The sequence below is a fragment of the Akebia trifoliata genome, chromosome 3 (assembly GCF_017979445.1).
Source record: "Akebia trifoliata isolate Shusen 1 chromosome 3, ASM1797944v1, whole genome shotgun sequence".
Lineage (NCBI taxonomy): Eukaryota > Viridiplantae > Streptophyta > Magnoliopsida > Ranunculales > Lardizabalaceae > Akebia > Akebia trifoliata.
The window spans coordinates 5,951,527-6,023,615 of record NC_141377.1 but is presented as its reverse complement, the minus strand read 5'-3'; the positions used below and the strand labels follow the sequence as shown (position 1 = coordinate 6,023,615).

The 72,089-nt window shown below is 33.7% G+C and overlaps 4 protein-coding genes across 6 annotated transcripts in view; 2 read left to right on the top strand and 2 right to left on the bottom strand.

The window, feature by feature from the left end:
- Positions 1-1,077, top strand: part of LOC147405751 (serine/threonine-protein kinase ZRK1-like) — a 3,150-nt gene extending 2,073 nt beyond the window's left edge. The window contains exon 2 of the mRNA XM_086433587.1: positions 550-1,077. The gene's annotated coding sequence lies outside the window, so the exon portion shown is untranslated. The remainder of the gene's footprint in view (positions 1-549) is intronic.
- Positions 1,078-15,246: 14,169 nt separating this feature from the next.
- On the bottom strand, positions 15,247-28,355 carry LOC147405750 (ABC transporter A family member 7-like). Of its 2 annotated transcripts, XM_086433586.1 has the most exons (18): positions 28,126-28,355; positions 23,852-24,233; positions 23,658-23,737; positions 23,323-23,467; positions 22,052-22,171; positions 21,833-21,957; positions 20,735-20,893; positions 20,466-20,628; positions 20,262-20,387; positions 20,092-20,175; positions 19,118-19,485; positions 18,799-18,999; positions 18,045-18,154; positions 17,826-17,910; positions 16,581-16,709; positions 16,382-16,487; positions 16,074-16,162; positions 15,247-15,700 (listed from the first exon to the last, which is right to left on the bottom strand). In XM_086433586.1, the coding sequence occupies exons 1-18, from the start codon at positions 28,201-28,203 to the stop codon at positions 15,401-15,403; spliced, it is 2,850 nt and encodes a 949-aa protein (XP_086289712.1). In that variant the 5' UTR covers positions 28,204-28,355; the 3' UTR covers positions 15,247-15,400. The 2 variants fall into 2 exon arrangements, with proteins under 2 accessions (XP_086289712.1, XP_086289711.1); XM_086433585.1 differs by having other exon boundaries at positions 20,262-20,628.
- A 13,665-nt stretch (positions 28,356-42,020) lies between these two features.
- On the top strand, positions 42,021-50,794 carry LOC147405749 (ABC transporter A family member 2-like). Its single transcript, XM_086433582.1, has 16 exons — positions 42,021-42,474; positions 43,849-44,080; positions 44,208-44,377; positions 44,796-44,981; positions 45,118-45,213; positions 45,411-45,611; positions 46,074-46,233; positions 46,330-46,559; positions 47,475-47,592; positions 47,691-47,767; positions 47,886-47,975; positions 48,565-48,708; positions 48,807-49,118; positions 49,209-49,289; positions 49,907-50,083; positions 50,318-50,794. Exons 1-16 carry the CDS (start codon positions 42,103-42,105, stop codon positions 50,579-50,581), a joined length of 2,910 nt encoding a protein of 969 aa, XP_086289708.1. The 5' UTR covers positions 42,021-42,102; the 3' UTR covers positions 50,582-50,794.
- Positions 50,795-52,685: 1,891 nt separating this feature from the next.
- On the bottom strand, positions 52,686-61,454 carry LOC147405748 (protein IQ-DOMAIN 29-like). Of its 2 annotated transcripts, none has more exons than XM_086433583.1 (8): positions 61,341-61,454; positions 61,119-61,160; positions 60,192-60,327; positions 59,204-59,500; positions 56,737-56,940; positions 56,272-56,352; positions 53,726-54,710; positions 52,686-52,924 (listed from the first exon to the last, which is right to left on the bottom strand). In XM_086433583.1, exons 3-8 carry the CDS (start codon positions 60,279-60,281, stop codon positions 52,893-52,895), a joined length of 1,689 nt encoding a protein of 562 aa, XP_086289709.1. In that variant the 5' UTR covers positions 60,282-60,327; positions 61,119-61,160; positions 61,341-61,454; the 3' UTR covers positions 52,686-52,892. The 2 variants fall into 2 exon arrangements, with proteins under 2 accessions (XP_086289709.1, XP_086289710.1); XM_086433584.1 differs by having other exon boundaries at positions 61,337-61,407.
- Between the last annotated feature and the right edge of the window lie 10,635 nt (positions 61,455-72,089).

Genomic DNA, 72,089 nt, shown 5'->3' with positions numbered 1-72,089 from the left:
TGGACTTTTTGAATGGGGTGGAAAATGAATTTCCATTTCCATGTGCAATCAACACTTGAAAAATGTCATTTTCCATGGAAATTGATTTTCCACCCTATTTTCCATGTGCAATCAAACATACCCTAAGAGGTTTTTAGTTAGAAGTTGAAGAAAATGATACTTAGGTCATTTCCAATTAATATTTGAGAAGTCTCGATTAAGAGGTAATGTCATCAACAAAAAATTGAAGAGGTGAGGGAGTGGGGACAAATGGGGTATGTAATTAATTGAAAATATAGGGGTGTCTCAAAGTTCTGTGGGGCAAAACTTGGAGGGAGGTGAGGGTGTGAGGGCAAATGGGGAGAGAGACGAGGGCGTGGGGACAAATGGGACATGTAATTAGTTGAAAATATAGGAGTGTCTTAAAAGTTCTGTGGGGCAATTGCCCCCACCAGTTCCTTACTAGCTCCGCCCCTGGACTCGAAAGAGTTGTTTGAATTCTATTTATATTTTATTGTATTTATTTATTTTTTCATCCCACTTCAAACTTTTTCCTTTTTCCAATTCCAGGTTAGAAACATCGTGAAACCAGGATGCCTGCAGGATGTACTGAAGGCAACTTTGAGTTCCAAGGCATCTGTGACGGATGTTCTCTCTGTAATGTCAGCACCATCATTCAATGGTCAGACACCATTTTAATGGTATCTATGGCTCACCCATCTTCTCAATTTGGAGTTGCCACTTCATGGTCCCCAAAGTCAAATACTAGTTGGGTACTCAATTTATGATTTATAACACGATTAGTTGACACAAAATTCTAGTAGATAGACTTGGATTGAATTTGGAATTAATACACATTTGAACCAACTGGTTGAGTTGAGTTGAGTTGGCTATGATGAAAATTCTTTTGTGTTTCGCCACCATACAATGAGTTGTTTATAAATAAAAAAAATGTTGGTGTGGTAATATAAGTCTTACTGATTGCAGTTCCCACATATACCTATTCATAGTATGTGTCATCTATCAAGTAGGAAAAAGAGATTCATGTATTATCTTGTCAATAAATTCTTGAAGACTAATGATATTAACTCCGCCTTACCCCCCCCCCCCTACTCCCCTATATTCTCTTGATGAGGCAAGTGCTAGAACCATAGATTTTTTCCCCGGGACACACTACTGCACATATGTTCTAGCACATGCCACGTCAGGAGAGTATGTCAGAGGCAGAGGGGGAGGGGAAGGGGGGCTGGGGGATAGAAAATCACGACTCATTCTTAAATGAAATATGAAAATCCAAAGAAAATTATTTCAATGCTTCTAATTTTCATTTTTTATACTTCATTATAAGAAATTTAGTATTACATTGATTAAAGAAAGAATAGTAAATTAAGTTATAAGTATTTTTTGACTAGTTTATGATAAGAGCTAAGCCAAATAACGACTATGTAGACCATGAATTCTTGCACCCATTTCTCGTTCCGCCTTGTCATTGAGAATTTTTTCTCAATTTAGAATAATCCACTTTTGCTAGTTTTAAATAAAAACTCCATTTTAGTTTCTTCGCAAAAACTCTAAAGGAGGGAAAGTTACTTTGATCAAAAGCACCTTGACGAGTATTCTAGTGTACTTTCTCTCCCTTTTCACACTTCCTAGGTCCATTGAAAATAGGTTGGAAAGGCTCATGAGAAATTTTTTGTAGAATGATATGAATGGTAAGAAGAAGTACCATTTAATTAGATGAAAGGTCACTTGCACCCCCAAGAAGAACGGAGGTCTGGGGATTAAGGGACTTAGACTAGCCAATAGAGGGCTTCTACGAAAATGGCTTTGGAGGTTCGGTGAGGAAAGGGATAGTCTGTGGAAGAGGGTCATAATGGCTAAGTACGGGGAGAAGATGCTAGGTTGGTATAGTGGTGAGGTGAAAGGTACGTATGGGTGTAGCGTGTGGAAAGGGATTCTTAAAGTGAGTGAGGATTTCGAGAAAGAGATTAGATTTAAAGTGGGAATGGGAGATACAATCAGATTCTAGGAGGATAGTTGGTGCTGTACATCGCCTCTGGCAGCTCAATTTCCTTCCTTATACGCCTGTTCTTTAAAAAATAACCGCTCGATCCAGCAGTATATGATTAAAAACAAGTCCAGCTCTACCTGGGACCTGGGATTTATGAGAAATTTTAATGATTGGGAGCTAACTGAGGTGACATCTTTCCTTGATATCTTGCATTCGTTTCATCTCAACGAGAGCGAACAGGACAGGTGGGAATAGATGAGGGCTAAGGATTTGAGATTCTCTGTTAGATCCTTTCATGGGTCACTAATTCATTCAGATGAGCGATCATCCTCGAGGTCTCTCATTTGGTCTAAATTAGTTCCCTCGAAAATCTGCTTCTTTGTTTGGTTGGTATCCCTTGGGAGGATTCTTACGATAGACAACTTGATTGCTCGAGGTTGGATCACTCCAAATTATTGCCCACTTTGTCTTAAAGATGGGGAATCTATTGATCATATTTTAATTCATTGTTCATATTCTTATAATATTTGGTCGTTGTTCCTTGATCTTTTTCGAATTAATTGGGTCTTTCCTTGTAAGTGCTCCTCGTTGTTAGCAGAATGGGACAGTAAAGTCTTCTCCTCCAGAAAAATATTCCTTTGGGTGATGCTTCCATCAGCTATTGCTTGGGGGGTTTGGATGGAGAGAAATAACATGGTCTTCAATAGTAAGAGCAGAAGTTCTCACGAAGGTTTCTTAGAGATATTGGGCTTGTTGTACTTTTGGTCTAAACAAAATTTAGACTTTGCAGGGTTCACTTTTGAAGATTTCGTTTTTAGATGGAATTCTTTTTGTGATCATTGACTTGTTCCTTTCCTTGTTTTGTTCTTTTTTAGAGGCCATCTCGGCCTCCTTGTATTTCGTCTTCCTTTTATTAATATATTACACTTATCAAAAAAAAAAAAAAAAAACTCCAAACCCTAGAACGGTGAAAAAATCTCATCCTCTTGAGGGCATACATAGAGAAACCCTAATTTAGATAATTTATTATAATCATATGCATATGGTTATTCAAGGGATCCTGACCCTATATAAAATTCTATGTTCATTATTTATTTATTTATTTATTAAATAAAATATGTTGCTTCGAAGCAGGTTTGTAGATTATTGGTAATACATAGAACCGAATTTAACCAAACCGGACCGATCTTAATTCGGTTTGATTTTGTTGGTGACATTTGTCCCCACTCCCTCACCTCTTCAATTTTTTGTTGATGACATTGCCTCTTGATCGGGACTTTTCAAATATTAATTGGAAAGGATCTAAATATCATTTTCTTCAACTTCTAACCAAAAACCTCTTAATTTCTCCTTAAAACCATTCAGCTTCACTATACAATTAACCATAGTTTGCCCTCACTACAGGAAAATCCTGGCTCGGCCCTTGGTTGGCAATGCCTAACAACCGCTCCCAATTGGATAACATTACATATGACAAATAGCACTCTTTGGGATGGTCAATATGTCCTAACGTAATCATCAGTCCAAAACAGTTCCATCTGCTAGATGGATAGGATATGGCTGATCCAAAGTTGGGCCACGAAATGGAAAGTTTGGATTAATGAACCCACACAGCAATGAGAGTTTCTAATAACATCCCATTTGATGAAACACTGCATCTTGTTTAAAATTGAACAGATCTAAAGCAGAGAAGGTTGAGCAAATTCATGGCCAATAGCATTTATAAACTAACCAAAAAATAAAAATAAAAATCAAGAGGTAGTGCAAGGACGTAGTCTGAAAGGTTGTCTATGGAAAAAAAAAATGAGTAGTTTTACGTCGACATGATTACATAAGATCTAGAAAATAAAATAAACTAGAAGGCAACTAAGGTGGAAACCAGAACCTTGTCGAGAAATTCCTACAGCTTCTTAATCCGGCCCATGTAGTCTTGGTCTTCGACACAGAGAGTGATGGCCTTGGCATCCGCACCAGGACCATCAAATTGAAGAGGCCCAGGGTTTCGGTAGATATCATCCATCAAAAATTTTGTCACATTTGTCTCAGCAACCTGTAATCACAAGGTCCCAATCATTTCAAAAGAACTAAAACAATCGAGAAACTAAGATTATAATCTGCTTTCCTACAATATATATGAGCCTCCTTTGTTGAACCCAAGTTTATGGATCACAAAAAGCCTCTAACAATTAATTCAGCCTCCATGTTCCCCAAGCCTTGTCTCTCATTTCTTGCTCCTCTTAGAGGCATGCGATCCATCACTTTGTTGCCCAAATGTATCTGTATCAGTATGGTCATTACTGGCAGGGTTGAATATAGACAGAAGCTATCAATGTGTTTCTTCATGCTCAGAAAAATAAAATACCGCTTCATGCATATTGTCTCCTCGTGTATTGAAATTTGCATCCCCATGATCGTTAAAGGTTCGGAATGTCCAATTCCTGACTTTCATGTTGTCAATGATTTGGTTTAGATGATTTGAGCAGTGCATTCTAGCCCAGCTCAAGGTCTTACCCCAAAAATCCTATACTTCAATGCTGTCAAGATCCATGTCTTGTGTGATTGCAAGTGCCATCTACTTTCACTATTTCAATCCACTTTCTTTTGGGACTTGAAACTATTTAATGGGTGAGGGGTGGTGACTTCTGCATGAACTTGCATCGAACTTCTTCAACATTTACTTTGAGCATCGGCGACTTCAGTCATGGTCGGGCAGAATTTGGGGTTCGTGTTAAGGCATTTTTGAATGATATTGGTGAACTTGTAAGCTTCTTCTATGCATATATTCTTTCGAAGTTTCTTATCAATTACATGATACAATTTCGCCTTGTTAGTAAGATATTGTTTTGCCCGTAAAGCAAGTTCCTAATGAGAATTTAACCACATTCGAGCGAGTGAGTCTTAGAGTGGAGGGGGAAGGAAAGAAAGGCCGATTTAGGGAAGGTACACTAAGTAAGGTGACTCGTTTTATCCTACTGGGTATGGGCCCAGCTAGCGACCGTGAAGCAGTTCTCCTTTTTTGATAGGGCTTTCAAGGTACAGGCTCTGAGCCTGGTAGAACAAGAATAGAACCAGAGTATTTCTCTGGCTTGCTCTTTAAAAATACGACTCCACTTCTTAAGGGTATGATTCCCTTGTTCACTCCTAACTATAAAAATTAAATTTAAACCCAAATAAGTTAAAACCTAAATAATTACAAAAATTTCATTGGAACTTGTGATGGCTGATTTGATTTGCATCCCGCATTACACAGGCACAATTGAGGATTTATTGTGATGCGGCAAAATGAAAAGAGTCCAAAATAAAGTTGCTAGCATGCAAAGTTGGTTAAAGTTTGTGAGTGTTATGTCATGATTTGGGATCAAAATCCATCTTCATCTACTAATTACTAACTAGTGGCAAGCGAGAAAGAAAAAAAACTGAAGAAGAACGGAATCCAAGCTCACCAAGTCGAGGAGAATGTTGGAAGCTTTAAGATCTCGATGAATGACTGGCTTTCTGGCTGTGTGTAGGTAAGCTAAACCCTTTGCCACTGCAATAACAACTTTAATTCTCCTACTCCAACTTAGGCCAGACCCACTCTCTATCTTGCAAAAAACATTTCCCAAAGTATGACCGCATTAATGCAGGATATTATGTGCAACCTTAGTTAGGACACTTTAAGAATGAATAACTTGTTAAATTGTATGTAAAGATCAAGAAATCGGTGAGGATGGAACACCATAGAATTAATTGTTGGGTGGGGAATGAACAATTTTAGAACTATGTGATCAATTTTGGGTTCGGTTATCTATATATGAATGTTCGTTGACACTGACCTCACACAAGATAAGCTTCCTCTCGCCATGTACTCGTACACAAGAAGGCGGTTTCTGCCTTCTAAACAGTATCCTTAAAGCTTCGCCACGTTGGGATGGTTGAATTGGCTCAAAAATGTCAATTCAGTCTGTAACATTAAACACAACATCAGCTGATATGTAAATGTATATATGTATATGGGAAGCGTTCGGGGTCTTAAAGAGAGCCAAATATTTTTCAAAATAGGGGTTACAAGTTTCAGAACGGGCTGATTTTTTGTGAGGATGATCTCTATGGTGAAGAGATCATCCTCACCAAAAATCAGTTCATTCCAAAACTTCTAACCCTAATTTACAAGTTAAAGAACAGTGGACCGTCCGTTTCTTGTAAACCACTTTTGATGGGTTAGAAGTTTTGGAATTGGTTGATTTTTGGTGAGGATGATCTCATCCATCCGTTTTTTGTAAACCACCTTTGATGGGGTTAGAAATTTCAGAATAAGCTGATTTTTGGTGATGATGGTCTCATCGTTACAAAGATTATCCTCACAAAAAATCAGTTTGTTCCAAAATTTCAACCCATATATTGCAAAAATGTTTGGCTGTCTTTAGGGGCTCCAAACGCCACCCTATATATATGTAGAGAGAGAGGTGACCTGCCACTCCATGTGTCCTTGTACTCCTTCCATTCTGAGTTTCTTTACGGCAATTGCAAGTCCCATCCCTGGTTTAGCTGCGGTCATTGTGTTACAATCAATCCAACCTCTATAAATGTCTCCTAAACCACCTTGGCCGATAAAGTTCTTATTGTTAAATCTCTAGGTTGCCGCCTTCAAGGACTATAAGAAAAGATATTGATCTTAATGGTATACAACTCTGTTTCTTTCTTGTTCACAATTGGAAGTAGTTGATCCTCAGGGGCAGGTGAGATGATATATCCTATAAAAATGTATTTGGATTATAACGAATTTACCTTCAAGTTACAATTAAGTACCATTTATTTGAATCTGCATACTCTTAAAAGTTTGCACTAACAATAAAGAGAACATCTCGATTCCCAAATTCTGTAGGATGGTATAGTTAAAATAATAATAAAAAAGTAGTTTTAGTTTTAATTCTCTTTGAATCAAGATTCGATTCCCTCTAAGAGGACAAATTTCTCAAACCCTTACAACAAAATTTTGTGTTGTCAATGGATTGGTACCAAATTGGTCCCAATACGATAAGAAATTTATTAGAATCATAACTGATCGGATCTATTATTTTAAGTTCAGATTCCATACAATATGGTATGTACTGATCTAGAAAAATCAATATTTTTGAAACAATCCAATTCAACCTCACTCGATTTAATAAAGATAATATAAATATAATATATATTATTTGGCTAGGCAAACGAGGTTAGTGGTCACTTGATCATTATTGGATTTCGTATATGATGGTTGTAGACGCTGTAAAATGAGTTGGTCCATGTGTATGCTAGATAGATACATCATGTGTGAGGTGGCAAATCATGGTCAATGGATAAGTCAACCCATACAATCGCTTATTCAACACATTTTATCAAAACCATAAGGTAAATTACGGGTCATTGAATGATACGGGCATTTTAGTCATTTTATACCCTTTTTGCCTATAAATATATTATATTAGACTAATGATTTTTTGACACCTCCCTCTAACATACGCCCCCCATCACAGAACTGTAGATCATTTGCCTCAAGATACGTAGAAACATAAATCTTTTCTTGTGTATCCCGAGACAAATGATCTATGGTTCTGTGTGGGGCATATGACAGAGGGGGCGCCAAATTATCACGACCCATTCTATTATTAGAGCAATCCTAACACACATTCTACATGAAGAAAATCCTCTCTCATATTTATCTCTCTTCGAATCCTCCTCATTGGTATTCTTTTTCACGTCAGATCCACCTAATCTCGACTCTTTTTATTTATTGATTTATTCTTTGCATCATGTAAAGCCTTATCTTCATTCACAATGCCATCCATTGACACACAATTATTACAATTCAAGTTAATTGAATCATTCATTTCTATGCTTCTAATAGAAACATAACTTTATATAGTTAACAAAAGAAAGATCATTATGAGATAGGATTACCTTTCCCTCTTTTGGAAGGAACAGATAATTATTCTTGATAACAGCTTTAGAATTTTCCTCAAGAGGACAAATTTGGATCCCATTAACTGCTTATATGAAATCAAACATATAAACAAATTTCAATAACTTCAAATACAAATTTAAAATCCAATTCAACAATTCAAATTTCCAACAAAAAAAAAAAAAAAGAGGTGGTAGCGAACCAATAAGCGGTCCAACAATTCCAACTGGTTGGTTGGCCATAGTAACTTCCTTCCCCATACAATTTCCCATAACCCCAATTGATTAAACCCAAGTGAAAGAAAGCCCAAAAAATATGTTCTATAAAGAGACTGATAAAGATCAAGAATAAACTAAGGAGAAGAAACATAGATTTTTGTATTATAGACTTTTGATTAAGGCCTTTTTAAGGATGCAAATGCTTTGTATAGAGTATGAGTGACATATATAGTGTGTGAGTTTTAAATTGAATGGGCAAGCTACATTGGCGATAGGAGTTACAACTGAGGTATGCTTAGTTTATGAACTTGTATGTCCAACAATCAAATAAATAAATCCAATAAGTCGCAATCATCCGATGGATCACATATTTTATTTATTTATTTATTTATATAAAGAGAATGTGGGGACAATTGAATTTGTAGAATTGGCATAAATTTTACGTTGTGGACAAGTTAGGGGGATCACAATGCTTCAACAATCTAAATCTATGTTAAACAAACCTAATTAATCGATACTTGATTGAAATTGAAACTCGTTATCTTGATTTCTATTGACTACTTGTTTTAATACAAAAATTTTTAAAAAAATGAAGTACATTGTCGGTTTTGGTTCTAAGCATACTAGTCCTCAAATTGGTAAAATATACCTATTTAACTCATCAGCTCGTTGCCATGACAACGGGTTGTTCTCAGTGATGAGCAATGTACCTTAATGTCACGGACCTAATCCCTTGTTACCTAGCACCCGTGTGACACTCAAGCTAATTCCCATGATCTAACTCGACTAGTTTGTCAAAAATATTTAAAAATGAGAAGAAAAAAAAATTTTGATTGCACGTTAAACCCGACATTAAGCCCTTACAACTACTTCATGGGCTATTCCCAAGTCAACCGCAATTTAGAACCAACCCATGTTTTTTTTTTCTCCTGAAGATGATCAAAATACCCTTGTGACAACATTTGATAGTGTAGAAATCCCAATTTGCCTGAACAGTGCCCAAGAGCTCACAAGAATCAAGTGAAGAAGGGTAAAACCCTAAAGATTTCCAATTTACTAGGGGTGCAACTCTGTTTGGTTCAATTCGGTTTGTGGCTAAATTGAAACTAGGCCGACATAGGTCGGTTCCACAAAATAAGAATCAGAACTGAACCGAAATGCCAATAAAACCAAACCCAACCAACCCAAATCAAACTAAGGTCGGTTTGGTTTGATTTGGTTCCATGGATTGCCAATATTCTATAAACTTAGTTAGAAACAGCATATTTTTAATAAATAAATAATAAACAAAAAATTTATATTATAAATCACTAATCTATTCATAAAAACAAAAAAATCATTAATTTATCCCTTACTCAAGGCTTGAACTGAATAAATTTAATCTACGTCCTAACTCCTAAAATAATCCATAAGAAGTGAATAAATTTATTTATTTAGTTATTATATAACGTTTGTTTCTATGCAAGACTTGAATTGGAAACAAACGAAATTGATCGATTCTCCATTTTCTAAACCTAGAACTAAACCGCAACTTGTTCCAAATCAATCCAAAACTATCGGTTTGGTTCGATTCTAAGTTTGAACCGGACCAACTTGCACCCCTAGAATTTATCGAGTGGAAGCCATCCTAAAGAAAAGAAAAAAAAAACAATTAATAAGTTGGACCTTCAAAGTAATCTCAAACTCAACTCTGTAGCTTAAAAAGTTCTTGTTAACGACGTTACATTTCAATCGTACTTAATTGTGAAGCTATTCAGCATAAAATGCTGGTAAGTCTCCCCTGGATTCACAACCTATGAAAGAAAGTTACGATGATTTACTGAATCAGGGAATCTCCAAACATAGTCCAGCATGGGGCCCATAAATAATCCCACGCTTCTCAAGCACATTCTTCAACTTGTTACCTGATTGATATCAGATTCCTCTGCTACCTTTAAAAAAGATAATTTACCAATTTCAGCAATGTGTAACAAACATGATTCTACATCTAAACAAACAACTTTTTTAGCACTTAAATTCAACGCTTATGCTATTCAGCACTTATTTTTTTCAGTTTAACAAACAGCACCTAAGTCAGACTCAAACTATCATCTGCAATTATAATTTTAAAACTCGTAAAGCTGACTCAAAACTTAGTCAAGTCGTCTTGAGCATATTGGATTTTGAGGTAACTCATTGGAACCACCATACCAAGTTGACTTGGAAAAATATTTCTCAATGCATCAACTCAGCTTGACCCATCTAGAAAATGCACCTGAGTCGGGAAAGAAATTTAACAGGGGACCAATATAAATAAAAATATTTATAAAAGTAATGTATTTTTAATGTGATCATCCAAGTTGACTCAATGAACAGATGAGTTGAGTTTTCAAATTTTAGAACTATCTTTACAACTCCAATGAGCAACCAGTTGTGTCAAGTTAACAACTCGTGAGTCGACTCAGAGTAGTTAAATAAAAAACATTAAATTTATAAATATTTAAAAAAATAAAAATTAATATTTTTAAATAAATAGAAATATTTAGCATATTTTGAGTTGAGTGACTCCATCAAGTTTGGGGGCTTAGGCACCTCAAAATCCAATTGAATCAACTCGGCCAAATTTCTAATCAACTTGACGAGATTTATGTAGAAGCCCGTGGGCCTAATTCATCCGCCTAAAATTGGCTTGTACGATGAGGATTGCCCCAGATTTATATATAGCACAAGGTCATGATATCCAGACAATGTGGGACTATCGCTCATAATTTAAAATTGAGATTAAGACACCAAAATGCAAAATCTATTGAGTCTAATAGGTTTGTAGAAGAAACAAATCAACCCAAGATTCAACCAATCTAAACTAGTGAGGTAGTGAGAAGGGATAGAAGGCATGGTTTTAAATCTCGTCTGAGATCAAGACGACTCGTCTTATACATGTCGGTATCATCCACAAACGAGACAAATAGACTAGTCAAGTGTATCAGACGAGATTTAAAAACACAGTTCATTTTTCTCATTGTTGAACGAGATGAGACGCCAAAACAAATTTTAAAACCATGATATAATTAACAGAAGACATGACTTTAGATAAAATTAAATAGAGTAAGATTTGTTTAATCGATCCGAATTTTTTAGATAAGATTTTGATTTTAATAATATGTACTAATCTATCTAACATTTGAAAGAAATTATTATTAAAAGATTACCTTCTTCACCATCAAAGCTATGATAGGTGAATTGGATGCTAGGGAGATGATCACCTTTTTTATACTCACTCACAGTCCAAATCACATCACTAAACCCTTTGTGCCCACCTAAAATTTTGAAAAAAAAAAAAAAAGATCTAATTAAATATTAAATTATGAAATTGGAAAGAAATTAAGAATTGTCTACAAGTATTTTCGAAAATTATCATGAAGTGTATTTCTACCTTCATTAGTGACTAATTGATAAATGTCTCCATTCAATTTAAATAGACTTTTTTTTATTCTATTTGCAACTCATCAGATGATTCCATCGAAGTACTTTGTATCATTTTTATAGACACTCCATATTTGCCTAGGTCAAGTCCGAGAGCATCAAGAACCTCTCGAAAATGAGCTTGACCTAAGGTATTTTTTAAAAGACTTTAAATCCCATCAGTCAAATAACAACATAGCTCAAAGGCCACTTTCAAAGGGAATTTTAAATCAGGTTGAATCTTACCTTTGGCCAGGTCATATTTAATCTTGGAATAACCTCAACCATGCCAAAAGCAATTTTTGGTATGGCCAAATATTAGTTTTCGACTAAATTTTGCTTGGCAGAACCTAAAGTTCGTCTTTGATAAAACATTTTGAAATGATACAAATCACATTAAAGAAGAATGAAAAACAAAGACAATCTCTCACCACATAATCTCCAATGGAATCATACCCAAGATCAACATTAGCTAAATTTCCTGAAAAATAAAATTAAAAAACAAATAAAAATCAACATTTTACACCAAAACCAATTTTCACCACTAAAAACATTTTTAAAAAATTATTTTAAAAATAAAATAAAATAAGACCTTGCTTATCAATAAGAGACATGATAGTTGCACCCCAGTTGGTGAATTTGACAGAAAAATTTCCCTTTTTAAGCTCATAGATCCCAACTTCTTTTCTTGCTAGAGAAACATTAACAAGAGCAAAAAAAGAATGAAAATAGAACAAAAGGCCAAAGAGATTTTAACCATTTTTAACTGAAAGATCAAAATGAAAATACACTTAAAATAAGCTCTATGAGGAGAATATAAAAAACAAGAAAGAGAGGCTGTTGGGTGGTTTTCATAGATAGATTGATTCCACGAAGGTGTCATCAAATTATAGATAAAGATAGTGAGTAGATCTTCTAAATATAGAAAACCAAATCTATAAAGAAAGAATTGAAAAGAAACCTAATTAGTTGTTTCTAGCTATCGAATTTGGGCATTTTTATAATGGACCATAAGTGGAAAATTGGTTTCCAAGCCCAAGAACAAATGGGTGATTTTAAAAATCACCAATCTTTTCCATTTCAAGACAAGATTACATATTTAGAAAAAAAAAATTAATTGAATTACATCCAAATATTATAATGCCACGTGGAGAAATAGTGAGTAAAAGTAAGGGTGTATATTGGGTCAAATTTGACCCAAACCTAACCAGATCCGAACTCATTTCTAGTGGGTATGGATCTGTTAAAATCAGCCCAATATGATTAATAAGTAATCAAAGAACTCGTGAAAAATGACTCATCGAAAAACACATTATCCCGACTGTCAAAACATGAAATCCAACAATCGGGTTTGTTCATAGCATAGTCACCAAGTCAGAATACAGGTTTAAAACAGCATAATAAGCTATTATAGAAAAAATTAAAAAGAAAAGCCTAACATCAAGACATTATCATCAAATCTCATATTAAAGAACATTTACGATTAAATCACAAACAACCATGAGACTATAGAAATAAATCATAGGCGTCGCCGACATACAAAATATGGGATTTCATTATTTTTATTATTTAAAAAAAAGTGTTTAAAACGTAAAAAACGAGTTTAAATCGTAAGAATGTGTTTTATTATTATTTGAAAGACAAGTTTTTTTTTTATTGTTTTAATCCTTGAAGTTTCAAACTCATTTTAAACGGGACTTTATAAATAATAAAAAACAGAGCTTTTTATTACTATTGATCGTGGGGATATATATTATTGGAATCACGATTGGGTGACTCATGATTTTGATCATACCTTTTTTATCAATAATATTCTCATAAACTTGTATACATTTTTAAGTTTTAACCATGGTTTAAAATCTAGTCCTAGACTCAGATAGCATGTGCTAGGCATCCCCGTCGTGGAGGTTACCATGGGAGATGATGTCATTAGTCCATCACATTGATTCATTTGGAATCCAAGATGAATCATCCAATATTTTGAAACTATGGACTTGGGTCAATTGGATTTTTTTAGTTTTAAATATTTTCAATAGAAATAAGATTTTATAGTTGTTTAAATATAAATAATATACGAAGATTATATCGGCACACACCAACTTTTACTTACAACATACTAATCCTTAAAAACTTAAATGAATGATGTCATATATATTGTTGTGCTACAAGGAAAAGTTGGTTTGTTAATAAAAGCTCTCATAATATATTAATAAACTAGAGTTTGCCTCAATTTAGGGGTTAAAGAGAAAAAAAAGTAAATTTAGAAGGGTATAAAGTTAGAAGGAGTATTATTATAAAACTGGGGGAAGAGAGAAAAGACAATAAAGTGGGATTGTATGAACTCCTTCTTTTATCTCAAATTTTAAATCATCTTTGGGGTTAAGGGGGTAAAAAAGAAAAGATAGTAAAGTTAAAAGGATATTATTGAAGGAGGGTGGGTGACAAGGAAAGACAATTCTAACTAAGTAGGACATTTATCCCCAATAAATGTAATTAGAGTAGGACCTATCGTTGTGTTTTATTATATAGATATACTAAAATTTGTCTGTACCTACGACATAAACATCCTCTTTAAGGTTAAAAGGGTAAAATAGGAAAGATAGTAAAATTAGAGGAGTACCATTAAAAAAGAGGGAAGAAAGGAAAAATAATATAATTGAAGAGGGGAGAAGATGATAGGTAAAAAAGGGATATTATTGAAGATGATAGTCTTAAATTTTAAATCCTCTTTGGGATTAAGAGGTAAAAGAGGAATGATTGTAAAGTTAGAGGGATATTATCGAAGAGGGAGGGGGGGAGATAATTGCAGTTGAGTAGGACATTTATTTCTCATAATTGTAGTTGGAGTGGGATCCATTGTTGTGTTTTAATTTATAAATAGATATTTATATAAACCAATTAAACAATTTGACTCGTTCCAAATGAGGTAATTTAGATGAGTGAACTCAATATTTACGAGAGACCATCAATTCGATATCTTGAGGGAGGAGGATATGAGATGAGATACTTGATTTTAAAACCATGCATAAAAACAAAGGAATACAAATCCGTAGTAAAAAAAATCCAATAACTCCAATCGACGTCTAATTAGACTCAAATTAGGTCATTAAGTCCACTTAAATCGAACCCCCAAGAGCTCGGATTCAGGGTCTATGTAGCTGATTAAGCACCAACGCCAATGATTTTCTTACTCGAAATTTTTTACTCAGTAACGTGGCAAGGGCACAGAACCATTGATCGTTTTCCTTGCCACGTCCAAACTGAGTGAAAATTTTCAAGTCAAAAAATCACGATTAAAAAAAAAGGACAATGATGCACATGGACCAACAAGATTGACATATAATATGAATTTGCACATGCACCCATAAAGGCCAACATCCATAACCGTCGAAGGATTTGCAAAACATAGTCAGACTAGCCAGACTCAATACATATCCCACGAAAAATAGTTACAAAATTTTCATACATCACTGTCTATACATACAAAATTAAAATACAACTTTATCGTCAAAAGGGTTTGCACGAAGAGGTACAGTTTTCGGAGAGAAGAAATCCCAGGCATTGTGTTTGGCAAAGCTAAAGCTCAGAGAACTCTTTCAAAGACATATTGCAAGTCACAATAGAGAGAAAATGATGATTGTTTTAAAATTTTGATGCATAATTCCAAGATGGGAACGGAGAGTCTCAACTTCAAAAAAAATATAATAAGAATCATATATCAGGATACAAGTAACTCACGCTACATGATTGTCAATAATATTATACACACACTTCGGTCGCTTAAAAAAAATCTAAAGAAATAACAAATAGTACAAAATTCATATGGAATGATCATGAAAGCGTGTTGAATGCTTGAGCACTTCGAGCAACCTTGATGAAGACATCTTCCAAGGTGGTATCAGCCAAACCCCACGCGTGTATTGTAAACTTCCTCTTTGCCTTCTCAACTGCTTGAAATACATCTGCAATTCTGACCTCTTGCTTTGGCATCTCGAATTTTTGGGTTCCGGATATGTGATAGATTTTGATCGCACTAGGAGAGAGCCTGTGTACCAAGCTCTCTACCTCCTCCTCTTGACCCGCCGATGTTGTCATTGTAAACACATATGATCCTCCATATCTACCCTTTAGCTGTTATTGACCACAACATACATAAGAACTCGTACACATTTTATGCATATTTACCCCAAAACATGAAAAAAAAATCGCAATTAAATCAACATTTTAAGAGTTGTCGATTTAATCATTGATTTAAATGATTTAAACGACAGATTATTTTTAGCATTTTTTAAGTACTGTTGTTTTCATTTGACATATAAAATAATTTTTTTTTTTACATTTTTAAAATTTGAAACAATCATTTACTTTTTAATTTATCCAATGTTTTTCAGACTTTTTCCAAAGCTTTGCCTTGCCGAATTATTCCCAAACCCCCGACTTTGTCACTATGATTTTACGCATAAATCAATTACTCGAACTAATATTATGAATGTAAATAATTTACCTCTTTAGGATTTCCTATGCACTGCAAGCTTCCGTCCACAAATATTCCAAGTCGGTCACATAGTACCTCAGCTTCTTCCATCGAATGTGCTGAAACCATCAACAAGTTTCATTAATAAGTCTCGAGGGAAAAAAAATACTAATATTATGCTCAAGCACTCCAACAGCATCAAATGCAGAACTAAGAATTTTAGAAATCCAACTCATCTTAGAGGGATTAATTAGATTTAGATTATCTAGAAAACTCCATTTATATTCAGAGATGAATCATAAATGGCGCCGATAAAGAAAAAGGATAAGTTATATTACTAGTGAGAATAATAGCTCGGCCTTGCTTTGCACGTTTCACAACAGTCCACAAATTGTTTCTTGAAGCTGGATCTAATCCGGTACTAGGCTCATCCATGTAGACAACCTTGAATGATTTAGAAGAGATACACGTTAAGTAGAATTGAAGGAGATCTAAGTAATTAAACATAAGGATTAGATAGTAGAGCCCATGACATACTTTAGGATCTCCGATCAGTGAAATGGCAACACTAAGCCTCCTCTTCATACCTCCACTGTATTTCCCGGCTGCTTTATCACCAACACCTCCATTAAATAGGTTAACACTCTTCAGAGATTCATCTACTGCCTGCAGCAACACAACAATAAAAGGGAAGAAAGAATAAGCTTTGCAAACAATATCCCTTATTTTCTTTCTTTTTTTTCTTTTTTGTTCTGCTTCAAGTAATTGTATACTAATAATACTTACTCTTAGAGCAACTCCAACCAGTCTCTAAATTAAGAGATAGTCCGAACCTAACTCCAAGCAGTCTCTATTTTAGACAAACCTCTTCTAAATCACTGTTCACATCTCTAAATATAGAGATCTAAGAGAAATTTTAGAAGGCCTCTTTAAATATCACTATTCATCTTTTTAAAATACTGATTTTGTCCCCCCCTTTTTCCATAAATGCCGTATTTGACCTTCTCTTTTCATGGAGCATATTTTACATACCATTTTTGTCCTCTTCACTTTCCAACTATTTCAAGTGAATGAATAGTATTTTAGACAATAAATAGTGCTATAGAGAAGGCGCCAATTGGAGATCAAATTGGTTCTTCAGAGGTGAGCATATTCTCTAAATTTAGAGAAGATACCAATTTGGAGGAAAAATTTAGAGACATGGGTTGGAGTTAATGAATAGTGTTATATAGAAGGTGCCAGTCAGAGTTCAAATTGGTGCAGAGGTAAGAATCATCTCTAAATTTGGAGAAGATGCCAATTTGGAGAAAACATTTAGAGACGGGGGTTGTAGTTGCTCTAAAGAAGCAAAGTAAAAACTTTTTTATACAGATCATATATTTCAAAATCAAATCTATGAGAAAAGAATCAACAATCAAGAGGAAGTGAGCTATTTCAATAGCCAACCTTCCTCTATAACCAGAAAACCATTGCAAGCACCTAATACCCTCAAAATAGCAAAAAGCCCAATTATGAAGGAAAACTACACTGTTCACTATCTTATTTTTGAAAGTGCTGCTTTCCATAATTATTTGTACCTTCCCTCTGTTATGTTAACAGATAAGTTCAAACGGATTTTCATTCAAATTTTCTCAAAGCTTTTTTTCCTATTTTTCTTTCTCAAAATAAACAGATCAGGTGTTACATTTCCAATACAAAATGAAAAATAAAAGTGTTTCAAATCAGTGGTTCAAAACTCAATTGTGATGAACAGAACAAATACATTTGGAAGCCTCTACTTACTTTTTTTAAGGCAGAACCCTTGAGGTTCTTCAGTCTTCCATAAAAAAGTAGATGCTCTCTACCAGTTAGTATTTCCCAGAGCAGGCTGTTCATAGAATAGAAAACAAAAACAAGAAATCGTCAGGGAAAAAATGGGAGAGAGAAGATAACATATGCAGGTTTCCATAATTATGTGGGACTTCGGGCCTCAACAGAGATGAAAGAATGTTATTCACTTACTCATGTTGTGGGCATACTCCCATGCTGGTATATATTCTGTCCATGTCTTTCCGTATGTCCAAGCCCTGAATGAATCCCGTGCCAGAGGTTGGCGTCGTGAGCCCAATCATCTGTGGACAGAAATATAAAACTCCTTATGGTTGTGTAAAGTAACAAAGTTTTGTATTTTCTATTTTTGAGAAGAAAGAGAATGACCAAGAGTGAAGAGTTGGTGATTGTCATTGGGACTTCTCACAAGTAAACTTTGATTACTAAATTATAATGAAAAAAAAGCTAACGTAAATATCATTGTGTAAATGTCTTGTATTCTGTTGGGGGTACGTTAAGCTGCAGGCACTCGTGAGCAAAGCCCCTAGACTAAATTTTTTTAGGGTTACAAAAAGGGCAATTAAGTAATATTTTCTTAAGGGTTTTCGATTTTTGGGGAGATAGACATGTTTTCTCTACTTGTGTTTTTGCTAGAGATCTCTAGGGCTGCAGGACTTGAAAGGAAATGGTCATTGTTCTAGATCTGATCCTTGGATGTAGGCACACAGCCGAACCACGTAAATCCTGGTGTTTTGTATGTAATTGTCTGTTCGTTTTTTTTTTTTTTCACAAATATAACTATTGCGTTGAGTACACTACCCCTAATAACAGATCTAATCTCCTACACACATAGTTTCTACCAACAATATTTGAGAACCCCACGAACAATAATGCATTAAATGAAATATCTACAAGTTGGAAAATGTTAAAAAGAACAGTCTCTTACCATACTGATAAAAGAGGTTTTGCCGGCACCATTAGGACCGAGCATACCAAAGCATTCTCCTTGAGGCACAGCAAGAGACAACCCTTTAACTGCAAATTTCTCAGGGTTTCCATCCCTCGCTGGATATACTTTTTTAATGTTATCACATACAATCGCATGACTTGCATTAGGTTCAAGCATTAACTGGTCAACCTTCTCCCTCTGAAATGAAAAAAACGATGAAATTATTACCTATATGTAGAACAGAAGTGACATAATAAACAATTATCTTTAATTAGAATAAAATTGACAATTAGAAATTAAAAAAGAGACAAGTTACCTCTTGGGCAACATCAGGTTTCTCCATTTGAACAAAAACCTTAGATCCCTGCCTCTGCAAACTTGGCTTTCGAAAAGACAACGACCGCTTCTTCCGGAAGTTTTGCAAGAAAAATAAAGGGTGTTTTTTGACACCACTTCCAAATGAAAGCACTTGATCTAAATAAAATGCAATGGGAAGGAGTAACAAAAATTCTATGATCATGATGATTATGATTTCTTTCATCCCATTTGCACTATCACTCAAATTTTTCCACCGCATCCCATCCGTCGACATAGAACTTGCTGTGGAGGCATATTGTGCGAATTCGTATAGACCACGATAAAGGGCAAAGCCTGGATAAAACTCCATAGCTACAATCCCGCCTCCTACAGAAAAAAAAATCATTTCCATAATTGATTAGGACTTGGTGAAGCTATAAATATGTGAAGAATTGGAAGAAAAAAAACTTGACATAAAAGTGAAAAGGAAATCTAAGATACACATGGGTTAGTGTAAAAAATGTCGACCAACTGTACAAGTAATTGTTGGTGCAAGTGTAAGCATGGTTTAAAATATTGTATCGATTGAATGTTTTGGTTAATGAAAAAACCGATTCAGTATCAACCGATATACTCGATACAAACCAATATATTCCTGAAACATTGAATGTTTCGGGGTCAACATCCATATCGGTCTTGGCCGATACCAATACGTATCAGCCGATACATTCTGATATTTTTTTATTTTTTTTATCAGTAACATTCAGATATTTTAAACCATGGTGAATAGTTCGGAGGGGGCAAATGTCCATGTATCATGCATAGAATCTTTCAATCAAATTGATTGATTTAAGTCGTCTGTTCCCACTGTCTTGCATGTGCAGGTACCTCAGATTTCCTCAAATCTGAAAGGCCAAAGAATCTCTAAGACCATCTAAACAAGATTATTGGGTTTTTTTTTTTTTTTATTCCTTCACAATTTTATCTACTCACTTGGAAAGGATGGATCTTCAACGAACGCCTGGAAAAGATAGCCTCCTAACAGTCCTGATCCGAACACAAATATGTGTCCTATCACTGTCATCACAAAAACTCAATCATGAATATCGGTCAAATAAGATTTTGCCCTCTTTGACAGAAAAAGTATTCTAGTGTGGGCAAACCTGTAGCCGTCTTAACAGTTGAAAAAACTGTTGATGCTAGAAAAGCAAGTACAATCTGTAGGTTTATGTAGATGAAATAGAACACAAATTGTATGGTGTAATCATTCGACCTGAAAAACTTCAACCCTACAAGAAAGAAACTCAACCAAATTAATGCCAGACACTTTGAAGCAAAGTAGCCCCATGAAATAGTATGAATCTTACCTATGACAGAACCGAATATCACAAAACATAGCATGTAGACGAAAGATAGTAAAAGGAAATAAGCATAGGAAATCATCCAATAAGGACCATCCCCAAGCCCATGCATTTTCATCATGATTCTTAGATTCTGCTGCTTCTCATAAACCAGAGAAGTCAATATCACCTACACATCAGGAAGAAGAATGCAAGAAGAAAGTAAATCACAAGGAACCAAATATAATAATTTGATAAAGAAAGCATTTCACATAATCATAGTACACCATACTTACAGGGAAAAGTTGCAAAATGACCCATGTAAAGAAGAGTGCTCCAAGAAGAGAAGAGAAATCCAACGTGGCTTTTGTTCCACGTTTGGGCATTTCTTTGACAAAATCAATTGGCATCTTTACACCAGCACCTCTAATGAACTTGAGGTAAGCATTGGAGACCTATACAAAGAAAATATTAGTTATTCTTTTCTTTTTAGAGAGTTGATAATTTCAACTGGTAAAAAACAATTTAATAATAATAATTTCTGGCATGGAAGTAGATGATACAGTGCATCTCAGGGAACAGTAACTCAAGTATCACATACATAGAAAGAACATTTCCAATTGGAATGCCTAAAAGGGATGCACAAGTTAAAATTAAAGAGATTCTATTGTCACACCAACTTTTGCTAACACCACCCCAAGTCATGTGTAAATCACCAAAGATTAGCACACATCTTGGGATGGCATTAGCAAAAGTTGGTGCGGTAATAGCAACTCTCTAAAATTAACTGCAAACTCTCAACCAGGATAGTAGAGATCAATGGACCAATTAAGCAAAACATAAAATATGTTGGTGCAAAGAGAAAATAAGGCACACTAAGATCCACTATCACGAATTACAATTCCTCAATCATGTTAGAAAATTTTCTCCTATGATGAATCCATCACCTTGAGAGAAAATTAGATTTGGTCCAAAAAAGATTATTCTTCATTCATATGACACAAGGCCCCACGTTTGAGACTTGTAATCAGGTATGATTACATTTTGGAAAGAAAAGAAAGACATCGATGCAGATAAATTCATATTTATATTCTTTTCCAAAGGAATGAACATTAAAGGTGGTTAGCCCCATCAAACTGAATCAAATTTCTAAATTATGACAACAAATCTTACAGAGAAAATGTTTCATGACCACTGTCAAAATTCTAGTGAAACTAGGACAAATGGAATCACATACTTGTGCTAAAACAGTAACTAACTCCTTAACAGAACAAATATACTAATTAGGTACAATGAAACCAAGTGTCACAAATCTAATAAATTTTGAATTGACGCGTGGATAAATATTAAAAATGAACAAGGCAGAGTAAGATAATGAAGTTTATGATATGTACCATATTCACAGAGCGTGGAACCCGCGCCAATGCTGAAGCGCCAGCACCAGAGTCATTCTTGTAGGTTGAGTTATACCAAATATTCACATTGAATTTAATCTCATTTGAGTCTAAGAAATCATAAGCTGCAACAAAAATAGATTGCATACAATTCACCAACTCAAAACAAATTCCAATCATGTCAAAAAAAAATGAAGACACAATACAAAGTAGACCAACCTGCAACGACCTCGTTAATCTTCCTTTCTGGATTTCCTTGTCGATAGCCCTTAAACAGCTCATCATTTACCCTTGAAGAAGTTTCACGCCATAGATATAAACCATCCACACATCTTACCTCTATTTCCAAGTTCAAAAAAGTAATAATTAAAGGTACACCCACATGAAAGTTTCAATACGAGAGAGAGAGGTACCCTTCAGTTAGACCATAAGGATAGCCTATGAATGTTGTAGCAGTAAACCTGGCTCATCTTAGGGCTGCAACTTGGGCAGGCCAAACCCGATGGGTTCAACCCAACCTTGGGTTCGGTTTGGGTACCATTAGGTAGGGTTCGGGATAGGGTTTGGGCAAAAAAAAATTTTGACCAAATGAAATCGGGTTGGGTTCGGACATAAACATCGGATTGTCCGAACCCGAACTTAATATGGTTAAAATTTAAAAATATTTTTACATATCTTTGTTTCTTTCTTATTCACATTTCAAACTTTAGTTAATCATCATCATCTTCTTTAGGAAAAATAATTTTATATTTTTTAACATACCGCATATCTTTTTATAAGCCATTATTATTACTAAATTATCTAGTATTAATGAGGAATGAGACAACCCGACTAGGGTGGGCTTGGGTTGAACATTTTATGCCTGAGATCGGGTTGGGTATGGACACAGGTAGGTGTTTAAGTGTGGGTTGGGCACAAGTTGATCCCCAACCCTCCCAAGTTGCAGCCCTAGATCATCTGCAAGCCTTGGGACCACTTTTTTCCTTTTGGGTGGGTAAGCTGGACATGAACCCATGACCTCAAAGTTGCTTTACAATGTGTCAACCCAACTGAGCTATGGGGTCTAAGCCCTTGGGACCACTGTTCAGAGATGAGACATCTACTAGACCAAAAACTGACTATATCGTAGCACCTAAACTATCCAATATATCAAATGTCTTAAAGGACCATTTGCCATATTTTTTCTAACCATCCAAAACAATGTGACAGATTATTAGTTGGGATAATTCAATTATATAAGTTTTTGGTGCAGGTGACAACTGAGGTGAAAGCAACAAAACGTTAGGCCCCTGCCCATTGCATGCGAACCATGTATACAGCTATGAAGTTTGTAAACAATCTCGAAGTTTACTTGATGGGTACCTCAGATCTCATCAGAGAGAAATAAAGATTTGCATACATCCATGAAAAAGAAAGATATTTGGAAAACTGGAATAAATTGGTGGGAAAAAAATATGGATGACATGGATGCACAAGCAAGATATGCATACCTTGTTGCTTCGTAGTAGATGCTATTTGAACAGGAACAGAAAATGTAGAGTTTGCTGTGCACTGTGTTCGAATAACATACATGTGACGGTCTGAGAGGAAAGCTGGTTCAAGGAAATTGGACACTTCGGTGTTTGTATCTGATCCCTGAAAGATTTCCAAAAGCCACATTAGCATCAAAGCTTGTAGACATGTTAAGGATAAACTAAGAAGGATAAAGACATTAGAAAGCAATATTTTCTTCTTCTTTCTTTTGCTTTTTCACTTTTTTAGCTAGTACTGGCATCCTAACCAAACGAGAGTAAGAGTGAGTGAGTGAGAGAGAGAGAAGGCCCACCGGGAGCAGATCAGCGAAAGTATTCAACATGTTAGAGGTATTGCGAGAGAAATCACTGGTAAAAAAGTTCTTCGCCAAGCCTATCAAGATTCATCAATTAGGATTATATAAATTTTAAATTCTACACTTAGATCATAAGATTTAAAGAGAGCACACAAATGCAGGCACACACACACATGGAGAGAGGAACATACTTTCTGCAAGAGTTATATTTCTCCCAGCTACAAGTATAGTCACGGGGCAAGAACCCGTGCTCCTGCATGACTCCTCGGGCAAGTCAGCATAATTAATAGAATTAGTTCTTACAGCACGATATTCAGGAGCGGGTACTTGCAACAAAGCGGGCCATTCTGGAGGGTTAGGAATTGGACAAGTGCCAACTTGATCCAAAGTGGAGTATTCGATCCCACACACATTCTCACATGTACCATCTCCATTTCTGTCAATGCAGGTGCAGCCACACTTGTTCTCAGCCTTATCCAATTCTTTGTTCACCAATGTTTGAATGTTAATAAGTAGCAAACAGAGGACAAATGGGAACGCGATAAGCGAAATATTTGTCCTAAGATTTCGTTTCTGCAAAAACAAAAAAACAAAAAGGGGGCAAATGGAAACCATCAATAATACGAAAAATAGAACATTTTAAAATTAATCACTTATCAGCTTATTTAGATCATTAAGGGCTGTTAAAGACATAGTCGAAGGTTCAAGTGCTTTTCTGAATCCATCCCTTCCTAAAAAAAACACATCTTGAATACATTTAATTTTGTCTCAATTCCGGATTTTTACAAATAATCTCGAGCTATATTTACCAAGTAATAGCCCAAAAGCAAATCTCAGCTTCTGCTCTTCCAAGCAGCAGAAGCAAGAAGCTTATTCAAACAGGGGCTGTGTGGGCCACTTGCCCCCACAAGAATTTTCGAAGTTTATGGATTAGTGAGGGCCTGTTTGGATATCAGAAGCAGAAGTACTCTGCCAAAGAGCAGGAGCTGGAATACTCTATGAAGGAGCTGGAGAAGTACTAATGTGCTGAAAGGGTGTTTGGGAATCAATTTTGTGAAATACTAGTAGAAGTACTTTTATGCTGAAAGTGTGTTTGGGAGCCATATTGACTTCTCATGATTAATGAAAAAAGACCAAAATACCCTTATATTCTACCTGTTACTATTTTTTGTCTTTTAGTGTCATAATATGTCTTTAAACTGTATTGTTTTTGCTAACTACTAACCTTATACCTATAAAAACAATAATAATAATTACAAATTGAATTGAATGGTTTATCTCATCTGGACCAAAAGACTTAGGTGAATCAACTCGGTATTGATGGGGGCGTGTTAAATAGAATACTAAAATTTAAAAATCAATGATACAATACTCAAACTCACTCCTTTGAGATGAGTCAACTCAAACCTATAAGTTCTCTAAGAGCATAGTTTCAATCTCGCCCAAGATTGAGATGACTTGCTAAATGAGTGGGATATTCAATGTGAATCTTCTCGCACAATTGACAACCAATATGAGTCGGCGATATTTTAAAAATCATGGTCAAGTTAGTAGAATTAGGCCAAAGAGTCAATTGTGTTTTTTTGTATTTTGATTAAAATATTTTTTATAATTTCAAAAATATGATCTTGTGACTAATTGTCTTTTAAACCCCCTTATTTTATATATATAAAAAATAAATAAAAACTTTATAATTATTTGTATGTAAAGATATACCGAATGATAAATAAATGTAAACCTACACAGTGACCAAATCACTTAAAAAATGTAGAGCTTCTACAAAATCAGCAACTTTTACTCATTAAAATTTCAAAAAGGGTTGGTGTGTTGTTAGTAAAATTCGGTGTGCCTATGGAATCTCTAAAAATATGAAAAACTACATGACCTAATCAGAATCAAGACCTTCCTTGCCAAAGAAGTTCATATCATAGTTAGTAAATTCGCGATTGATTCGCGAATTAGACACAAATTAGACGTTCTCTTCCAAATCAAAACTGTCGTTGGATTCAAAGATTCAGATTAATTCGCAGACCTTTGAATCCCAACAATTAAATAGCGATTTGTATGTATATTCCATAAGTATTTTATTAAAATACATTGTATTTTCATGTTCTCACTTCAAAACTCAAAACTCAAGAGAAGGGAAAAAAAAAACCCTAAATTGAAAATCGCCCCCACCAACCCACCGTGGAGTTTACTCGTTGGCCATCCGCCATCCGGTAAAATTTCCGTCTACTTCGCATTTATAACTTTTTAGAAACGACAAGATTTTTTTTTTTTTAATTTAATTAGGTCATGAGATATGATTATTTAGACATTAATTAGTATATCATGTTTTATATTTTTCATTTACATAGATTATTAGATGGATTAAAACTAAATCTTTAATTGCAAATATATATTTTATTAGATAAATGTGATTGTGGATTGTTTATTTGTTTACTTAAGATATTTTTAATTTAAATATTGATAATTTGATTAGTATATTAGAATTGTTAGATCATATCATATGCTATATATATCCTAATTTTTGAAAATTTTAAAAATTGTTGGATCCGAATCATTCTTGAACTATTTCTATATCGTATTTTTCCATCCTGCGTTTTTTTCGCCGAATTTTCGAGCGAACCAATGCATCCTTATTCCAAATGGTACCCAATTTATTTCCGTACCGTTTTTTCCCCGTCGACCGAATTGCTAACTATGGTTCATATGGAGTAATAGGGTTCGTTCGAAGAAAAGCAAATGAGATTTTGAGAGAACAATACAATGAAGATGATGAGAAGGAAGAGAAAGATAAGGATACATGGCCAAAACCCCCAAATTTTGCTAATTTTCTTCGATTCTCTAATGGAGAAAGACTCATTTTTTTCTGATTTTCAGTTCTTCGTCTTCGTCTTCGGCTCCTTCTTCGCTAAATTGCATAGTTCTACTACGCAGAGAGAGCATTCTCTCAAGCATCTTTAGAGGGAGAGAGTTGGAGATGAGAAGAGAAGGAATAAAAATCGCTGCACAAGACGTTAGGGTAGACGTGAATGAGAGGTATTTTTGGATTTTTTCACATTAAAAATCGCTCCGCACAAGAGAGATTACGTGGAGCACTATTTTCAGACTTCTCATCAAGGAGTGATTTTCGCTCTTGCGCGGAGTAGAATTTTTGTGGAGCATTTCTATCCAAACGTGATTTTCACTACTTTTGACTCCCTGCAGGAGCAAAAGCCGTGAGAAGCTCTGTCCAAACACATACTGAGCCATTGCACGTATTGCCATTATTGCGCCCACAAATTTTTTTTCCACTGTCAGCTTCAACTATTTTTTTACACTCTTAGTTGTCCACACAAAAAAATTTCTACTCCACAAGGGCAAAATCCTGGCTCCGCCCCCTTTTTTTTTGTTTTGTTTTTTTTTTTTTTGAGAAAAAAATTACTTTATGGGAGCTTCCATGGTTGCTGATGAAGCAATTAAAAGCTTAATCTTTGAACTTGCTCATCCTGAGATACTAATTAATCCATTAATTTTCCTCTAAAAATTCCTTAAAGCACAGAAAAAGTAAGAAGGAATTGTAGATAAAATTTGAAGTATAAACTTAGAAATAAAAATAAACATATACTGGAATGAGTTTGAACCGATCAAAAAAATAAACGTATAGAAAATCAGAAACCAATTTTTAAAAAAAGCATAAACAGAAGGATTAAACATACTAAAAAAGTCCAAAAAAACAAAAATGATTCATCGCCTACCACATCCAAAAATCTATAAGCGAAAATTAAACTTTGAAATGAAAATAAAGCCATAAAAATCAGATATCAATTTAAAAAATCGTAAACTTAAAGAAAAAATATATTTAAAAAAAAAAAAACTATAAAAAATCAGAAATAATGTAAAAGGGCAAAAATGAACTTAAAGAGAAGGAAAATGCTGGAATGACGGTATTTACTGCGATTCTCGCAAGTCTGACGTGGGATGTGCACATAACCATTAGATGTTTTTCCTCGCGATACGAGTAAAAACCATCTACGTTATGTATGCATCTCGATATCAGAATTGGATTTTGTACCGAAAAGGCCTTGTTAAAGTGCAATAGATACACTTTGGAAATTGGATTTTGTACCGAAAAGGCCTTTAAAAAAATTTGTTTTTTACCAAAATACCCTAAAGAGATAATATATTTTAAAAAGTCAAAAAATTCAGCACCTTACTTACACATCTTCTCCCAAAAATTTAAAATCATCATAAACTTACAAATACAAATAAAACTACAAAAAATCAAAATCAATTAAAATTAGAAAAATCATAAATATAAAGAGAAAATATATTTAAAAAGTCAAAAAATTAAACGATTTATGATCACCTTCTACATCTCTCCCCTAAGGAGATCCAAAAACCTACAAACTCAAAACTTTTGGAAGAAAAAAAACAGATCGAGATCAAAATTAAAGAATAAAAAAAGGAACGAAGTGTAAACCTGGAAGGTGATGTTCTTCCGAAGCAAAGCGTTCGCCTGTGTGAAGAAACTCGAATGTCCATGTGAAGTATCCTCCATTAATGGCTCCTCTGAAGTTCCACAAGACTCCAAATTTTCTCAGAAAAACCTCGCAAATCTCCTAAAACGAGAATCAGAGAAAATAAAATTTCTTCAGTTTTTCGTCAAAATTCTGCTTTGGTGGAACTGTGGAAACTTAAGCTATCTTCTTTATTTTAAAATGAAAATGAATATTTATAGGTCATTATCGTTCCCTCGTTTGTTAAATTACCAAAACAACCCTGAAATAATTCAACTTCTTTACTAACAATGTAAATGGGTATTTTTGTCATAAAACTTTAACGTTGGCAAGTGGAGATTATCCGGTGTGAACTCAACGTATAATAATACGGTGTGAAAGCGATACATGTGGGAAAGCGAGTGGGAAATACGCTACTGAGATGAGTATCTAGGAAATTGCCTGCAAAATTTCTCTCTCGAAAATACCCTTATATAAAATGACTAAAATGCCCTTAACACGTTTTTCAACATCTGAGTAAAATACCAGAAATACCCTATTATTTGTTATGTGACGAAAATACCCTTAGAATTTTGAAATGATGTTGATTAAATGGGCTGTGTGTTATATCCATTATTTCTTTGATAATGGTGGGCCCCACCACCAATAATGTTAAGAAGTAGGTCTACCAATGGATTCGACCATATTTAAGTACCCGAAATATGATCCTGAGAACTATGGATCCGGATCAAGGATTTGGTGGTCCACCACCACTAATGTTAAGAAGTAGGTCTGCCAATGGATTGGACCATATTTAAGTACCCGAAATATGATCCTGAGAACTATGGATCCGGATCAAGGATTTGGATTCCAATAAAAACCTGGTCTGATTATTCAACTGAATCAATTTGGATTATGATCGATCCGAAAATATTGATTTTCAGATCAGATCCTATAATATAGGATTGGGTTTGGATTTAAAAGGATATGGGTCTAATTGGATCAGAGTTAAATAAATTTAATGTCAGATTTGTACCAAAATGAATTAAAACAAATGGATTACAAAATGAGTTTTCTGAGCGATTTCTCTACAACGATAACGCTTCTCGAGATCTTCACCACAACATCTCAAGTTTGATCTCTGAATTTATCGTGGAATATCAAAAATATTCTTATGCTTAAGTCAATTTCACAGTCTTTTATGGATTGGAATCCAATGAATTAAATAAATAAAGAGTCGCGTTGGAGTGACCTCAAGATTGGACCTCACATCACACACCCTGGTGTGGAAGTATAAGGGAACCATATGTGCTTTTCCTCGAATCTTGAGGTCTTTTACCATTATTCATAAGAAAATCTTACTCTTTATATACATGTTTTATCCATATTCTTTCAAGAAGTTTTTTTATATCTTTTTTTTTTTCATTATGAGTGTGTCTTTAATAACTCCTCTATCATTTTTCACATGTAACACTTTCTTTTTGGCTAATTAAGAAAGATTATTAATAAGTAAAGGTGAAGGTAGGTGGGTTCAACGCATTATGAACCTTGGTCATGACATCAACACTCCACAAGCCTTACCAACTTAGTTAAGTTTGTAACTTCTTCACGTATATCACACTTTTAGCTAATTAGTTGAGGAGAATCTCTATTTGAGGTCTTACGGAAGGATCATTTTAGCATTTAGGGTGATATTTTGGCTTCTACCACAATTCTTATTCATTTTCATTGAGACAACTTGTCTAAGGGGATGGATCGTACACTCAATCCCATTTTGATTCGATTGACATGGGCCATGAGGAGTCACATGGCTCGAGATAGTTTCCAAAAAAAAAAAAAATTACCTCATAAATTCAATTCATTATTTGAATTAAATATAAGACACATTTTTAAGTAAAAACAAGGGTGTTTTATTAAAACAATAGAGTATTCTGTTGAAATTATTGCCCAATCAAAGTTTTTGAAATATTTATCAAAATGGTCATATATCTATTTTAGTATTTATTTATTTATTTTTATCAAAATGGGTATCAGTCCCCCCCTCCCCCACCCCACCACACACACACACACACACACACACACACACAACACACACACACAAAATTAATAATAATAATAATAATAATAATAAATTGGTACAAATAAATAAATATCAAAATGGATTTATGACTCTGCAGATAAATATTTTAAAAAACTTGATTGGGCAGATAAGTTTGGCGTAATAGACGGCCCTTCTGGTGCTTTCTCTCTCTTACATGTGCATTTTATATTATTTTTAAAGTTAAATTATTAAAGATCACCATATATGACTCTGTCCCAGTTTCAATAATCGAGGAGCCTAACATGTTCTGACTTAAATAAATAACTTAATAGATCTCCAATTAACTTTAGACAGCATTCTAGACTATTTGTTTTTTTGTGTTTTTTGTTTTTTGTTTTTTTTTTTTTTACAGAAGAAATTATTCAAATCTTACTTCAAGACTTATATAAATTACAGGTCTGGATATCAATATCTAATAAAAAATTTGCTAGATTCAACGAAAAAGTTTCTTATTCAAGTGACGTACTACACCATATATTACTTGTGTATTTTTAACTGGGCCAAATAGACTTTGATTTAATATTTTTTAAAATAACAACATAACCAATTTGGTAATTTTTTTTATTTTTTTTACAATAATGTACAATCTCATTTGCTATTTACTTAGTTACCGTTACATGAACCAACATTTAACTTAAGAATAGACTGTGAGAGTCTGGAGGTTGTGAGTTCAATATCTAGTATGAGCAATATTTACTCGGGACCACCCACAAGAATGCATCGTCACTTACCTGATGTGTGTGATACGGGGGTGTTACACATGCTCGAGGGAGGGACCCATATGCCTTGGCTCTTTCGATCCCCTTAGTCGGACGTAAGTTCAAACAACCCCGTGGGGACCCGTCATTAAAATAAAAATAAAAAAACAAAAAACTTAAGAGCATAAGGTAAGTTCATCATATTGTCTAAACTCTGAAAACCTAGCGTACATCAGATAATCATTTTTGTAAAATAAAATTATGAAAAAGGATATAATGCCATTTTGGTAATTATTTTACTGCTTTTGTTATTTTTATCGACTCAAACAAGATAATCACAAATTGAAACAATTAAGTGTGAGGTAAAAAAAATCATTTAATCATAAGCAAACATGTAACTAGATCATGATTGTAAATATAGTGTCAACATCAGGTTAATTCGACAAGAGAAAACTTTCAAAAAAGTCGATAAGGTCAGGAAAACATCGAATACATTAAAAAATATAATAATAAATGTATTTCATATATTAAACGATGATATAACAGTTAAACAATACTAAAAATAAAAATAGTCAACTAATCCTAATTTTTCTGAAAAATCTCAGATTATTTCAAAAACTTCGCAATTTTTTAAAAACATCGTGATATAATCAACAATTATTAAAATCACAATTTTTTCATAAAATCGCAGATTTTTGTCACAAAAATATGATAAATGAGAGTGGATGGGATGACCGAAAAGGAATCAAGAAATGGGTCCAAACCTGTGGTCCATATTAAAGTCGAATATGTGAACAGATGCGCACCATTTGATAATTACAAATCTTTTGGAAATTTATATTTCTCTTTCAATCTCAATGACTCGTTCTCCAATTGTATCGAGCACTAAAAAATTTCTCGATAAAATATCTGTTAATAGTCAGCCATTCAAAAACAATAACTTTAGCAATGGCTTTAGTGATTATATGGAGAATTTATTTAATTATTACATCGAAGGCCAAGCACCTAATCCATTAAAAGAAACTTTAATTGGATTTTAAAATAATGTGAAATTATCACATTTTCATATAAAGTGCTGATCAACAAAACAAGAGATATTACTGGCCCCAAGTAATTTTCATAAGGTGTTGTTAATTGATGGGGACGTGTAAATACTTTATGTGTACCCAAGAAATAAAATCAAGATTTAAAATTTGATTAGATTTTAAGATAATGTAGAAATATTTCATTTTTATGTAAAATGTTGAAAAACAAAACGAGAATTATGTTATTGACCCAACTATTTGGGATAAGATTTTTGATTGATTGCTGATAATAATATATTGCCGTTTTCGATGCAGGCCCTTGACGCCCCTAAACGTGTTTGCTCACAGCCCAACAGGCATCTGACATGTGGCACAAATGACATCAGCAATAGAGAGAATGCTTCTCTCTCTTGACCGAACGTCCTCTGCCCACATATTTATTTTTTAAGATTTCAAATCTTAAAAAAAGGTCATTAGGCCCACATTGATTATCACATTAATAAAAATGATTTTTTTTAAACATTGAATTTGATCCAAGGCATTGAAAACGGACGGCTACCGAGCACCTAAATTTAAAAATAAAATTCAACGATGAAAAATAATTATTTTAAAAATAAAAATTAAGTTCAAGGTAATCGGATAAAAAAATTTCTCTTTTCTTTTCATTATGGGCAAGAGAGAGAAAGGGTGGGTGTGTGCCAAAAAGTGCGTTATTTTATCAAAATTATTTTTGAATGGATGTGGACACAAAAATAATTTGTGTCCCAAAAAAGGAGAAAAGCATTTTAAAATTTAATTAAATTTTAAAATAATGTAAAATTATATTCTTCTCTTCTATCTTAAATGAATAATTGGGATAATTTCTTCTACCCCACCCCACCTGATTGTGAATAATGGTTGGGGACACAACTACTTTGACTAGCCTCCCACCCACACCCGCACAAGCACACGCACGCACAGACACACGTTGCAATTGCTTGAAGCACAAACACACACAAAGCACTTGATCGAGAAACGATAATGGTATCGTTTTCATAGGGGTGTCAATGGATAATTGAAAATTTAAATTCAAAAAATTGGATATTATACCGAAAATTTCGAATATCAAATTCAAATTCGGATAGTTTTATATATTCGAATCCTTATTGGATACGGAGTCGGATATTAACATTTCGATTCCAATAATATCCGATTTAAAATAATATATAATATATATTATTTTCTTTAATTAATTTTTTATATAAATAATATAATATATTTTATTTATTTATTTATTTATTATATAATTAATATAATATATAAAAAAATTATAATGAAAAATCAGTTGGATAAGGAAAAATTATGATTTTTTTATATACAAATTATTCGAATTCTAATCAGATATTATCTGATATCCGATAAGATAATCGGATTTGAATTCAAATAGAGTTTTAGAACATACGTAGGATTCGAATTTAAATTCGGATATCAGATAAAAAAATTGGATTCGGATTCAGATATTACTGTATCCGAACCGACAGGCATTTGTTGACAATCCTAGTTTTCAAGGATTTAAAGTCAGAGAGCTTATGAGTATTTGTCATTTTTTACTATTAGGGCGGCTCGAGATATGTTCTTTTTTGTTATTGTCATACTAATTTACAACTAATGCCACACAAACTTTGTGCAATTCTTTGGTGATTTACACAGGAATTGGTGTGGCATTAGCTAAAGTTTGTGCGGCAATAGTAATTTTTTTTAAAAAGTAGGTAAAAAATAATTGATATATTACTTTAGCACTAAGATCTATTTTATTATTAGGTCATTGTCATCTATAAACTATTATTCAAAATAAAAAAAGGTTAAAAGAAGAAATAGTGCAAAAATGCTTGGAAGAGTTAAAGAATGTGTAAAATATTAAACAAGAAAGAGAACTTAGGGTATCTATGATTGCATATAAAAATAGATTTAAAAAAAGTATTCCTTTTTTATAATATACAATTTAAAGAACCATAATTGTGCATTGTTAAGAAAATTTATTTTTCACAAGAAAATGATTTCTTAATCTTGACGGAAAAATATTTTCCAAAGCAACCCCCAAATAAATGATACTCTTATTAAAACAAAAAATTATAGGTATCAAGACGACTCGTCCAATACATCACAGTATCATCCACCAACGAGACAGATAGACAAGTCAAATGTATCAAACGAGATTTAAAATTATAGGTCATTTTTCTCATTATTGAACGAGATGACTTAAATATATCAGAAAATTCATCTGAGACAACTCGGTCTAGGTCACGGACAAAAAGAGTCATCAAAATGAGTTTTAAAATCATATATTCTATAACTAGATATTTTAGACATTTAAATAATGACAAAAAATATATAGACGCGACATCAATAACTTTCAATCAACATGAAGACAAGACCCACCAACACCTATAAGAGTTCTGCTCTAAAGGGACTCTTAATTCAACCACGTATCTATTTAATATGAATCATTATAATCTGACTACCCCACATTGCAAACTCAATCGACTACCCTGACATGACAAGTTTGGGATTCGTAGATCCGCACTCCTTAAGCCACACAGCAACACTTACCCATTAAAAAAATGTATCTTGAGGGAACCGTGTATCCCAAGGAGAACGGATGTACAGTCCTAAACTTGTCACGTCAGATAGTCGATTGAGTATGCCATGTGGGGTAATCAGATTATCACAACTCGTTTAATATTTATGATGAGGTCTTGTATTGGATATGAAAGCTGTTGTTGGTCCAATTCAGCCATTTAACCTGGTGACACAACTATCATCACACGTGAAGCAAAGGACAGGGTGTCCGCCGTGCAGCCACCCTGTAAAATGGCATTCATCCTTAGAAAATGTATGGTTGTGCATTGAAGTGGACCAGATAATGATTTTTCTTATAAAACACGATTTCCAAATTTAAAATTGTACATTTTTCCTAGAAAATATTTTTTCTAGCCCAAAGGAATTTCTTTGTCAGAGAGAAAATGTTTTCTCATTCTACTTATGTGGGTGATTTTCTTAATGTCCCTCTGCCCTTGTTTCTTCATTCTCCAACTTTTGCTCTCTGGGGGGGGTCTCAATGAATATAATCCGACCTTTCAATAGATTTAACAATATTTCATAAAGATTGAATATATTTGGCATCACAACTTTTACTTATTACACTCCAATTTATTAAATTATTTATCACAATCCAATTAAAGATTAAAACAGGCTTCAAACATTACAAAGGTTTGGCTCAAACTATAATCTTAACATTACAAAACATTATAACAATTTTTCAAACAATTTAGCAGTTGTTTATGATTATTATTATGCTCATATAAAATCCTAAAATAAAATAAAAAATAAAAGAGAAAGAAATCTAGCAAAAAAAAAAAAAAAATGAGAGAGCTTTTATTGGCACCCCAAATTCATTTACTTATTCTCAACAATTCACTTGTTTTCTTTATTTTTAATTGAGGTGTAATAAGTAAAAGTTGGAGTACCAATAAAAGCTCTTCCTCTTTAATTTTTTTTTTTTTTTTTTTTTTTATGTGAGATTTGAAGTTATCTTCATTACCATGTGGATGATAGCTGTTTTCATACGTTTTTGGGATGTACAATATCTTTCCTTAAATTTTCGAAGACACTCACATGTCAAATTAAACAATGATAGCACTCATGATTGTATACTTTTGGGACCTTGAGATTATGAAAAAAAATATAGCAAACACAACAAAAATCATATAAAATAAGGATTTATGTGATTTGGAAGTGTGCCTACGTTCACAAATTAGAACAAGAACAATCACTATTTTCTCTCAAATTTTACAATCCTAAATATCTCTATTTATAAAGTCAGGAGTTGCTAAAATGTGTTTATCTCCCGAAACAAAAATCTTCAAAAAATAGATAATTTTAAAGAAAATATTACGATTTCCCTTTTCGTAATCCTAGAAAATTAGGGTCAGAGGGTCCCTCCCCACATTCTTGAGAGGGGGCACTACTCCCTTCACCCGATAACGCTATGTAGCACAACATAATACAAGACATCGCATATACAACAGAGATGATCTCTCACGGGGTTACAAATTAGAACATAGTCGAGATTAGAGTAATTCCTTTTTCGAAAACATTACATGACAAGAGTCGGAGCACATAATGTTATTATGTTTAGACACGAGATTATTTATCCTACTCACACTACCCTTCTTTGAAAATATTTTTTCACCTCTTTATTATGTTCTTCCCCTAAAAAAATCGATTCTCTATTTGACATTTTTTTTTAGGTATGATCAAATTGTGGAATCCATTTCCTAAGAAATTCAATCCTTGTGATTTGTTTTCTAGGAAATTAATATTCTCACGAAAACAAATTCCTTTTCAATTATATATACCCTTAGTCACTTAGATCTAATCTCCAACTATACAATTTTTTACATTTGATTTCTGAATCTAAGTTGTTATCTTTCTCAGGTGAATATTGTCATTTAGTGAATTTTTTATTTTAAAGAATCACGATATAAAAATATCGTCAAAAAGCCGTGTTTCAATCAATAAAAATTTTGAGACTTCCATGATTGAAGCATTCCGAAATATATTCAGGCATTTTTCGAATAATTTAAAATATTCAATGTTTCAAAGTCAATATTTTATTTCAATCTCAATAGAAATCAAATATCTCAGCAAAAAAATTTCAAGATTATACTAAGCATTAAATCATGGAAAGAACTTTAATGAAAGTTTAAAATAATTTTTGTTTAAAGCACTCCATCAGGGAAAGATAAATATTCGAGAGATTTATTGGGCAGACCTATCTATTTTATTTTTATTATAAAAATTATCCTAATTTATCAAGTTTGTTACTTAACAAACCTTAAGTGGGCTCCACATCATTGTAAATGGTATTTGATTAAAAGAATTGAAGGGATTATTGATATTTAATCTTTTTAAAAGATGTGGATCCCACTCTAATGCTCGTTAATAAAAAAAAATCCGCTTTTCTTACTAAGTTAGTTACTTAGTAAGAAAAGTTTTTTGAATGTAGTATCAAAAAACATGATTTGATGCCAGAAGGTTATAGAAGACAAAATTCTAAGAATTTCAAGAAAAAAAATTTTAAATTGACCATTAAATGTTAATTTTAAATTTGGGAGTTTAGTAACCGTTCATTTTCAACATCTTGGATCAAGATTAAAAATGATTTTTTTTTTCGAATTTACGTGATTTCATGAAATCTAAAATGTTGTCATCTTAGATTACCAATGTGATAATCCATGTCTGCCCAACGACCCCTTAGTAAGATTAGAACTCATACTAACTAAGTCAGGTTAGCTTGATTAAGAAAGGCTTCTTGAGCAACGAACTTAATAAAGTGGGGGAGTTTTTGTAATAAAAATACATATAGGTCTTCTCGGTAAATCTCTCAAAATATTTTTCAAGGACAAATAATATCCCAAAAAGAATATTCTCTCCCAACCCCACCACTTACCAAAGGTGACCTAAATGATGCAAAAATGTCTTGGTGTAAGTGTAAGTGGTCCCACTCCCACCTCGACCACGTGAGGGACTACCATAATGTGGGCATTTTTTATTATTATTATTATTTTTTACTTATTAAATAGGGAAATACTGAACTAACATTCTTTGACACTGTGCTCACGTGGTGGTATTAGAGAATCATAAATTCTCTATGTATCTCGAGGAAAATTATGATTCTCCACACTGCCACGTCAGAGTAGTCTTGAGCGCTGTGTCGATGAAAGTCAGTTTAGAAAGACTCTATAAAATAACACTCAACGTACGACCTTTAGAATAAGTATGACCAAATGACGTCTGACACAATGGTATCCAACAACCAATAAAATTGCTCCTCGCCACCAAACTTCTGAATCTATACAACTCCATTCTATTCTGTACCCACATTTCCGTATCTTATTTGTCATTGGCATGATTTTTAAACTCGTCCGAGATCGAGACGTATTATTCGAGTTAATTCGATATTAAAGATAAACGAGATCAACTCACAAAATATATTGAAATGACCGTACATCGTGATATAAACAAGTCATCTCGAACGATATTTTTCAATATCTCAGATAGTACAAATGAGACAACATATAAAATGATTTACTTATGAATTAAATGCGACGTATCGGACTAAATTTTCAAAATCTCGTTTGAGTGTCTCAACTCTCTATTCTTTCACCCCTTAAATCGACTTTTTTTTTTTTAAGGTTCATTTTTAATAGAAATTATTTCTGAATTTTTTTATAATTTTTCAGATTTTTTAAATAGTAAAAAATCATTGTTTCAATGTCGAACGAGACGAGACATATCATCCGAGTCAACTCGGTATCAGAGTTGAACGAGACGAGATGAGATACCGAGTTTAAAAATGCGCAAAAGCATTCAATTGCGTTGGACTCTAGCGTAATCCATGGTGCACGTGGGTATCCGTGTAAACGTGTTTGAGGTCTCTTTTTGTTCACTTATTGATGAATTGTATATAAATATTATATCTTTAAACGGCTAATTTGATTGATTTCAACGGTATGAAAGAGCCGCGGAAGAATTTTCAAGATCCAACAATGTTGGGCACACAGTTTCCAACGAACGACTTAGATCAAATGAACTTCCCTACTAAAAACCTTTTTCCTCCTAACCATGGGTTCTTCCTTAAAATAATTTGGAGCTTTGAGTGGTGAGAATGTGTCATGCCCAAGGTTTAAATATATAAAATTAAATAATGTCAGTAGTAACATGTAGTTTATTATAGTAAAATGGATCGGATCAAACTTTTCATAAAGTTGATCTTAAATAATACGCGTTTGATGAGACGTGTCTCCAATATCATATCTTTTTTAAAATTATTATCTTTCGAATGATCTAGAGCATCACATTTTGGTAAATATTAGAGATACCGCCTATATTTTTAACCTTGTGACGTGTCCCCTTGGTCTAGATCTTCTTCTCCAGTATCAACGTAAATAAATAAAATGTTGTTATCTTCAATTTCTAGTCTAATTTTCAATCGAATTTTTACCCTTATTTTCAATTATAAGATTTTACTTTTTTCAACCAGAGAAATCTTGACAAAGTAGAATGATAGATTTTTAATAGAAAAATCAAGAGTGTCTATGAGACATTGAAGATCATATTGAATATGTTAAAAATAATTTATCGTAAAAATTAACAACCTAAAGGTAAATAGTTTTTAGGGTGAACCCATATGCAATCTTAAAATTCCATCTCCTTCGACTTATAAGTATAAAAAAATAAGATAATATTTTTTGAGAAATTAACGAATCATTCTTTAATTAGAAAAATTAAGAATTTTTTATAAAACATTGAAGAGGAGATTAAATAGATTAAAAATAATTTACTTTAAAATTTAACAACTTGAAGATGTCAAACTTAAAAAAGAAAAACGAAAAAAAGAGAGATCTTATCTAGATGTTGAATGGAGTCATGTTGGCGTGACTTAAAGATTGGACCTCATATCACACATCTTGACATTAAAATGGATAGGAACCATGGATGCTTTTTCAATCGTATCTTAAGGAAAAGCATCTATGATTCTTATACACTTTCATGCTAAGGTGTGCAATGTGAGGTCCAACCTTGAGGTCACTTCAGCATTATTCGGATGAATATGAAGGAATTTTTAATTATAAAGCTTAGGGGGCATGTCATCATTTTGAAAATTAGAGGGGGTATCTCTAATATTTTATCAAAATGTAGGTATGTCGACATCACCCAATTTTTTAACAGAAATGTGAATTGCATGCGACGACTGTTCAAAATTGACGGTCAGACTGGAGATTCACGTTGACTGTTTGACCACAATAACGTGTAGATCTACATTTTAAAATGATGATGATGTCACACTAATGGTTTTTTAACGGCATCAAGTTCGATACGAAACGCGTAGGGCCGACACGTCATTAGAGAAGAAAATTTGTTGTATTTTAAACATCTAACGTTTGATGTTCCATCTTAAAAATTCCTGATAAAGACTTAATTGGTCCCACAAATCCGTTTTATTCAAACAATATCGTATTAAATCCATAAAAAATTATTTTATATAAATAATAGATTCTACAAACATTATTACACAAACTTTTTTAATGACACGTGTTGATATCCAAGAGTTTTATACAGCTTCTTATGTGAGGATTTCGCATCAAAGTAAAACTCGCTTCGTTATCTTAACATACAAGCAAGTTGGTTATTGAGGACTTGAGGTCACTCGAGGGATAATATATTAAAAAACGAACTTTTGACTTAAATAATGAAATTCCCAAACTACCCTTCTATTATCAAATTACTTATTATGTAATGACAGGTATACCCCTTACTCAGTTGCCCAAAATACCCTTTCACCTCATAAGACAGGTAAGTTTGTTACTTTGCAACTTAAATTTAGAGAGCTTGCCAACTTTTACTAGTGCCACACCAATTTTTATATAAATCACCACAGAATTTCCACACAGTTGGTGTGACGATAGCAACTCTCTAAATTTATTAAAGATACCCCTAAAAGCTTACATTATTGGAATTTGGTTAAATTACCCCCAAAATGGAAGTTGGATGTTTTGGTTAGAAGGAAGAAATGTGCTTCTAATAATTAAACATAAAAAAAGACTTGAAAAGATTTCACCACCTTAAAAAAGAAAAGCTATGCATTTTAGAGCCAATCCAAAAATAATTAAATCCAACAAATAACTTATATAAACTCGGATCATTATCAAAGTTGATAGGGATGGATTTGGAACTAATCCAGAAGAGTTAAATTCAAATCAAATCCCTATTGAATTGGTTCATAATTGATTCATAATCAACAAGTTGTCATATAAGGAAGGATTTGTCTTTCTATTTTATAAAGTAATAAATATTTTTTAATTTGAACTAAAATGTTTTAATTCCGAAAATAATAATTTATCATTAGAAATTAAATTAAATAGTACATTTTCAATGACAAGGTTCAATGCATATTTTGATAAATCAAATTTTTTTTCAAGCAAATAAGATTAATGAACTCAGATCGGGATATCAACACTCATAATTTTTAACCAACTCAGCAAGCTCGCACCTTTGTTATAACCAAACAAATTTTAAACTAATAAAATCCATTTATAATAGTTTTTTTTTAGAGTTGTTATTGATACTCAACTTTTACTTATTACTCTCCAATTTCTTAAATTATTTATCACACCCCAACTAAAGATTAAAACATACTCTTTAAACATTACAAAGGTTTGGCCCATATTTTAATCTCAACAATACAAAACATTATAACACTCATTCAAATAATTTCAGGAATCCTTTATAATTATGATTAGACTACCCTAAAAAATAGATGGCTTCTATTGGCACCCCAACTTTTACTTATTCTCAATCATTCATTTATTGAGATTTTTCTCAAAACGTGTGCAACTTATGTCCAAATTATGATTTTAATACATTGCTCATTTTAATTCTCAAAACATGCTTTTCAAATGAATTAATTACTTTTATAATCAACAAATTCATTGATAAATTGTCGACAAGACCACTAATAAGATAAAATTATTGGTATTTTATCAACGATTTGGAAAATTATAAAAGTGACAAATTCAAGAATTTGCAAATTATAAAAGTGACGAATTCTCTGTAAAAACATGTTTTAAGAATTAAAATGAACAGTATACCAAAATCAGATTTTTGTCATATTCAATGCATGAAATGGAGATTCCCTCTTTTTATTTATTTTTAATTGAGATGTAATAAGTAAAAGTTGGGGTGCCAATAGCAACCCTAGATTTTTATTTTATTTTGTCTCTCATGTATTATTGACTCAAGTTTTTCCTTTCAAATCAGGTTGAAAAGTATTGTAGGTCAACTATCCATCGGCATTGACCATTGTAAAGAAAGAATAATGACGTCATATGATTCAACAATAATGGCATATCTCGTAAATCCATACAAATCCAGGGGTAATTTCAATTTCGCAGCTTCTCTGCTGAACAAGCGAATCTTTTAAATCTACTTCGATTTATAAATAGTTCAAGAAATAAAATAAAAATCGATAAACCCTTAAACACGCATTTTTGCGTTGGAGCTCAAACTCGAGAAAGTTGCAGAGAAGAGGAAATAATGGTGGAATTACTGAAAGGGATTCCTCTATTGTTGCAACAATACGTAGCTTTGTTCAAGAAAAATCTTCTCCTTTCATGGCGTCATAAGAGATCTACGTTTCTTCAACTGTTCTCATCTTTGTTCTTCATTTTTCTCATCTTCTGTATCGAAAAAGCCATTAATGCTCGTTTTGCTAATACGACTTCGTTTAAGAATATTTATGATCCTGAAGCGTTGATCTCTCCTTCGATTCCTCCATGTGAGGAGAAGTTCTTTGTTAAGGTTCCTTGTTTTGATTTCGTTTGGAGTGGAAATGGAAGCGTGAAGGTTCAATCGATTGTGAGGGGAATTATGGAGAATAATCCTGGAAGACCGATTCCTGCAAACAAGGTATTATGGAATTAAGAAAAAAATGATTTTTGTTAGAGTTTAGAGGTTTTGATGAAGAGAAATGAAGATGGGAGATGAAAATTTTGTAAAAAAATTTGTGAATTTTGATTATGTTTCCTCATGAGTTGAAAAATTAGAGAGTTGGTTTTATACTGAAATAGGATAATTTTCTTAATATTTACTTTGATTAGGACTTTTTATTTTTTATGTTTGGATATTTCATGGGGGTTTGAGATTTTCATTTGATTAAAAAAAAAAAATTGTTAATTTTTTTTAATTATCAATTAGTTGTAGTCGTAGACTGAAATTAAATATTATGGTAGTTCTGCGTGGTACAATGGATGTTTTTATTTTTGAAAAAAAAAAACAAAAACAAAATGTTTTTTTTTTTTTAATTTTAATTTTTTATTGATTGATTTATTTATTTTTTTTTTTTTTTTTTAATTTTAATTTTTTATTGATTGATTTTTTTTTTTTTTTAAGTTTTGACTAGGAGAAATGAAGATCGGAGATGAAAAACTGGTTTTACACTGAAATAAGATAAATTTGTTAATATTTGCATCGATTAAAACTCATTTACATTTGGCATGTTTGGTGAATTTGTTGAGTTTTTATGTTGGATAATTTCTCGAGGGTTTGAAGTTTTATTTTGGTCACAAATATTTGTTAATTAATTGTAATTTTTGACTGAAATTGAATATATATCTGGTAATTTTTCAGAGTGTAGCTTATCATTTTTATTGTCAGATAAAATGGAAAAAAAAGTTGTTATTAGTTTTACATCTTGATATGGTTTACTTTCTTCTCTTTATTTTTGTTCCCCAATTTCTTTGACTTATGTTGTAATTAAATAAGAAAGAGGAAAAAAAAAAAAACTTATGGTTATGTTTTGTGCAACTTCAATGGGTTTTCGCTCATTGTGGGCCTTTTGAGAGATTTTGATAATTTTGACATAATGGTTGAAAATAAAATCTAAAATTGAAATATCAATGATTTCTGGGTTTTTTTCCCATTCTAAAAATATATAAAATTTTACTTCTAAAAGAAGTTATATTTAGAATATTAAGTTTATTATTTGACTCAGTTCATGGTTTTGGGGGAAACTTCCCTATTTTCTTTTAGCTTTTATCGAATATTTTTTTTTCCAATCTGCTTTAAAGGACACCTCTGAGGTAGCATAATGTGCATTTCAGATTTAAAAAAACAAAAAATAGTATAAGAAAAAGAGGCAGGGACATTTTTTAGCAAATTCAGACTTTTCACTTTGGTTAGCTTTTATTGTCTTTTATCTCGTATTTTAGTGTTTAATTTTGGAATAATTGTATCCAAAAGATCATAAAACTACGACTAAAGTGTTGTATTTGAGTTGTGTAGGTCAAATCGTTTGGAACCCCTAGCGAAGTAGATGCTTGGCTATACAGTGATCCTATGCGCTGCCCTGGAGCATTGCACTTCATAGAAAGAAATGCTACGGTAATAAGCTATGGTATTCAGACAAACTCTACCTCTGTGTCCAAGAGAGGGAGGAATGAAGATCCTACATTTAAATATCAAATTCCGCTTCAAATTGCTGCAGAGCGTGAGATTGCTAGATCTCTAATCGGAGGTACCTAATTCCTTTTCCTCGTGCTGTTTCTGAGAAATCTAAATGAATTGTTTAATATGGTTAATAGTTACTCCTTCATTTTTTAAGTGTTAAACTTATTGTTTGGACAAACTCCATGCATGTACAGATCCAAATTTCAGTTGGGTCGTTGGACTCAAGGAATTCGCACACCCTGCCATAAGTTCTTTCTCTGCTATAGGGTTGGTCGGACCAACCTTTTTCCTCGCAATTGCCATGTTTGGTTTTGTGTTTCAAATTGGTTCTTTGATCACAGAGAGAGAACTCAAACTTCGCCAGGTATATTTCCTTCTTCTTAAATGCTTTGTACTTCCTTTCAAAAGCAAAAAAAAAAAGGCTTTTGCACAAAGAGTTGCGATCCAGAATGCTGTCCCGTTCCTATAGTAACATAAAGTCTCTATGTGGCATGTTTTAGTTGGAGATTAAATACATTGGGCTGCAAGCAAGGTAGAAAACGGCGTGATAAGGAGCCCAATACATTTAAACTCCAACCAAAATGTGCCACTTAGACACCGCTACATCAAGCTACATTCAATGTAGAAAACAGATGATAAGGGGCCCAATGCCTTTTAAACTCCAACCAAAATGTGCCACTTAACACCATTCCTATTCTATGGGAACGGGATACCTTACCTGATCTTGATTCATGTGCAAATCATAGATTTGTTGTTGTTCATTAATGTGTTGGAATTTGCAGGCCATGTCTATGATGGGTCTTTATGAAACTGCCTACTGGTTATCGTGGCTTACATGGGAAGCTGTTATCACATTTCTCTCATCCCTCTTTATCGTCATATTCGGATTGATATTTCAGTTTGACTTTTTCTTGCACAACAGTTTCTTCATTTTGTTCTTTCTCTTCTTCCTTTTCCAATTCAATATGGTAAGTGTCTCTCACAATACGATGGTCACTGAACGTTTTTATATCTTGGTGTGATTATTAACTTATTATGCTATTCTAATTAAGAAATGTTTCTAGATCTTTTTAATTAACATTATTTTGTTGTTTACGATGCTAGATTGGTTTTGCCTTCATGATATCAACTTTCATTAACCAGTCATCAACTTCAACAACTGTTGGGTTTTCTATATTTATTGTGGGCTTTTTGACTCAGGTAAGATTCCCCTTTTAATAAGCAATGGTCAACGGCTTTGATAATATTCTTGTTACTGCTTCGACTCATATTCCCCACAAAGTGGATCCCCCGCTCTAATAGTTCTGAATAAATCAAGTGCATGCATTAAGATACGAAGGATTCTTATTCCACAACAATGAAAGCAGTCAAAATAACAGCTCTCTCTGCCATTGCAGCTTGTTACAACATTTGGATTTCCCTACAATGAAGACGTCACTCTTCCTTTCCGGGTTGTTTGGTCTTTATTCCCTCCTAATCTTCTTGCTAAAGCTCTTAATTTGCTTGGAAGTGCAACAGCCACTCCTCAAGATCCCGGGATTAGTTGGAGTAGACGGGCAGAGTGTCCAGAGAGTGAGATTGACTGTGTGATTACCATGGTATGTTTACAATCTAAAACTCATGCACCGCAGTAGATAGCTTAGGCCATCCGTACGACAATCATAGTGACAAAAACCTGTGATTTTTTGAAAAAAATCATGATTTTTCAAAAAACAAAATCACAATTAATTGTGGTTTAATCAACGATGTTTTGAATAAATCACAAGTTATTTTAAATTTTATTTTGAGCATTTTTAAGTGTCATTTATAATTTAAAATATGAAATACATATTTTTTTTGTACTTAAAAAAAAATATTTTATTTTTTAATATATATGATGTTTTCCCAACTTTATCGGCTTTTTCCGAATCGTTCTCTTGCCGAATTATTCCTGAACCCCAACTTTGTCGCTATTCTTACAATCTACCCAGCAATCACCCTAGTTTGCCTTTTCTGTTTTCAAATTGGATAAACAGTGGCACTGGAAGGTAAGCTTATTACATAATTATATGTTTTAACAGAGTGACATATACAAATGGCTCGTGGGAACGTTCGTTTTGTGGTTTTTGTTGGCTATCTACTTGGACAATATATTGCCAAACTCATCTGGTGTGAGAAAATCAATGTATTACTTCTTAATGCCTGGATACTGGACAGGGAAAGGAGGAGGCAAGGTGAAAGGTAATTGAGACTCTCTGAAATTTCAATCTTCACTAGTCATGACTTGTCCTTAGTTGATTAGAATTTATGACCGATACTTTAATTTTGTCATTTCAGAGGGTGGAATTTGTAGTTGCAGAGGTTCAATTCCACCATTGGAGGATGGTGTTCCAGATGATGAAGATGTCCGTGAAGAGGAAAATATTGTAAAACAACAAGTGACTCAAACTTCTGTTGATCCAAATGTCGCAGTTCAGATACGTGGTCTTGCAAAGACATATCCTGGGACAACGAATATTACTTGCTGCTGTAAATGCAAGAAGATTCCACCTTACCATGCTGTCAGGGTAAGGCTTACTGTCAAAATTCTCCAATTTTTTGAAACAGTTACGATTAAATCATATTTGAAACGGCGATCTAATCCCGACTTATTCAAAAGCTATGAAAAGTACATTTTTATATTATACTTAGTATGGAATTTTGTTTAATATATGAAATATACATGATGCAAAGCAGGAATGTGTGGATTCCCTGGTTGATTTGTCGCAGCTAAATCTCATAAGGGAAAACTCAACTTGCATGCTCTCACGGTTTTCCAATATACCTTTTTTCCCCTACTTGAAACCATAGTGACAAAAATGAGATTTTTTGAAAAAATTGCGATTAAATCACAATTTTAATAGTTATTGATTAAATCATGATTAATCGATGATTTTTTTTTAAAAATATCTCAATTTTTTTTATATTCATTTTTTATGCTTAAAAAATATTTTTATTTTTTAATTTATCAAATGTTTCCCTACTTCATAACTTTTTCCGAACCTTTTTATTACCGAATTATTCCCGAACCCCGACTTTGTCACTATGCTTGAAACTAACTAAAAAATTACCAAGATTTGGAGAATTTTGCTCCCTTTTGCCAACAGTTGATCTTAAATTTCATTATAAGAAATTACAATTATAAATGATGGAAATGAAAAGCGTGTTCTCAAATTTCATTTGACGAACTAAAAGAAGGTGAGATTGGATAGTTGAAATCATTTTTCAGGTGATTCTTGGCTCTTTGAGGTCACCTAGATAGCTGTCTGTACTTCAACCTGTGTCCATGTGTACATCAAGGCAAAAAGAAAGTTTCTTCCACAGTCATGTATTCCTGTTAGATATTGTGACAATGAGTGTCAAGATTAGGCACACGATAGGTCATAGCTCATATTCTTTATGTGATTAGTTTTTAATATAATTGTTACTCATTTTATATTCAGGGCTTATGGGTGAACTTTGCAAAAGGTCAACTATTTTGTCTTCTTGGACCCAATGGAGCTGGAAAAACTACTGCAATTAATTGCTTGACTGGCATTACACCTGTGACATCAGGAGATGGTAATTACTTCTTTTTCATGTTCTTAGGTTTCATGAATAGTTTTTTTAATAATACAATTTGATCGTCTTATTCACTTCATGAATTTCTTTCTCAACAGCTCTAATCTATGGATATTCCGTTCGAAGTACTGTTGGTATGTCAAACATTCGAAAGATGATAGGAGTTTGTCCTCAGGTGCTTCTTTTCTTTCAACTTTTTTTCTTTTCTTTTCTAGAATATCTAACAATTCTGCAAATATTTAAAAAAAAATTGAGATACTAACTGGTGTTTGATATTTTGTGTTAATTCGTAGTTCGATATTCTGTGGGATTCTTTATCTGGTGAAGAACACCTCCATCTCTTTGCTAGCATCAAAGGGCTGCCCCCTTCTACAATCAAATCGGTACGTGCTATGCATTCCTTGAAAGGGGCATTCACCAACTTTTCTTTTCATAGAGAGTCTGACTATCCTTACTAACTTAGTAAGATTTCAACTCTTAGTAAGGGTCGCTGATCTCACCTTTTGACATCCAAAAACATGATCTGAGGCCACCACAGGGTTGTAGAGGACAAAATTCTAAGAACTTTGAAAATTAAAAAAAAAAGGTTATTTTTCGCCGTTGAATTTTAAATTTAAATTTGGAAGTTCGGTAGCCGTCCATTTTCAAAACCGTGGATGAAGCTTTTTTTTTTTAGATCTGAGTTTTTCCATGATATCTAGAGGGCTGTGGTGTTGGATTGTCAATGTGGTAAACCATTTGAGTAGAAGAACCCTTAGTAAGACTTAAAATCTTTTTAAGTAAGGGAAGTGTTTTTCTTTCATAAACATTGTATGGACTTGTTTTGAGGGCTCAAATTGGGGATCCATTTTCTTTTATATGCAAAGAGTTTTAAAGCAGTCACCCAAGCCGGATCATCTCACAGGAATGAGTTTCAAAAGTATGATCCGAACTTCTCTTCTCTCATGAAGTATGCTTCTATTGGCAATGCAGGTTGCTGAGAAATCACTCGAAGAGGTGAAACTCACTGGTTCTATCAAAACGAGGGCTGGGAGCTATAGTGGAGGGATGAAGCGCCGGCTTAGCGTCGCAATAGCTCTTATTGGGGATCCAAAATTGGTCATATTGGACGAACCGGTATAATACTTATTGGGAATATTTTTATTCATAGTTTTATGTATAATGGGTTGTTTTGTCCAATACGTTTTTTTGTGAAATCGTCTTTCATAATGCAGACTACTGGTATGGATCCAATTACTCGGAGGCATGTATGGGACATTATTGAGGAAGCAAAGAAAGGGAGGGCTATTGTTTTAACAACTCACTCAATGGAGGAAGCTGACATCTTAAGCGACCGAATAGCAATCATGGCAAAGGGGAAGCTTCGCTGCATCGGAACCTCAATTAGGTTGAAGTCACGGTTTGGGACTGGTTTTATTGCTAACGTGAGCTTCGCTGGAAGTGGTGGACAAACTCCTAATCCTGATGGGGATGAAGATAGTATAACTGGAACTCATCATGAGGCCGTGAAGCAGTTCTTCAAAAGTGTATGTCTGATTTTCAGTGATTAAAATCTCTTTTTTTTTCCAGCCAAATAAGTTTTGGTGTCTGACTATATGTGTATTTATTCTTGGCAGCGATTGGACGTTGTACCCAAAGAGGAGAACAAGTCATTTCTTACTTTCGTTATTCCAAATAAAAAAGAGGGACTATTGACGGTAAATACCCATTACTCACTTTTTATTTCGCCTCACTTGCTCTAAATGCTCTCTATCAAAACCCAAGCAATGGCGAATTTTATGTGTGTGTGTGTGTGTGTGTGCCCGAGTGCATCTTTCCCTTTGATGTCATCAACATTTTTTTAAAGGGTGAAATCCATCGTAAAATATACACTCAACACTCCCCCTCACCCATAAGGGGGCAAAGAATTGAACCCGTGACCTATATGAACCTAGCGCTCTGATACCATGTTAACCGACCAACTACTCCGAATGACCACGGGGCTTAACTGGGTTATGACACACCTGATAGTGGAGGAAAATATACACTCTTAACATATGTCACCTCACTCGCCCTAAACACTGTATCAAAACCTAAACAATGGCAAATTTTGTGCGTGTATACATTTAGGAAGCATGAAATCATGAATTATGGCATGTGCGACCATATCTTTCCCATCAACTTTTTTTTTTAAGGGTTAAATCCATTGTAAAACTTTTCTTATCTGAAGTAAAATGCATCCAACTGAAGAATTCTCATTTCTTGGAGTCTATATCAACATATACTTCACTTAATAACAGTATTTGTGTCTGTTCTTCCTTGCTACCTATTGCAGGATTTCTTTGCAGAACTTCAAGATAGAGAAAGAGAGTTTGGGATATCGGACATCCAACTTGGTCTAACAACTCTCGAAGAAGTGTTTCTTAATATTGCAAAGAAGGCAGAGCTAGAAAGTGCTGTCGCTGAGGGATCCTTGGTGACTCTGACACTAACATCTGGAACATCACTTGAAGTGAGTTCAATTTCTTGCAAAAGTATAAGAGAGCTTCTACTGCCACACCAACTTTTACTATCTATGCCCCAAGATGTGTGCTAATTCTTTGGTGATTTGCATTTGAATTGGGGTGGTGTTAGCAAAAGTCGGCGTAGCAATAGAATCTCTCAATTATAATCTTCCTATATATTTCTTTTCGTCACTCTAGTAATTGATTTATTGAAATTATTGGCTTTTACGACAATTTTGCAGATACCGAAAGGAGCAAGGTTTGTTGGGCTTCCCGGAACGGAATCTTTAGAGAATCCAAAAGGTCTCATGGTTGAAGTATATTGGGAGCAAGATGAGGAAGGTGCTCTCTGCATTTCTGGTCATTCTCCTCAAACTCCAATACCGCATCACGTCCAAATTCCAGCTTCTTCAGCCACCACTTCAGACAGAACTTTCTTAGGAAGGACAGGACCGGTTCATGGATTCGTGATCGATCCTAGTGAAATCGAAGGTCCAAATCATTAGTAAAATTTCCCATGGAAATATATACACTATGTATAATTTTTTATAACTAGGTGATAGCGTGTTCTAATACCCATTCGTTTATGGTTCAGTGTTGTTTATATAATCTTGTATTCTTCCCCTTCACTTGAGATAGTTAATCTTGTATGAGCATTATGAGAGTATATGGTGGCGTTGTATTAAGGATATGGATTTGATGATCACATTTATTTGTCATGTGCCCTCCTTTTTGTTACATTTCTGAGATTTATTTTGGCAATCATGAAGATCAAAATATGAAATTCGATTTTTAAAACTTGGTTTTCTCGTCTTGTTTCCCAACCATATTTAATTGACTTGGCCGAGTCATCTCGTCTTGGATGAGATAAATCATTTAACTAGATTTATAATTATTTATCAATATGTATTTATATGTAAATAATTATACATTTTTATATAAAATAAGGTGGGTTAGAAGATGCTTAGTCTCAAGATCGTATTTCTATTTAGATCATTAAAGTTTAAATTATTAAGAAAATTACTTTTATCACAACCATTATTGTTCGAACTATGGTTAGAAATTTTGTGCTTTCTCTGAAAAATATTTCAAGACATTCTGATTTCCGGTTTCAGCTAAAAATTGGAACAAATCATTGACCCAAAACATTAATGTTTCTAAACCGTTTTAAAATATTCTGAAATGTCCCAAAATGTTTGGGTTCATAAAGTCCTGATTTTCCTTAATTCGAACCACCTTTCCCATGGGAAAATGATAGTCAAAAACAAATTTATCTTCATTAATAAAGTATGATTTTTGTTGGAGAACATCATCTTAATGTTCTTTTGTTGCACTCCGTATTAGTGGATCATTGATCCTTGAAGTTCATTCTCATAGTTCAAACTTTGAAGCTAATAAGAACCTTATCCCACCAATTTATTACTTTATGGATCTTGGAGTTTGTGCGTAACTCAACAAAACCTTATCCCACCAATTTATTACCTTTATGGGTCTTGGAGTTTCTGCATAAAACCTTATCCCAAAGATGGAATCACGTTCCTCAATTCCATCCTGTCCAAAGTCAAATCTTCTATTATTGAGAGTAGTTCACATCTACATTTACAGTCTCTATTCAAGTTCTTTTGGGTCTTCTAGGAATTTCAACTTTAATATTTCTTCTAGATGGGCCTTCATGGCTGACAGTTGCCATGTGTAGATCATGGTTTTAAAACTAATTTTGATGTCTCGTCCATGAACAAGATCGAGTCATCTCAGACGAGATTTTTAAAAATGCCTTAGAATTAGAACAAGCCATGTCTTTGAGACGACTTGTAAACTCGTCTCATTGGTGGATGATAGACAACTCAGACGAGATTTAAAACCATGGTGCAAATGGAAGTGCTGATGGCATATCTCATTCAAATTTCAATGTAAACAAATGGAAAATCAGAGTAAATTACTATTCCAACACGTGTTACAATTAAGGAGCTGAGCCAAGAATGGATTAGAGGCCATACAAATTAAAGAAAACTAGTGCACACACAATGAAGGAGAAAGGCCAAGAGTTCAATCCTGCTTTCAACACAGGTTTCAACCCTTTGTCAATGGTTGTGGTTTCTGGATCCAGGTGGACACACATAACTAATGACGGATGACATTAATTGAAATTGGAAGACAAACATAGGAGAGATAATCTAAGATTTTGTTGTGTCCGCAGTGTTTTAGTCGTGAAAAAAACCAAAGATCGTGACAAACATTCTAAAACATTACCGAGACATTCAATATTTCATTCGGGTTTCAGCTGAAATCAGAATGTTCTATCGAAATATTCTGAAACAAAACCTGAAACTTGGGATCACGATTGCAACTGAAACCAGATCTAAAAGGGAGCCAACCAAGTACTGTAATCTTTCCCAATAGAACACCTAATGACTCAAAATGACAATCAGTGTAAATGATAGAAACCAAATGACAAAGCTGATGCTTTAAATCAGACACCAAATGTTCAATTTTCAGTCAAATACTGAGACACATAAAAAACTGCAACAAACAAACCAGACACTAAAGCCCTACTGCACTATACATCCACTCAAAACATCCAATACACAGAAAAAAACAAGGACAAGCCCCTCAGGCATAACATGCAGATGTTATTTATCAAACCCAGTTTCAGGTTTTACAACACAAGTTTACACCATTAGGGCAAGACGAAAAAAACTGCAGACACAAGTAGTCACCCATTTTCTCTTTTTTGGTATAAGTTTACAACAACAAAAAAAGTCACCTTTACCTTCTTTAAGACAAATATCTCATAGAGAGCCGATTCTTTTCGTAAAATCACCTCCTCCATTCTGCTTGGACAACTTTCTCTGAGAAATCAGTAATAGACAATGTGTAGAAAGTAGAGATGTTAGATGAATTTCAGAAACAATAAATTACAGCTGATTTTCAACTAATAATAGCTCTTACCCTGAAAATTGAGAAAAGGCAAGGAAATAGATAGAAAACACAAATTCAATATGAATATTTAAGAGAGCTACTATTGACACCCAAACTTTTATTTATTACACCCCAATTTCTTTTAAATTATTTGTCACCCCCTAATTAAAGATTAAAACACACTATTCAAATATTACAAAGGTTTGGCTCAAATTATAATCTCAACATTACAAAACATTATAACACTCAGTGCAAACAATTTCAGTAGTTGTTTACAATTATGATCAGGCTCATATAAAATACTAAACCCAAAAAATAGAAATCTAGCAAAAACAAAAAACAATAGAGCTTTTATTGGCACCCCAACTTTTACTTATTATCAACCATTCACTTATTTTCTTTATTTTTAATTGGGGTGTAATAGGTAAAAGTTGGGGTGCCAATAGCAGCTCTCATATTTAACTTTGGTAAATACCAGGTTCTTTGCTAAATTCCTTGAAACCTATAAGACTATCTAGAACTCAAAATCACAGTTTATCACTTATCCATGAGCTGCTCATCCTGAAAATATTCTATGTTTTACTAGATGAACAAAACTCCTAAAAAAGAGTTTCCCACCAAAAAACAAAATCAAAATGTACTTTTTAAACCTTTCTTGCAAGTGAAAAACAAGCAGGGCAACCAAGAAAAATAACAAGTCCACGAAAAGAAGAAGGTTTGAGAATTCTTACCACTACCATCTCTAGAAGATAATAAAGATTTCTCACTCTTATTTCCTCCTTTTCCACTATCTTGAACCAGTCTTTTTATCCGTGGAGACGATACACTCAATTTACCATTAGTGGTAGACGGCAGAGAATGCCTCCTTGTGAAATCATTCTTTTCAACCCCATCTTGGCAAAACCTTGGAGAGCCTTGTCCTCGTAACTTAGCCTTGGCAGATTCAGTCGCTGCCATATAGCTTGGCAATGCTGGAGAGTTCCGTAATACATTCTCTGGATTCTCCTGCTTTGCTGGAAAAGAAGCTCTCCTCCTATTGGTTTTATGGTTCTCATAGCTAGTGTGGTCTTCCTTAGAGAAAGAATCCTCATTTGTCAGAGGAATACTTTTATCTTTCCCAATACAATCCAAGGGTGGCAGCTCAACTGGAGGCTGATCATCATGTGACACAAGAAGCGGTTTATCTTCAGAGGACGTTGGAGTAGTTTCAATATCGGGCTCTTTAGATACATCCCCTGTGATATCTTTCTTCGTCTTTTCAGTAGGAACGCTTATTGATGCCTTTTTCAGACTCCGCTTTAGCTTCTCGGTCTCAACCTCGAGCCGATGATCATTGGAAACCTTTCGCAAATTTCTTTTAACCTTTTCAAGCTCATTTTGTGAATGTTCCTGCACTGGTTCTACTGGAAGACTTGAAATCTTCCTTGGGTTGCGTTTAGGTCTTTCAGTTTCTGAGGTGGAATGTATCGAGCCATTGTCAACATGGGCAGTAGGGATCCTCCGGACAGTACGCTTGGGCCGGACTTGTTCAGTTTCTATGTTTTGGGAACTACCCTGCTTTGTCTGTGATTTAGAATTAACGATCTTCTTTGGTGGTGGGAGTGGTTCCCAGAAATGAGAGTATGACCAGCGTTCGAGCCAGTTCCAGGCTGATTCTGGTTCCTCTAAGCCGTACTGGAGGCGCAAAGGCATTGGAGTAGGTGAAGATCTAAGAAGCTAAAAGAAATAAAACAAGCTTAGTCATGTGCCTAATAGAAACCATAGCAAAAGAAAACAGAATGTACAGAGAGGCAGTGACAGTGGTAAAGAAATTTAACATCCCGGCAGCCCCCATTCAGGAATATCAAACTATCAAAGAGTAGATACTCAAGTCAGGACCAGAAATAGGATGAAACATCCTCCCTGCCTGCACCATACAAGTGGGACAAGTACGTTGAGTCACACATTAAACATACTACGATGCATGTGTGATGCACATTTTTCTCAATTAATGGAGTGCTTATTTTATTATTCATAATTTTCTTAATTATATAATATACTTGAGTTTGCCCGTGCTTGTGGCAAGGGCATCCTCTTTGGGGTTAAGTACGTAGAAGAGGAAAGACTAACGTTGGAGGGGTATTATTGGAAAAGGGTAGTAGAGAAAAGATAATAATGTTGGAAGAGTATTCTTGGAAAGGGAGGTAGAAGAAGAAGAGAATAAAATTGAAAGGGTATTCTTGGAAAAGAAGAGAATAGGCAATAAAGTTAAAAAATTGGTCCTCGAGATTTGCAGGGATATTAAATCCCAACCCCTCTTTATGTCGGGGATAAAGGGGGTGGGATCCACCATTTTGTTTTATTATATAGATTTTCTTGATAAAGGTTTTTTCTTTGAAAAGCCTAAATGGGTAGGTAATATACCTAATTACATAAAGTGGTAGTATTTTGAAAATCAAAAGAAAGTACCGTAAGAGAGTAACGCGAGGGTAAATATGGTTTGTAATGTGTGGCACCATTCTTTTTTTCTAATTGTGTGCCAACTTCTCATACTGTCTTGTATATCGACACATTGTGAAACAAGTGTATAGACTGTGCACCATTGTCATAAGCATGCAGTATCCAGATGGTTAGGATCATCTGGTCCCTTAGTTTCTTTGTTACCTTCACACTTCAAAATGTAAACCGTAACCATATAAGGCACTTCATTTCTAACTATAATATACCGTGTCTTTGCATCCCCAGGTAACATAGCTTAATTCCATTTAACATAATAGACCTCCAAGATGGGACCCATTGAACGGTCCCAATCCCAAATTTAGGTGAGAATTCATAGCAAGGGCTCACCGGTTGTGGGCTGTTAACAACAAAGGATGAAAATTATTTCTTTAAAACCTCCTGCCCTATTATGTGCTTATCCTAAAGAAACTCGATAAAGTACAAGAGTTGATTCTTTGGGTTGGTTTGTCTTACCATGCATATTATTATTGCATATACTGATATACCTGGGTGGTTTCAAATTTTAGAGATTTTATTGCCACACCAATTTTTACCAACGGCACCCCAAGATGTGTACGAACTCGGTGATTTACATAGGAATTGGGGTGGCATTAGCAAAAGTTGGTGTGGCAATAGAATCTCTCTAAATGAACCTTCTATAACACTAACCATATTTTTTGGGTTGCTTTGTCTTACCATGCATACTCTTAATTGCATATACCTTGGTGGTTCTTTCAGATAAATGAACCTTCTATGATACAAAAACCATATCTGAAGCAATAAATGTAGCAGGATTTACCTTACTCACAAAAGCATTTGCCGACAGCTTCTCCCTCCGAGTAGAACTATTTAGTTCAATGGTGCCAGAACCCTTGGCATCCTGGAAACAAAGCAATATTAACTAGCTAGACAGAAGAAAGGCAGAAACAAACCAGCTAGTTCAACCATTTTACCATACACTATGTACTCACTAAGATACACATTAAGAAAAAAAATAGCGAAAGAAACCAACAAAAAAGAAGACATCGTAAAAAGTCCAAATCCCACTAATAAAACAAACTACAAGAAATCAACATTTAGAAATGACAACCATGTCCACTTTTGCATACCTAAGCCAATACACACAATGTTTTGCCTTCTATTTGTCACCGAAAAATATGCGTGGAAAGAATTTTCAGGAAAAAAAAAACTATGATCATAATGGGTAAGGGAAGGCAAGATATGGATCAAAATGAAACAAATAAAAAGCTATCCAAGAAATTACCAGAGGTTTTCTGAGACTGCAATTTTTGTGCACTTCAAAATCAGCTTCAGAGAGTCGCACTCTTCGACCACGAACTAATGCCTGAAACTTTACAATTCCCTGCATACAACGTAAAGTGGCGATAGCTTGTCTCCTCACCAAGTGCCCACGAACAAGTGCTTGCAGCCTTATAATGCCCCTCAGAGCCCGAAATGCCCTTCGAGCCTTTACAAACACTATGCTTTCATTAGCACAATTACAACACTAACTAAACATGGTATCTATAGCAAAACCAAAAATAAGACAAAGAAAATACTGCAGAAAGTGAATCAATAAATAAATAAATAACAGACAATTTGAGGATACTACCTATGCTTGTTCAGTTTGGCAAATAAACAAAGAGATAGGCTCTAACATATATCATCTTATAGCATCTGAAAAATAGTTAATACTAACTCAAAGTACATGCTGGTAACCCTCTAGCATCTTAAGGGCGTATAGATTAATACTTCCATCAGTATAAGATGCTGGAAGAAGCTTATACTGATGGAATATCCACATGACAAACATGTGATGCGGTTAGGGCCAACCACTTGACAGGCCCTACAGGAATTATTATTCCCAAAAGAACTAACTAAATCATCCTCCTCGTCTGATCTATCTTTTGAGTCTGGATGATTTGAAAAAATTCAAGAGAAGTTGGAGAGAACAAATTATAATTCAGGTGGTTACTGTAACTCAATTCGTTCATTTGTTGGCCCAACTCAATATACCTAATCAATGCATAAAAATTTGGGGGGGAATGCATGTGTTGCTTAAGTAATTGCATTGCTTAATTTTCATGACTTATCAATAATAAAGTTTTTTGGATGAAAATAATGATAGGTACGTAAAATAACTAATATTAGATTTGTATAAATAATTGATGTCGTAATTATCAGATTTCTAAGACCCGTACAAGAAATCTTTAGATTACCATCATCATCACCATCAAAGTCTTATCCTAAACTGACTGAACAAATCATGTTCCTACATTCAATTCTATCCAAATCCATATCTTATGTTCATTCAAGTGTTCAAATCCACTCTCACCACCTTGAACCATGGCCTTTTGGTTTAGAACCTTCAACTTGTATATTCCTTATAATTGGGATTGTTAATCAGGTACATGACCAAACCATCTCCATCGACTTCCCCTTTATACCTATCGGGTCTACTACATTTTCATGAATGCGTTAATTTCTAATTTCATCTTTGTTAGTCCCTCCACTCATCCATCTCAATACTTATCTTTGCAATGCTCAATCACGATACATGTTTCTTGGTTGCCAACATTAGGTGCCATAAGGCATATTCGTATTTAGATATGGTTAGTTCAAATAAAATGGCTAAACAGTTTTGTAAATTTAGCAACTTAGGGGATGATTATTTTCTCTCTTTAATACAACAATTGAAAAAGCATTATAAAATTGTCCTCTTAAAATTATATTACTGACCAAAACAATGGAAGTATAGAAGTATATCTTAAGTTGATAGTATAGAGTCTTTTTTGGAAGAAAAAAAAGTGTCCAAAATGCTTAACAAAGAGAAGGCTCCTTGTTGACATATATAGCAGAGATTAACAATACAAATAAAAACAACTGAAAAATACTGACAGAAAAATCATGTAGCATTGCTAATCTATGTAACACTAACATGGCATTTGTATGGTTTTCTGCCAGTTAAAGTGCCATGGTTCGCGATTTCAATCTGTTAAATTTGGGGATTTTTTTCATCATGGACTTCATGTGAAGCCCATGATGAGAAAATGCACATCCAACAACTAGAAATCACCTAACGTGTTAATATTTTGTGTAGGTCAAGTAAAGTATGAACCAAACATTCATGGAACCAGTGGTGCTCGAAAGTGTGTGCTGCGTAGCATTCTGAGACAACCGTCTCTATTTATGTGTATGGGCGTGTTTGTGTTACAAACTTCTTAAAGGTCAGCACCAGGCACCTTGCATCTATATTAGACAGCAACATGTGTCCTTGTCATTGTTATATATATGTACTTATGTATGTGTGTGTTAGACAACACCAGCACCTCGCTTCTTTAAATGTATGGACATCTTTTGGTTTGCTTCTCATATAGTTTTTTTCTTCTTTTTGTTTAAAAAATAAATAAATAAATCCAAGATAAAACATAACTAATATACTAGAATACATATGAACAAATGTGTGCATTTTGGGCTTCTAAAAGGTGCTATGTAAACACCTCATATATCTATATGACATTGACATCAACAAATGTCTCATGTCAATGTTACATAGTAGCTACAAACAATCAAAGAAGCATTTATCAGTTAATAATTGCATATAACAATGATTTAATTATCAATCACCAAAATCTGTTTTAGTAATAAATAAAAAAATGCATATAGCACTGAGCAACGACACTAGCAAAATAAATGATGAAATCCACGACAACTTAGCAAGAAAAAGTTACCAAATAACCCCTAAAAGCAGCTTGAGCTTTTGTAGCAGCTTGCTCAAGTTTGATTCTCTCTGGATCATCTAGTGCACTGGTTCCTGTGGTTCCTTGTTTATCTACATCTTGATCTCCAGGAAGTATAACGACCTCATCATGGGGTAAATTGGTTGCTGTCCCTTTTTCCAAAACTGAGTTCCCTCCATTTCTATCGGTGGATCCAGGTGTTGACTCTATAATCGAGGGAGGGTCCACAGGGAAATCTGCAATCGGTTCTTTAGCAGCAACCCATGTTTCTTTCTCATTTGTAGTTTTCTTCACAAACGGAATTGAAATACTAATTAGTACTTCACATTCTAATACACTTTTTTTATAATAAGGAGGATAATAACATCGAATTGAATGCTTAAGTTTGGTCTAGACAATACTACCAAGCAAAAAACACAACATGCAAAAACTAAAAAAACTATTTATTAGATCTGCAAAACAACTAATAAGCGTGAAGACATGTGAAGACCATCCAATTAAATATTTTCATTGTTTAATTAAAATACCAATTAAATATTCTCAATTTAATTAAATGATTTCTGGTATCAATTAGCAATTGCCTTATCACTGTAAGTTTGTAGTCCAGCCAAGTGGTTTGTTGATCGAAGTATCCAAACTGATACACAAGTGTACACATGTATTGATGTATGTCATGGGGTACAATCCATATCATGCTCAACAAAAACAAGGTTATCAATGCACAAGGAGAAAGTAAAAGTATTTATAGCAACAATAACAATACTAATTTTAAATTCTTCATTGAGTTCAAAGGTGTATTATTTTGAAGATTTTATTTTTAGGTGGGAGTCCTTGTGCTCTTCCTAGTTTTTCTTTTTTGCTCACTCTGTAAGGTTGGTCACCTTGACTAGCTTTGCACATTCTTCTCTTTTTCAGGAATAAATTTATACTTAAAAAAAATAGAAATTTTAAAGGCAATAGTAGGTCAATTACAGCTTACCAAAGCATATCTTCCTTTTGAGAAATTAGATTTGGATGCTTTCTTCCCAAAAAGTATGGTCTTGATCCATTTTCCGGGTGATTTTCCCATTGCAGGAGGCCAAGATCAAGAAACACCAAATCCTGATTTTCAAGTCCTGCATGACTCCACACAAATACAAGCTGAATAAATTATGCAAAATATGTATGCCAACAAGATGCACTCAAACTCATGCCGAAAGGTTCAAATAAAATCTAAACTTCTTGGTCTATACTACCCAAAATCGATAGTCCCGGAAAAAAAAAACCTCATTGTTCCCTATCATCAATCCAAATTATTGAAGGCAAAAAAAACTTAAAAACCATTTCAACAATCAAGCCAATTGGATCTCCTAATCAATGATGCACTGACATGCACACACACACACAGCAATCAAATGAAAAGCAATTCATTACAGCTTTACCAGTCCATCAAAGTTGTGTCCCTAAATTCTTCCCAATTGTGTTTTCAATTTCAAAAAGAACACAAAAGAAGTACCACAAATAGAGTAAACTGAACCCTAAACCTGAAAAATGACGGAAAAAATAGACAAAATTCAGAAACCCTGTATTTAACAAGAACTTCATCAACACAATCCCAGACACCAAAACCTTAACCTAAATCCAAATCTAAGCTTAAAAGAAAAAAAAAAAAAAAAAAAACCGAAACTAAAACCTATACAAATGCATTTACCAGAACAATGAATCAATGAAGAAAACATAGACCGCACAACCTAATTGAACCAAAACTTTAAAATAAAATAAAAATTAATAAACGAAACTCGTCAAGATCTGCCCAAAACGCCACACAAATGCGCCACCAAAAAAATAAAATTTTAAATTAAAAAAAAATTATTGGGACGAACAGAGATGAATCGAAGAAAATAAAGCCTACAGATCTGAAACTTACCAGACAAGTGTACTCCTCCAAAACCCTAATCTACCACCATTCCTGAACTCCACAAACAATAAAAAAATTCAACAAAAATAAGATAAAAACTATCAGTAATGTTCAAGATCTGAATAACAGATACAACAACATGCAGAAAAAAACAAAACGGAGATCAAATCACTGGATGAAAAAGAGAGAAATTAGGGTTTTAGTTTGAGATCGAAAGCAAAACAAACCTACCATAAGTAGCTCTACTCGATCGTTTCTTCTCTCTTCTGTAATCTCTACTTCATCTCACTACTGTTGTTGAGTGCAATAAAAACTAAAAATATGAAACTCGGATAAAACGTCAACAGGTGGGAAAAGGAAGTTTTTTTAATTTACTAAAACACCCTCATTCTTTTATATAAATGACGCTGTGTACTTTTGAATTGAGTCCAACTAGCCTCAGAACATAGTGAGGAAAAAAACCCTTACTAAGCTTTATCAACCGTCAAAAAAACCTCGAGAGTGGTGACATAGTCCTTGAGATTCATAAAAAGATCGAGAAATATTTTGTGCATCTCGAGATCTTTTTGACGGTGGATGAGGCTTAGTAAGGCCTTTTTTTCTCACTGTCTTATTAAGGAAAGGGTTTCTCTTTTGTTTTGGGTGGTTGTTTTTTGGTTACACTGATGGGACTCTTTGCCCCTTTGATTTTTAGTGAATATGTGAGAAACCCCTGAATTCTCAGATTCTTGACACACCCCTTGACTGTGGTCTTCTGTTAGGGGACTAAAATGGTCATTTGATCTTCCTATATTAGCTAAATTGATGACATACGTACCGCTTTGGTTTTGGGTGAATATGTAAGAAACCCCTGAGGTCCCAGATTGATGTCACACCCCTTGACTGTGGTCTTCCACAAGAGACTAATGTTTACTTATTATATATAATGAGAGAAGGCACAGCTGAAGTGATTCACATCAAAATTTGGATGGTCATAAATGCCCCCACTTTTATATTTAAATTTAATATAATTAGAGTTATTCTAATAAAAAATCAAGAAAATTGTAACTACACGCCGTTTATGTCTTAAAATTACAAAAATATCTTTTTTACCGTCTAATATTTAAAAAAAGAACTTGTAATTAATATATTAAACTACAAATAAACCATTTTATAAATGTGTGTTGCACATGCAACCTTCTAGTAGCAAAATAATCTAAATACCCCTTAACTTGGCCTTTATATTTTCTCCAAAATTTTCATCATCTTTTGTATTTTGGAAACAAGATTGCAACTTGTTCTCCTCAAAAATCGATTACTATTCCCTTTCTCTCTATTGGTTCATCTTTTAAAACAATGAAAATAAAGGGAATAATTTTTTTACCATTAACAACTTTGCAAAATAAAATATAGTTGAAGATAATATGGAATATAATATAAATTTAGTAAAAAAAATTAAAATTTGATAAATAATTTTTTTTTATCTTAAATATTGAAGAGATTGAAACTAATGAATTTTTTTAGGAAAAAATGCCAGGCAGAAGAAGGTGAGGGTAGTTTGGTCATTTCATGTTAATGTCTAGAAGACTAAGGTGAGTCGGTGTGGAGGTATTTCATAACTTCAAAAATGCAGGAGCTTGCCTCAAATATTGAGGGGTGTGAGTAAATATAGGTGATTTAGACATACCCTTGGTGGATATTTGAGATACACCAATGTTTTAAAATTGATGACAAATCCCCTTGACTTTAGTCTTCTCTTATAGACAACAAAATGACTTAAATACCCCATCTTCAAGCTTTAATAATAAAAAAATATATCTTATTTTCTTTCTCTTTATTTTTTTCAAAAGCCAACGATTTCCAACCTCTTCAAACTCTATGATGATTATCTTAATTTATTTTAAGGTGTATTTGAAAACTGCAAGTTCATCATGAGAGATGAACTCCTAAAAGTTCAACTCCCGAAAATTTACTGTGAAAGTTATAGCTTATGTGTTTTGGTTGATAGTAAAAGCTAATTGAAAAGTAAACTCTCTAGACACAAACCAAGTTACAAACAAAATCATTTGAGATGATACGAAATCTATATTGTTGATTCTCAAGTAGAAAAAAATATGAAAGTCTATATTACATAGAAGGGCAATGTTGAAGCTAAGATCACTATGAAAAACAATAGCCTGTAAATAGAGAATTGAATGTCTTAATTAGAATTTAGTAGAAAAATAATCAAAAAAATTGAGAGAAATGTATATAATTGACAAAATCTTTTTGGGTGGAAAAATGAAGATAGAAGTTTATTTTGAAGGTAAGAGATCATGTGAGAACGAGTTCTACAAAGGGACAACAATCTACATGGTTGTCACACACGCACTAAAATGATGACATGATTCATTAATTAGAAAAAGAGAGAAAATCAAAGATGTCCTAAGTCAACTGATGAAGAGATAAAAATGGAAACACGTGAAAATTGCAAACTGTCACCTATCAATGTGAAAGTTGAAAATCCTCTAAAATTTGAATTTTGAGAGTTGGATGGTTCACAACTTACATAGTTTGATCTGTTTAAATACAAAATGTCAAGCAACTCGTGCAAGTTCTTCTAGACTCTCATATGGAACTTGCATTTTTCGAACGCACTCTTTATCCCATCCTCAATCCATAGTTTTCAACCTCCTTACTTTAACCTCTTATGAAAAATTTTGATTTTTCTATTTGAAATCCCATTTTTCAAATATATATATATATATATATGAATAATCTAGAATGAGTTTGAAGACAAGAACATTAAAGTAATTTTTATTAGTTTACTAGAAAACCGAAGTAGAATGACATTTCTGAAAATATAAAATTATCTCAAATATTCACCAACTGGCAAAGAGTACACCTAAATCATTCTTTTACTTCTTAAAAGAAGTTGTTTAAAGTGCAAACCTTACTTCTTGGACCTTTGACCCAAAGGATACTTAGACCAAATTCCCTTTTAATGATTTAGTTTTTAATTATTGGTTGCATCATTGAAGATCAATGGTGATTTATTTGAAAAAAATATATTAAAACCACTTCAACATATATTTAAAAAGATTGATTTCACTCATTTAGTATATACATTCAATTGATTTAATTTTTAACCATCAGTTGAATCATTAGAGTTCAATGGTGATTCATTTGAATATCTTTAAACCACTTCAACATCTATTTAAAAATATTGATTTCACTCATTTTGTATATACATTTAATTGATTTTTCATCGCATTTTCCATAATGACATCGCTAGCTAATATGGTTTGTCGACATTTTAGTGAGCGGGGATTATAAATAATTTCAACAAAACTATTTTAGTAATATATAATTCATTTATTATATCTTGAAATCAAAATTATTGGTAGCGTGTTGTTGATTATGGTTGTGTTGAAGAAAAATATCAATTTAAAGATAACAATAATTATCGTGCGTCAAATCAATTTTTTTTTTTTTCTTATTTTCCAAAATCTTACAATAATTGGAAAAAAAAAAAAATTATCTTCTTCAATGACTGATCAATTTGCCTAATTGTACAATTTTCATGGTAACAATTTCAAGAAAAAGTAACGAAATTTATTTTTTTGTTGATCACTTTAAAAATTGTCCATGTTATCACATCAACTTATCCAAATTTGTGTGATTCTACCATCGTTGATCAAATGTAGAGAAAACAATATATTGAGATGCATTTTGGATAAGATCATACGCGAGACTCAGATAACATTCGTACCCAATCATATCATTTATGATACCATCATTAAGACACATAAAATGATTCATTTTATGAAGAGAAAGAAAAATTGTGGGGTTTGTTTTAGTACCCTTAAACTAGATATGCATAAAATATAAGATTGACTTGAGTAGCCTTTTCATATCAGGTATGCTTTATGCATGGGAACTTTTAAAAAAATGGATCAAGATAATTATGAAGCATGTCATGACTATGATTTATGTTGAGTAGATCCACTATTGATTAATAGTAGACCAAAATATTTATTAGAGACAACTAAAGATTTATGTCGAGTAGATCCACTATTTCCTTAGCTTTTTATTTTATGTATAGAAGATTTATCTATTCTCTTGCAAAAAAACTTGTGATGTTGGTGTGATTTTTTGTATCAAGATAAAATTTAAATGTCTGAAGATCACACATTTATTTTTCGATGATGACTCTTTTCTATTTAGTAAGACTATTATAAATAAATAATTTTTATTCAAGAGATTCTTCCAAGATATTGCTTAGTCTTGGGTTAAGTAGTAAATTTCAACAAATCCAGTATTTACGTTAGCAATAACAACCCATTCTCTTTGTTAAAAAGAATCTTTGTGTTATTAGACATTAAAAATAATGTTAAACTTGGAAAATACCTTAGTATTGGCTTTGAATTCGAATACAATCAGAGTTATACTTTTTATTTATTTTAAGAAATGGCTTCAAAGTGATAAAATTACTTTTTAATATTGTCTAAGAACCTCCACGATTTACATAATTTTAATAATTCGGATCTTATCAATTAAAGGAAATGAATAAGAATAGTAACTCAATATTGTTAAAACTCTAATAGAAACGTCTTAAAACTAGAGATTTTAAGAATAGCCTTCAGATTTTTTTACCATTGGGCTGAAGAAAGAGACTTCTTTGAAGTAGTTAAGGAAGCTTAGAACATTAGAACTAGAGGTCATCCCAGATTTACAATGAAGCTGAAGGCTACTAAGAATTTGTTAAAAGTTTGGAACAGGAATAAAATGGAAACTAGTAACTCTATTCTCATTGAAGCAAGAAGCAAACTTGCCATGGTTCAGAGCACAGCGCAAGCTAACCCAAGAGATAATGGCCATGCTCCTGAGGAGAGAAGACTAACTAAGGTGTTTGCTCAAGCTTTACGAATCCAAGAGGCTGAACTTCGATAGAAATCCAGAATTAATTGGTTGAAGCTGGGAGACAAAAATAATGTTTTTTTCCATCACTCGGTCAGAGCTCGTAGATCAAGGAACATGATAACTAGCCTTTTAGATAGTAATGGCTATTTGCTCTTTAAAGGAGAAGAAGTGGAAGTAGAGGTGGTCAATCATTTCAAGAACTCTATGGGCTCTTCCAAGCAGTCCAACACGATAGGAAATTGGATCGAGATTAGCCATGCCAATCAGCTCAACAGTGAAGATCAAAACTTCCTTGTAGATGAAATCAAAGATGAGGAAATTCATTAAGCTCTCTTCAGCATGGATCCTTCTGAAAGCGCCCTCGATCCTCGGGGTGCGTGGATCCGCTTTTGACTTTTGAGGTTTGGGAGTCGCCACCTAGTTATTACGATATAAGAACCGAATACTGACTCTAAACGGATAAAGAAACTAATCTACTAAAGAAAAACTAAATCCGGGGATCACATTACGGGGTTGGAAGGTGTTAGGAACTAACCCCGTCCGGCCAATACCGGTCTCTACTTATCCCAAATAATACTACATTGCTAACAAAAATCTAGATAGAAAAAATAAAAGAGATTTTACCTTCCAACGCAACGATTTTATTCCCTCAGATTTGATAAAACTGCTCCTTGTACCGTACTCCTTACTTCGTTCTGTCTCCGGATCTGATTTCGAATTTTCGAGGCAAGGTATCTCTTCCTTAGATCTGGATTCTTCTAAATTTTGTTATCGATTTTGGGGTGTTTTTGAAGGACTTCTAGGTGTTTTCAGGCTAAAATTGAAGTATGGGTGTTAGTTAAGGAGTTGGGGCTTCAAAATTAGGGTATTGGGAAAGTTGTAGAGGCTTCTTAACCTACTTTTTCTAGGATTTTTTATTGGATATGAAAATAAGGTGTGAGGACCTTTATTTATAGATTTTTTTAAGGGTTTGTTTAGATAGAATTAGTGTTTAATTAGAATTATTTTAGTTAGAGTTGTATTTTAGTTAGAATTCTATTAGGTAGAGTTGTATTTTAATTAGAATTGTTTTAGGTAGAGTTATATTTTAGTTAAAATTCTATTAAATAGAGTTATTATTTAATTAGAACTCTATTAGAGTTTTGACTTTTGGTCTTATTTGATTGATTTTAAGATTTTGACTTTAGTCTTAATTGATTGACTTTAATATCTTGACTTTAGTCTTGCTTAATTGACTTTAATTTTGACTTTAGTCTTACTTGATTGACTTTAATACCTTGACTTTAGTCTTTCTTGATTGACTTTAATTTTTGGAGAACCCCCCTCTATTATATCTTTAATTCTTTGGACCCCCAAATGGAGGGGTCCTTGAAGAAACATCTTGGCAACCCTCAACAATTTTGCCTGAGAGCTTGATTGATCAATTTTTTTAGTTTAAATTTTTAAATTAATTTTATTAATGTTTCACTTTAATTATTTAATATTTTATTTATTAATTTTAAAATTTTTAATTATAAAAATTGTGAAATTACCGTTTTACCCTCGGAGAGGACTTTTCGCGTTTTAAGTCGATTTTTTATGTTCTAGGATGTTTTAGAATCGATTTTTCATCAGGAATTCAATGGAAATATTGGTTTGTGTCATTTATGAAATTTTTTGTGTGAAATGGTCGTGAACTTTATGAGGGGCATTTTCGTAATTTTGTCAAATTCTGTGAAAATTGGTGAAATGATTTATTTGGCTTTGATTTGTTGTTTTATGTGTTTGAAAGGGTTTTCCTAAGCGTAACGTAAGCTCTAGGGATTTTTGAAGGTTAGGGGTATTTTGGTAATTTGATCATTTTTTAGTGATTTTTATCGTGAAGATTCTTTTTGTTTGAAAAATGATGATTTCTAAGCTTTTGAGGTTATATTTTCCTAGAGTAGCGTGGTTTCTACAGTTTTGTTAATTTGAGATACCTCATTCGGATTTCTAAAACATATCTGGAAACAAAATAAAGCATTGGAATAATCATCCATCATTGGGAACCGATGTAATTGGATTGACGAGTTGATTAATCAGGTGAGTGCAAAAATGGGGTGTCTACACCTTCCAAGGCCCCTGGCCCAGATGGGTTCAATGCATGCTTCTATCAGAAGTCTTGGGAGATCATCAAGTATGATTTACTCAAGGCAGTCAAGTATTTCTTCCGAAGTGGTAACCTTCTAAAGGAGACAAATGCCACAGCCATTTATCTTGTACCTAAGGTGGACATGCCTTCAATTATTTCATATTTTAGGCTTATTTCTTATTGTAATGTGATTTACAAAATTATTGCTAAAGTTATTACTAACAGAATTAGTTAGGTCACTCACAAGCTCATGGGATTGAATCAATCTGCCTTCATCAAAAGGCGTAGCATAACGAACATCTTACTCGCTCATGAACTTGTCAGGAACTACCACAGGAAGAATACCAATCCAAGAGGGGCAGTTAAAGTGGACCTTAGGAAAGTTTTTGACACCGTGGAGTGGGATGCCATCGAAGCTAGTCTCATTGCCTTCAAGTTCCACTATAAAATCATTGAATGGATTCTTAAGTGTGTTTCAAGTGTCTCCTACACCATTTCGCTAAATGGATCCTTTGTTGGCTGCTTTGATGGCAAGATAGGGTTGAGACAAGGGGACCCTTTGTCCCCTTACCTTTTTGTGCTGGTTATGGAGGTCTTAAACCGTTATTCCAAATGCAAGTTAATCATGGGCTGTTTGATTTTCACCCCAAGTGTAAGAAGCATAACATTACCCATTTTTGTTTTGCTGATGACCTCCTTATCTTCTCCAAAGGGAATTCCAAAAGTGCTCTAGCTATTCAAAACGTCTTGAAAGGTTTTAGAGATCTCATTGGTTTAGAGGTCAATCTTGATAAAAATATTTTTTCTTGGCAGGTAACAATAGAGGCTTGACTGATGATTTTTCATCAATCTTGGGAGTTAGGAAAGGCATCTTGCCTATCAAATATTTGGGCCTTCCCCTTCTTTCCTCAAGACTCTCCTTTAGGGATTGCTCCCCTCTGGTTGAGAAGATGACTCAGAAAATCAACTCTTGGAAGGGAAGATTTCTTTCTTATGCGGGCAGGCTGGAACTTGTGAAGTCTACTCTTATAAGCATCAAGGTTTTTTGGTGCAATTGCTTTGTTATTCCATTCTTGGTTGTTAAGGAGATAGAGATAGTGTGTGCTAGATTTCTTTGGTCTGGTCCGGACAATCTCATGAGCAATAGCTTGGTTAGTTGGGAAGACATCTGTAGACCTTTCAAAGAAGGAGGCATGGGATTGGGAAGCATCTCTGCTTGGAATTCAGTTGCAATCTCTAGATATGCTTGGATGATTGCTTCTAACAAAGTCACGCTATGGAGCAGTTGGGTAAAGCACCACCTTGTTAAAAAAGAGAACTTTTGGACTCTTAAAATTCTAAGGGAAGCATGATGGAGCTAGAGGAAAATTCTCAAAGCTACGAAGTTAGCCTCAGACAACACTCTTCACTTGATTGGCAACAGAAGATCTACTTCTTTGTGGGATGACCCCTGGCACCCATCAGGAATCTTAAATGCTGGTTTTCCTGAAGAACTAGCCCATGATTCGTTAGTTGGACCTAAAGCAATGGTTTCAGCCATCATTAGGAATGGTAGTTGGAGCATTCCTATAAGGAGGGAGTCCTTTTTGTCCGATATCTCTCCCTTCCTTGGTCAGATTCCCATCATTGATGGAGTCTCGTATCGAGTAATATGGAAGGGCAATGCAGAGGGCTTATACTCAGTTAGTTCAGCGGTGAAACATTTGTCTTCCCATTCTAATCTCCCTATTTGGGAGCACATGGTTTGGAACAGTAGTAGCATTCCTAGACAGAGTTTTATAGCTTGGCTTGCCCTCAGAGGTAGATTAAAAACCTTGAAGAAACTCAAATCTTGGGGCTTAACTGTTGATGCGACTTGTTGCCTTTGCGGAACCCAAGAAGAAAACACCAACCACATTCTTAGTGGCTGCCAATTTGCGAAATGGATATGGACCGAAATTCTTAAGAAGTGCCTAGTGTGTAGAGTTGTCGGAGAGTGGGCCGATGAGGTAGAGTGGGCTGTCATAAGCTATAAAGGGGGTGCTCCTATCCAAAGAATTAAGAAGGTGGCCTTTTGTACTTTTATTTACCATGTTTGGAGGGAAAGATATAATAGGATCTACCAAGACAAATTCAATGGCCCAGATCAAGTGCTTCAGAAAATTGTTGAAGATGTTCAGATTAAGTTTGAGGACACCTTGACTAAGATAGAAGACTCCAACTACAACAGATCCTTCTTGAATGCTTGGGGTACCAACGCCACATTTGTTCACAAGCCTAGTATTTTTTGCTCTTGGTTGAAATCAAATCAAGGAGTGTATGCCCTTAACATTGATGGATCGTATTCAGAAACTAAAGGAGGCTATGGGGCGGTCATTCGAGACCAAGATGGTGAGGTTGTGACTGTTATAGCTGGGTGTGAAGACCCAAAATCAGTTATTTACCATGAGATGCAAGGTATTCTTTATGGGTTACAGCTTACTAGATCCAAAGGATGCTCTAAAATCAAAGTTCAATCGGACTCCATTATGACTATTAAGATTCTAAATGACAAATGGAACTCCCCTTGGTACGTTCAGCATTTGGTTGTGTTAATTAAGAGCTTATTAGCTGATTTCAATGAGGTTAGTTTCTTGCATGTTTTTAGAGAAGCCAACAAGGTGGTTGATTACCTTGCCTCTTTTCTTTTTTCTTTGGGCTGTTCGGAAATTGTTTGTGGATCTTCGCCTTCCCTCGTTTATCTTCTTTCCCAGGATAAAAGGGTTTGTCCTTTCCTGAGGTTGTAGCTGGTCTGGGTCTGCCTTAACCCTGTTGACCTTTCAAAAAAAAATGTCTTAAAAGATATTAGAATGAGGTATCAATGAAAATCTTATTAAAGAGGATTTCTAGGCCCTCTGATCTCATCTATTTAGGTATGATTCACCTTCCATATTTTATGCATGTTTCTTATGTTTTATTCCATCAAGAATATAAATCTTAAGGTCGACTTGTAGAAAAAAAAATGCGAGTATAGATTTTAGCTCATAGTTAAAGGAGTTGATCTATAATCTTCAACGGATATTATTCGATGCAAACTCATCGATTTTAATGACATAAAATTCGATTTTTAACCACAATTTTTATAAATCTTCATTATATTTTGTTTTTAAGATTTAACAAGAATTCATTAATTTATATATTTTAAGTGTTAATATTATATGTTTATAATTATTAATATCTCATGTAAAGATTTAGAAAATCTTACATGCGGTATTAAAGCTTCGATTATTGAACTCACACATTGGAGTATTGATCGAAGTTGTTATGATTATTTTTGTTGTTGGTTGATTCATAATATTATACTTGAATCAGTTATTATTATCATCTCAATATAAAAATTTTAACTTACCAGATTATTTTTAAAAAAAATTAAATTTCAATAAATTTTTCTAAGTTGATTAATCTTATTGTGAATAAAAAATTTAATCGATTTTTCAGATTCAATAATTATTTAGGATTTTCATCAAATTTTCAATTTAATCACTTAATTGGGGAAAAAAAGACATTCGAATTGATTTTATAAATAAAACGATGGATTAAATTGAATAATACTTTTACATCATTTTTTTGATTTATTTATGAATAAAAAAAATATTATTGTTTGATTAATTGAAGAAGATTCATAAATAAAAGATGTTAATTGCTAAGCAATGCATTCGTTTTGATGCACTACTATAAAGGTTGAATAATAAATAAATAATCAAGATAGTAATTTATCTTAGTTGTATCAACCACAATCGATTAATCACATCTCATGTGGACGAATTTATAAAACACACACAAAGAAGAATTTGGGATACTTTTTAAAAAAAGGAGATGCGTCCCCATTAAAACAGTGGTGCAAACGCTACTACACGTATTATGGATTGTTTTCATGCTCCCACAATGATATCAAATAACATTAATAGAATAACAACTAAATTTTTGTGGAACGATACTTATGAGTATAATCAAATACATTGAGACCGGTG

Coding starts and splice junctions, on each gene's coding strand:
- LOC147405750 (XM_086433585.1), bottom strand. CDS start 28,203: ATGGAGGATACTTCACATGGACATTCGAGTTTCTTCACACAGGCGAAC. Junction 24,234..28,125: donor GGAAGAACATCACCTTCCAG/GTTTACACTTCG, acceptor TTGTTTTTGCAG/AAACGAAATCTTAGGACAAA. Junction 21,958..22,051: donor GATTAACGAGGTCGTTGCAG/GTTGGTCTACTT, acceptor TTTTTGTTGCAG/CTTATGATTTCTTAGACTCA.
- LOC147405749 (XM_086433582.1), top strand. CDS start 42,103: ATGGTGGAATTACTGAAAGGGATTCCTCTATTGTTGCAACAATACGTA. Junction 42,475..43,848: donor GACCGATTCCTGCAAACAAG/GTATTATGGAAT, acceptor TGAGTTGTGTAG/GTCAAATCGTTTGGAACCCC. Junction 44,378..44,795: donor GAGAACTCAAACTTCGCCAG/GTATATTTCCTT, acceptor TGGAATTTGCAG/GCCATGTCTATGATGGGTCT.
- LOC147405748 (XM_086433583.1), bottom strand. CDS start 60,281: ATGGGAAAATCACCCGGAAAATGGATCAAGACCATACTTTTTGGGAAG. Junction 59,501..60,191: donor CAAAAGGAAGATATGCTTTG/GTAAGCTGTAAT, acceptor CCGTTTGTGAAG/AAAACTACAAATGAGAAAGA. Junction 56,941..59,203: donor CTGCTTTTAGGGGTTATTTG/GTAACTTTTTCT, acceptor GTGTTTGTAAAG/GCTCGAAGGGCATTTCGGGC.